Here is a 72,089-nt window from a genome sequence, read left to right as displayed (position 1 = left end):
GTGGCGTTGAGGTCGATGGCCATGGGCGCGAGCGTGGACGGCGCCAACACTCTCACCTCCGGCAAGCATTCTCTGGATAAGCGGGAGGCTTGCTGATAGACGTGGAAGCCGAGAATCGGCTGCGTGGCAAACGCGCGTGGTAACTCTGGCAGCACCATCCGAGGAAATGCCGAGGAGCCCGTGCTAGCCACGGCTGATACATCTCCAATGTATCTATAATTTATGAAGAATTCATGCCATGTTTACAACAGTTTTATATGGTTTTAGTATGATTTGCATGGAACTAACCCGGACTAACGCTGTTTTCAGCAGAACTACCGTGGTGTTGTTTTTTGTGCAGAAACAAAAGTTCTCCAAATGCAACGAAACTTTTTGAAGATTTTTTTGGAACAAAAGAGGCACTAGAAGCATCGTGAGAAGACCAGAAGGTGAAGGAGATGGGCACAAGACACCTGGGCGCGCCAGGAGGCCCAGGCGCAACCAGGTGGGTTGTGCTCACCTCGAGGCCCATCTTCGCATGATTCCAATGCTGAAAAATCCTATAAATAGACAAACCATCAAAAATAACCCTAGATCAGAAGTTCTACCGCCGCAAGCCTTTGTAGCCACAAAAAACCAACCGGGAGCCCATTTTGGCACCCTGCCGGAGAGGGAAATCATTACTGGAGACCATATTCATCATCCCAATGGTCTCCATGATGAGGAGGGAGTAGTCCACCCTCGGGGCTGAGGGTTTGTACAAGTAGATATGTGTTTAATCTCTCTCTCTCTCTCTCTCTCTCTCTCTCTCTCTCTCTCTCTCGTGTTCTTGATTTGGCACGACCTTGATGTATCGCGGGCTTTGTTAATATAGTTGGATCATATGGTGTTTTCCCCTCTCTATCTTGTTGTGATGAATTGAGTTTTCCCTTTGAGATTTCGTTTTATCGGATTGAATACTTTTATGGATTTGAGAGCACTTGATGTATGTCTTGCATATGAATACCCTGGTGACAATAGGGTATTATATTGATTCACTTGATATGTGTTTTGGCACTCAGCTCGCGGATTCCTGAGGTGACATTGGGTAATCTATGCATAGGGGTTGATGCATGTTCTCGTCTTTGCTTCTCCGGTAGAAATCTTGGGGCACTCTTTGAGGTTCTTTGTGTTGGATTGAGTATTATGAATCTGAAATTGTTTGATGTGTATCGTATAATTAACTCATGGATACTTGTGGTGACATTGGAGTATATAGGTAACATTAGAGTTGGTTGATGCGTATCATATGGTGTTATTTTAGTACGAACTCTTGGATACATCAATCAAAAAGAATAACTTGGTGTTATTTTAGTACGAACTCCTGAATAGATCGAACGGAAAGAATAACTTTAAGGTGGTTTCGTACCCTACAAACAATTTCTTCTTAGGTTCTCCGCTAGATAAGAACTTTGGAGTGATTCTTCATTGCACGTTGAGGGATGGTTATATGATCCAATTAGATTAGCATTGTTGAGTGATGGCACTAGCGAAAGTATGGATCCTAGGCCTCATTTTCAAGCATTGCAATACCATTTGTGCTCACTTTTGTTACTCGTTACTTTGCTGTTTTTTATTGTTACTATTACAAAAATCAATATCTACTATCATTACTACACTTGTATCACCATCTCTTCGCTGAACTAGTCCACCTATACAATTTACCATTGTATTTGGTGTGTTGGGGACACAAGAGATTCTTTGTTATTTAATTGCAGGGTTGTTTGAGAGAAACCATCTTCATCCTACGCCTCCCACGGATTAATAAACCTTAGGTCATCCATTTGAGGGAAAATTGCTACCGTCCTACAAAACTCTGCACTTGGAGGCCCAACACGAGTGTACAAGAATAAAGTTGTGCAGTAGACATCAAGCTCTTTTCTGACGCCGTTGCAGGCGAGGTGAGTGCTTGAAGGTATATCTTTAGATCTTGCAATTGAATCTTTTAGTTTATTGTTTTATCACTAGTTTGGTTTATAAAAAAATTACAAAAAATGGAATTGAGGTGGTCTCATATTGTTCATCTTTATCATGTCTTTCTTGAAAATGATGGAAAGGAAAATTGTGCTCAATTGATAGAAGAAGAATTCAATAAAATGATTGGCCTGAATGATGAGCATGATTGCAATGTTGTTAGTATGAATTCTATGAATATCCAAAATGCTAATGATTATTGCACAAGTCATGACATTTTTTTTCTTATAAGCATGTCAATTTTTGTGGAGTAGAAAGACTTTGTGAAGACATGCCTTATAGGCATGATAGATTTTGTAAGAAGCATAAACATGATAGAACCAATTTTTTGCTCAAAGTGGTAGATGAATTTGCTACAAAATTATGTTCTCTTTGTCCTATTACTTGTGAACTTTGCAATAAGGTTGGTCATCTTAATTTTCAATGCAAACTTTTTCATGACCGAATCATGGCCAAATATTGTAATGACTTGATCACACTTGAAATTTATAATGAGCTTTGTCTATTTTTGGGAAGTGAATAATTGACACATAAAAATAGTTGGTTTGAAGTATTCATTCTCAGGGACGACATTGAAACTAATCTAAAAAATATCTATATGTTTTGCATGGTAAATTGCAATGAGAATGTTTATATTGCCAACTATAGAAAGATGGGAAAACCAATAGAGTATAAAAGCAATACTAATGAAAGGGTAAAGATTTCCACTTTCCCTCCTATTGTCTCTCATAATGAGATATGTGACGAGGAGGAGCCCCCTATTCAACCAATCTCATCAATAAGAAGCTCGAAAAAATTAATTAAACCCACACATGATATGGTGAAGAAGAAGAAAAGAAGAAGAAAGAGTAGAGGTAAAAAGGTATCCCTCCCACATGATGTTTCTCCTATTATTGTTGTGCCTCATGAGAACGAATCAAATATAATTGTGGAAGATGATGCACTTGATGATGATATTGCTTCTTTGTCTTATGGCACAATGTCCGAAAGAACTATTGATGATGATTTTGTTATGCCTATTGCTTGTTGTGATGGTTATGATTGGGATGATAATGATACTTCTTATAATCTTGAAAATCTTTTTGGCACCAACTTGGAAAATTATGATAATAAGTGTTATACTATTGGTGCTATTTATACTATTAATGATGAGAGTGATTATGCTTATGATATCCCAAGCCACAAGCTTGGGGATGCTATGTTTGATGAGAATGACATGTTTGAGAATTTATTTGCTGCAATTAATGTTTGTCCCAAACTTGGGGACGCTATGCTTAATGAAGATGATCTTTTTATCATGTTACTTTGAATGATCAAACACTACTACATGATGCTGCTAACGCGACACTACGATCAGAGATCCTTTGAAGAAACTGTGTGCGATGCATTAATCACAAACGGGGATGTAAAAAACCCGTCAAAAAGGTGCAAAATGTTTGCGATGGAGGATGCATCAAACACGGTTCAGATTTTAGTTACGTGTGTGATGCAGGGCACAGGGTTAACACGTTCGAACTGTTTGTGATGAGGCAGAACAACAGAAACAGGCAGCCATATCAATGTGTGTGTGCGATATACGGCGTATAGTTCGCTCCGATGAACCGTTTGCTATTAGGGAGTGCAACATAAACGGTTAGCCAAATCAAGGTGTGTGTGATATAGGGCATACAGTTCACTCGGACGAACTATTTTCGATTAGCGAATGCAACAGAAACGGTTCAACTTAACAAGGTGTGTGTGATACGTGGCAAACAGCCGACTCGGATGAACTGTTTGCGATGAGAATTTACAACACAGACGGTTAATACAGTTAGTTCGTGTGCGAATCTGTGTGTACAAAAAACTTTGAAAAATGCAAACTAGTTGCTTGCGGTGGCTAGGAGTATCACACACGATGCGTCTGCGAGTACTCGTGTGCGATGATTAGTAAGTTACACATGCATTTCCTTATGTTAACACTTGTGTGATAAATAACACGTGGCACCGGATACGGTATTCGGGTTGTGTGTGTGCTCCACTTAGTCTTCCCGCGCTCCACATGGATGAATTGTAAAATCCACACCTATTCCCTCACCGGTTTCCCGCCACCAGCTAACGGCTTGCTGCATATAACCCAGGCGGCAACGCACTGCCGCGACACTCTGCGAAGATCTAGTCCTCACCCATCTACCATTAGTTTTTCCAAGCATGCCAGGCAACGACCAAAGCTTCGACGTCGACGCCTACCTGCGTTACATCTTCGGCGAGGAGAACGAGCCGGAGCAGGTCGGGGAGCAAGAGCTTCATTGGCCGGTGCAGGCACTATGGCCCATCAGCAGCGATATCGGCGTCAAAGTCCTTGGGAGCACAATCGACATATTGCAGAGGAGGTGTGATGAGCAGTTTGCCATCCATCGTGCAAAAGATCCAGAGCTGCTCGGCGGCATGATCGACGACCCACCCGAAGAACCGCCGTCACCAGTGCTCATCGAGAGCCTGATGCCCTGCAAGGAATGGGCAGAGGACCTCTACGATTCAGTCAAGACAAAGGCAGACTGCGGCTTCATCATTGCCCGCGGCGGCTGTGTCAACCTCGATCCCGATGATGTGGTGGCCAGGCTCGAGCGCATCCTTGGCGGATTTGACGTCCCCGACGAAGTAGAACATCGCCAACGTGATATCTTGATGATGCAGGTGATCGACGGAATTTGCTACCAGGCCAGAGACATGGAAATGGAGCGGTTCCGCGGAGTTGTCATGCGCGCGATTGCACGCTGTCAAGCTCTTCTGGAAGAGGCCCAACATCCCCAAGAGCCTCCCAGCGCCAGTAGCTCCGTAGGCGGAGGCGGGTCGGGACACTCGAAGTGAACGGCCGCAAGGGTGCTATGCTGATCATGGAGTCCGAGAAGACCATCGTCGGAAGGCCGCCAGCTCAGCCTTTTAGCTTATATTTTATTATAATTATATGCATATGTAGGTCGTGAGTGTTCTGGGCCTTGCCGCATTTGGCATTTTAAATTATCCTGAATACGTAAGACAATTATTAAGAATTATTAACCGTCGCCATTGTAACTTTGCCTCAACGGCGAGCAGAGCACGCGTAGGGACGCCAGAGCGGAGCGCGCCGCGGCCGCCTCAACGGCGAGCAACCACGTGGTCAACATTGTGCCATCAATAAATTTTGACCTTGTTTCTCGTCACATTGCTGATTACAACGCAATAAGTAATTGCAAATCTGTTCACACCTATCAAACTAATATGTGTTCACACTTAGCACCGGGCTATAAAAACTACCCACTCGAAAATTACTTGCACAGTTCCTCTCCTCATCAGCCACAAAACTGGTTTTTTCTGTCAAGTCGTTCCACCATGACCGGTAGGAGGAGTTTAGGGTGGACATATAACCAGGCAGCAAAGACCAAGGCCGCGGAAGCACTAGAGAGGTCCCGCCGCGAAGCCGCAGCTGCAGCAGAGATGTCCCGGCGCACCGCGGAGCCCTCGAATGAGCTCTCACGGGCACGCGAGGGCTCTCACAAGCGCAATCGCGGCGTCGACCATCGCGACGAGCCGGCGTTCCTGAAGTCCTTCGCCGGCGATGACGACATTCTCGCTGGCATCACTACGCAGCAGGAGCTGGTCGACGGCTTGATGAAGCTGCTCAAGATCAGCAATGCCTCGGTTGACAAGGCGACCGGCCTCGTCGAGCAACTCATGGGTGAGAATGCGAAGCTCCTCAAGTTGGTCACCGAGAAGGAGGAGGAGGCCGCCGGCTGGAAGATGCTGCATGAGCAGAGCAGTGCCTCGGAGATGATGCTGAAAGCGGTCGTCGAGGAACTGATGGGTGGCTTGAGGAAGCTCCGGATCGAGCGCGAGCAGGAGGTGGAGGAATCCGTGGATACTTTCAAGCAAAGTCGTGAGGAATTGAAGAAGAAGCTGGAGGATTTCACCGTCCGACGATCCATCGACGAGTAGAGATAGTAGCGACCCATATCGTTGTCTACAATTTCCTTCTTCTCTTGCCCCCGTGTCTTCCGGGCTTTGCCGCATGTGGCATTTTAAATTATCCGGAATATGTAAGACAATTATTATCTGCGCCATTGTAAATTTGTCATCGTATTATCCGTTGCCATTTTATTTGTGGTCGTATTATCCGTTGCCCTATGTGGCAATTTAAATTAGGGCGGAATACAAGTTGAAAACACGAACAAAGCAAATGCTGCCATGGGATCACAAGCAAACACCCTCCGTCCAGGTGCTTTAATTAAGCCATTAATGGAGAAGTTGTGAGCGAGGCGGGCGGTGGCTGGTGCATGGAGGTCAAAGAGCTCGCTTCCCGGTGAGCATGGGCGGCCTTACTGCTCGCACGTGTCCCGTCGAGCCTGCGAGGTGGACAGGATGCACGCGTCCCGTCGAGCCTGCGCGGCGGACTGCTCGCACACGTACCGTCGAGCCTGCATGGCGGACTTCTCGCGCTCGTCGTGTCTAATCAAACAGCTGCACGCACGCCACTGAGTATGGTTAAATTTCGACACGGTAAATATAATACAACCGTTTGCGATATTAATGTGTCAGCTTTTTGTTTCAAAAAGGACTTCGTTGGCTACTAATGTGTGCGCCTCTTCTCAAAGTGGATGATTTTTTTACCACGGCATATATGTGCCATGTCATGAAACCATGCCAAGTTTCATGTTTTTTGGGTGACTTTTTGATTTACTGGGATTTAAAAACCAAGATTCTCATTGTTTCAGGACGACGACAAGTTTGTAATTCATTCTCATTCCTTAAACGAGACCTAAACATGCACCCAATGACACATGTACGATTTCCCACCCATTTTGCTTCAGTGGAGCATGTGGTTGTAGTTCAAATTTTGAATTATGGACTACATTAAATGCATAGAAAACCTAGTAATTAGTAATATATATACAATGGCCAAACGAACCCTGAACAATTTCAAATTTTAGCCCGACACTCTTATTATTCTATGTTTCCTGTAGAAAACAAAGTTTAAGGCGAGAAGAGGCAGCGATTATCGTTTCGCCCACAAGAGGGGCATGTTTCCCTACCGGAACCACGAGGGTTGCGACAGGCTCCGGTTTTAAAAGGCTTGTAATATAGCTTCGCCCAAATTGGACAATTATATGTACAATGTAGTGACACCATGCCAAGTTTCTTGATTTCCTGGTGAGTTTTGGATTTACAGACATTTAAAAACCAAGATTCGCAATGTTTGTGGCCAAGCCAGGACGGCGAGACGGTTGAATTCGTTCCCATTCGTTCCATGGGACCTAAACATGCACCCCAAGGAAACATGTACGTTTTTTCTAGCCATTTTGGTGCACTGGAGCATGTATTTGTAGTTCGGATTTGAATGATGGACATTAAATGCCTAGAAAACTCAATTAATGAATAAAAAAGGTCAAACGAACCCTGAATAATTTCAAAGTTCAGCGTGAATCTCCAGTTGTTCCGTGTCGCGTGTAGAAGAAAATACGAGGCTGGAAGAGGGAGTGATTATCGTTTGGCCCACAAGGGGACACGTTTCCCTATCGAAACCACGAGGGTTTTTGCGATAGGCTCCGGTTTGCAAGAGGTTTGTAATAAAGCTTGGCCCAAATTGGCAATGTTTTTACCATGACATATATGTGCCATGACGTGACACCATGCCACCTTTGATGACTTTCTGGTGAGTTTAGGATTTATGGGGACTTAAAAACTGAGATTCGAAATGTTTGAGGACGAGCCAGGACACCGATACGATTGTAATTCGTTCCCATTCCTGGCATGAGACCTAAACATGCACCCAAGGACACATGTATACATTTTCTAGCCATTTTGGTGAACTGGAGCATGTATTTGTAGTTCAGATTTGAATTATGGACATTAAATGCCTAGGAAACTCAATTAGTGTATAAAAAGGCCAAACGAACCCTGAGTAAGTTTAAATTTCAGCACGGATATCCTGTCGTTCCATGTTTCCTGTGGAAGAAAATACAAGGCGAAAAGAGGCAATGATTACGTTTCGCCCACAAGGGGAACACGTTTCCCAATCAGAACCATGAGGCTTCTTTGAGAGAAGCTCCCGTTTTTGTAAGAGGTTTGTAATAAAGCTTGGCCCAAATTGGACAATGTTTTTACCATGAAATATATGTGCCATGACGTGACACCATGCCACCTTTGATGACTTTCTGGTGAGTTTAGGATTTATGGGGACTTAAAAACCGAGATTCGAAATGTTTGAGGATGAGCCATGACACCAGTACGGTTGTAATTCGTTCCCATTCCTGGGATGGGACCTAAACATGCACCCAAGGACACATGTATAATTTTTCTAGCCATTTTGGTGAACTGGAGCATGTATTTGTAGTTCAGATTTGAATTATGGACATTAAATGCCTAGGAAACTCAATTAGTGTATAAAAAGGCCAAACAAACCCTGAATAAGTTTAAATTTCAGCACGTATATCCTATCATTCCATGTTGCCTGTAGAAGAAAATACAAGGCGAAAAGAGGAAGTGATTACGTTTCGCCCACAAGGGGGACACGTTTCCCTATCGGAACCACGAGGTTTCTTTGAGAGAAGCTCCGGTTTGTAAGAGGCTTGTAATAAAACTTGCGCCACAATGGACGAAAAAAATTCCTCGACATATAAGTGCCATGTTGTGACACCATGGCAGGTTTCACGATCTTCAGCTTAGTTTTGGATTTACGGGGATTTAAAAACCGAGATTCTTCTCACGAAATGTTTTCAAATAGCACACGGTTCACTCACGAAAGCCGATATTATATGAAAACTTTGTGGAAACCATATTTTAAAGTTTCATAAAAATCTGAAAAAATGTGGGATGTTAAGAAGGTGATGTTTATTGCGACACAAAATTTCAAGTTGAAAAACATTATGACATGTGAGCTATGAAAAATACAAATTCCGCCCTGAATAGTGACATTACTATTCGGCACTATTCAACACTGATTTTGTCTTTTTCATAGCCCACATCTCGTAATGTGTTTCAACTTGAAATTTTGTGTGGCAATAAAACATCATCCTCTTAACATCCCGCATTTTTTCGATTTTTTTGAAACTTCAAAACATCTTTTTCTCGTGGTTTTCACCGGTTTCCACCGAATGTTGGTTTCCATATGATACCCCCCCGCTGCGCACGCGATCTGATTCGTGCGTTCTGACTGGCCAGAACCCAAACCCCACGGATCGTACGTGTGCACCGTTGGATGCTCCCAGATCAAACGGCAACCCTGAGCCCTTTCGACAGCACATGCAGTACATGGGTAAGCACTGTGCGCATGCGTCATGTAGCTCACGCTTCCTTCTCTACTAGGTTTTCATTCAAAACAGGCTACCATTTCTCGCCACTCCTCTCATCGGTTTCCCGCCTCTTCTCCCAGATATGCATGATGTAGATGTTCGTTTAATTCTTATAGTTCATCTCATCCAAAATCAATTAGTTTTATAAAAAACTATTTTAAGATTCATGGAATTGTGCATTGTAAAGGTAAAAACAAAAAGTGACAATTCATTAGGAAAAAATGGTTTGGGCAATTAAGATATGGAAGATTCTAGAGAACAAAGGAGAAGTGTTTGTGTTTTGAGGTTTGTGCATTATGCTTAAGTTCAACCATGGTGTCTTCTAGATTGTACATGTAGCAGAATCTGGTGGAATGTAGATGATATCCAACGGCCAGTAGTGCTCGGATTTGCCATCTCTGTACCGTCAGATTGGCTTCATCCAACGAGCAACTTTCAAAGTTATTTGCACACTATATAGGTGTATAGGTGTATAGATATATATAGATGTGTCCCATGCTAGACAAAATAAAGTTTGAGCGCATGCATGGGACGACCCCCCCCCCCGCCTCGAAGTTGGGAAACTGACATCATAGGTATTGAACCAGGCTTGGAGTCGGGTACGGTGTTCGGTTTGTAATGTAGTTGGCGTGGCCCATCGAAGTTGTGCATTTGGGATTTAAACACATCATACACCATCGTACCCATACATATTTTCGGGCCGCATGCAGTGTATATGGGGTCTTCTGATCGACCACGTCTCCCTTGTGCGGTTTTTTGTGACGACACGGATATCTGTGGGCTCCTCGAGTGTATATATATCATCCCTTTGACCGATAATGAGGGGTATGTGCTGGCCATGAATGGATTCCTCCTAGTTCGTGTTAGGGCCGGTCACCGTCAAATGTCGGTCAACCAAAGCTCGAGCTCATGCGTTGTCAGGATTCCCTCCCAGATGCTCGGATTGCTGGGTTCGACCTACATCAAACCCTGCGTACGTATCTCGTCCTTAACTACCTTGCCTTCATGGTTGTTGTCTGTATCGAGAGGTAGGCACCACATCTAAATTGTACATTATTCTATATTGAAACACACATCACCCCTTCCCAACGTACATAATTTTGGGCCGCATGTAAGAGGTGCTGGTTTTTGTGGTCCCTCTCGTGCGATTTTTATGATGGTTCAATCTATTGGCCCAGCGGTTTATCGACAACAACAACTGTCATTTGACCAAACGAAAGATTCATTGGTCCGTCTTATGGTAGGTCATGGCGACATGCATGTATGACCAAAGTATCGATCATTACGTGCATCCGCCCCGCTGACACAAAGTGGGAGGTGGTGGGCCAAGCATCCTAGCTAGGTACGACATTATGTCATTATATATATCCTAGCTAGGTGGTTGTTAGGGTGCTTTCGGGTTTGTGAGGCAGGTGCCACCAAAGTTATGCATTGTGTATTTAAAGTTTTAAACATCCCCAATATTCGTACATATTTGGCCACTTCCAGGTGGTTCTTGACTTCTGGCCCCTCTCATCGATCTTCAATGACGCGCCCAACCGTGGGCCCGCGGGGTCAAAGTTGTGCATTGGAATTTTGAACATCACAGACCACCCTTTTCACTCGTATATATTTGGGCCACATTCTGGTGTGGCTGTCTTTTGACCCTCTCTAACGTTACTTTTTGCTGCAAAGACTCTGATGACCCTCAACGGACATGGGGTATAATATCTTAACCATGTGCGATACAAGTGCGATGTGAATCACCATGACCGCGCAAGCATGAGCAAATTAAGGTGGAGGTACTGGTTCAACCATGTGCGACCGTGCAAGCGCACTGAAATCACCACGCCCGCGCAAGTGCGAGCAAATTAAGGTGGAGGTACTGGCTCAACCGTGTGCAATGCAAGTGCGCTGAAATCACCACGACTGCGCAAGCGCGAGCAAAGGGTGGAGGTACTGGCTTAACCATGTGCGATGCAAGTGCGCTGTAAAACCACCACCTGTGCAAGCTAAAGGCGGGTAAGTTTATTAGGAAATTAGGACGAACCGTGTGCGATAGACCAGCTAGCTAGAAATATAAAAAACAAACTACCCGCCTTGAGCGTTGCAAAAATCGGTGGATCCGCGCCACTTTTCCTTATTATCATACACACATATTGTTATTGGACCGTGCGCGATCTTGGGCACTCCCGCCCTGCATCAATTCCTTTACCCCAATTTTAGTAGCCGCCGTACTTCAACCGTTGCCCACACTCCTCCAGCACCGACCTTATAGTAAAATTGTAGTAGCCGAGGCATTTGAACCGTCGCCCTCCCTCGTCCACCACCATCTCCACCCACCATTACTAAAATTTTCAGTAGCCGCGGCGTATCCTCAAACACCCCCCCTCCACAGTCCCCCACCCGCCCCCTCCCCCCTCAAACCCTAGCTCGCGGCCGCTGCCGGCACCGCCGCCAACCCTGCCGGTCTGCCCGTTCCTCCTAGCTTAGATAATAAAGTTCAGGTTACCCATCGATTCCCATACCATGGCCCCACTCCCCTGAATTTTTAGATGAGGCCTGCGGTGTCCCTCCCTGCCAGATCCACATCCCCTGCTCCAGAATGTCGCAGCCTAAGCTCGACCACGTACCCCGGGAGCCCGACGAGCGTTCGGCCAAGAAGAGGTTTATCATGGCCTCTCCGACGGACGTTGGCGAGGTGGCCGCCATTCGCCCCGACCTGTCGATCCCGGAGCAACACATCACCGTGGAAGCCGGCGAAGACGTTGACTATGTTGCCATGCCGAAGGCTTCATGTCAGCGGGCTAGCGTATTACTGTATCTCAGGAAAGCTGGCTACGACATCAAGCTCGTCCACACCGACGGCTTCACGCGGGCCATGTCACAGGTTAAGTGGTCCATCCCCAACCCTCTGGTTCAACCGCCGTCGATCTCTTCGACGGCCCTGCCGCTGGTCTCCTCCGCCAAGCGGTCAAGGATTTGCGAGCTTTATATGCCATCAAGCCCATTTTGTCACTTCTGAAGGACACGTTCTATGGCGGTGGCTTAGGATCCTCAATTGCCAAGTCAGATCTCATCGACCACGACCACAAACACGATGAGGGCACCCACGAAGGTTCTTCCAAGGTGAAACAACCCATCTGTGACATCAGAGAGCGCACCATGGGTTTGTGCTCTTCCAACTGGAAGGATCCCATCCATGAAATGCGTGGCAACATTCTATCAACAAATCTTACCTTTTCTAGCTTGCCAACCCGTACCCTTTGTTTAGTAGCATTTGCCGTGCGGTGCTTTAACCATGCCATGTTTAATTATTTCAGTTATGCAAAAATGTATTGTTCAATAGGTCTATGTGATGTTTAAGTATGAATTTTCCACTTCAGTTTCACGAATGGCTATATTTGGTTGTTTATAGTGAGTAGATGCCTTGTTTAACTTTATTTGGTTGTTAGGTTGGTTGGAGTGAGCATTTTTTCAGTTATCGAGCAGATGCCTTGTTTATCTGCATTTGGTTCTTAGTTTGGTTGCAGTGAGTATTTGTCCAGTTATCAAGCAGATGCCTTGTTTATCTATATTTGGTTGTTAGGTTGCTTTTTTTTAGCATTTTTCTAGTTATCAAGCAGATGCCTTGTTTATCTGTATTTGGTTGTTACGTTGCTTTTTTTAGCATTTGTCCAGTTATCAAGCAGATGCCCTTGTTTATCTTTATCTGCTTGTTAGGTTGGTTGCAGTGAGCATTTGTCCAGTTTTCAAGCATATGCCTTGTTTATCTATATTTGCTTGTTAGGTTGGTTGTAGTGAGACTCTGTCCAATTTTCAATGGCTATATTTGGTTGTTATACTGGTCATTTATGCCTTTCTTATTTCAGTCATTCACAATGTGTTGTTCATTATGTGCAAGTCGGAACTGTGCCGCTCGACTACATCAATACCAGTTTGAACGACTATATTTGGTTCCAGTTATTCCTGGTGTAGTTAACACATGCCCTTTATTTCAGTTTTACACATTTATCCAGTGTGATGTTTAAGCATTACCTACGTTCTATTCATTTGCAACAATACCAGTTTGAATTGCAATAATTGATGGCTGTTAAGCCTGCTGTCGGTAACATTGGCTTTCATTTTATATCTGCTTTAACAACATGCTGAAACCAACACATTCAAGCTATCATTTGGAGATGATGTTGTTTACCTTTGCTATATTTTTTTAATGTTAAGATTGATGTACTTATCATGCCTTTCCACTACTTATGCAGGACAACAACGAGAGTGGCCACCATTTTCCGCCGAGGTTAGCTTCATCCCTCGGCTTGTACTCCCCCCGTCGTTCCATAATGTAGTGCATATAGATCTAGGCCTGGACACTAGTTAGCTTCTAATATTGACTTGTTGCTTGTAGGTACATATGCCCTTGGCAAGGTTCCACGCATAGACCCTTTTTGCATATGGGGCAATGCGATATTGATGAACAAGCATCAAGTGAGGAAACTGATCAGCATTATTAGCAAAAAGATACGAATAGTGGCAAGCAAATTATTTGTTTATGCTCTATCCAACACAACAGTGAGCTGTAGGATGGTAACTACAAACTCTTCAGCCTTCTCTTTTTACTGCCCATAATGAGTTGTTAGACAACAATGTCTGAATCTTTCTCGTTCCCAGTGGTTCCTGAAGCAGTTCACTCAAGATTACCTCACAAAGTACATGACTGGTGGACACACAATGAAGGTTAAAGTATTTCATCCAGACTACAATGAGCACCGAGAAGTCCTAATGAAGACAGTGAAGGATGGACGGGCAGCCATCACAAGGGGTTGGCCTAGAGTCGTGCGTGCATTACGCATGGAGGAGGGCACAATATGGGCATTCCGCTTCACCTTCTCCAACAACCAGAATGTCTTTCGCCTCTCTCTTTACAGTCTTAAGTACAACTGTGGTTCATCATTCTTTACTTGGTGCTTCTGTAGTTCTTCAGTATATGTACATGTGCATCGAATTATGGATTCGTGGTTGAACCTATATTTGTAATAAACATGGTTGGATATGAAATAAGTGATTGCCTACTTTCAAATTCAAAACATGTGATTTTTAAATTAGGGATTAATTAGGGATTACACTGCACACGGTTTGCGAAAGCGAAACGTCTGCGATATACGTGGAGATCAGAAACGTTTCTAGGATCCACTACGTGTGTGATCAATCTCCACTGCACACATGACTTTCTCTTGAAAAGTGTTTGCGTTAGGCCACCTTGCGCAAAGGTTTACCACATAAAAAGTGTGTGTGACGGACAGCCTTTTCCACACAGTTTCTTCTACGCACAGTGTGTGATGCATTCAATAACGCAAACGATAAAATTATTAATATCATGTGCAATGGCAACGCTATCACAAACGATTTAACAGGAAAATTGTGAGTGATGTACCTGTGAACGGAAACGTTTTCCTTGGAGCGACTGTGTGGGATGTACATACGAACGGAAACGTTTAGCGGGGACTGACTGTGTGGGATGTACTTGCGACCGGAAACAATTTCGCCGTATAATTGTATTTTTAGCTCTACTGTACGTATTTCTGTATTTGAGCGCTCGCCGATCGCACACGACCTCATTTTGCCAAGCGTGTGTGCCAGGAGGGCATATCCCTGACGGTTTCTAGGTCGTGTGGGAACGACCCCCCTATCGCCCACACTCACTTGGCGACGGTTCCAAATGTCATCGCGGAAAGGGGTTAAAAACCGTTTGTTTAGCACCGACGCGTACCAGTGAAATTTGCTATGATGATTGCATGCCTCCTATTTATGATGATTAAAATATTTATGAAAGTGGATTTGGAGATGTTATGACTTTATTTAGTAATGATTCCACTATTTTGGAAGAGGTTTCAATTGACTATGATGAGAACAAAGTTGCTACTTATGATGATTACTATGATGATACTTATGTTATAAAAAGTAGTGATAATTATTGTTATAATTTTGAATATCCTTTTACTGGACATTACTCTTTTAATTTGGAAACAATTTATAGTATTCAAGTTTCATATGATACTCACACTATTATGAATCAGAACAAAATTGCTTGTGTGGAGAGTAATAAAAATACATGCTTATGGATCATCAAATGAGTGCTTTGTGTGATAGTTATATTGATGAATCCATTCATGATGCTACTGAAAATTATTATGAGATAGGAACTTGTGTTTCATGATGCTCCCGTTATGTTTCAATTCTTATCTTTTATGCGAGCATAATTGAAATCATCATGCATAGCTAAAAAGGTATTAAAGAAAAGCGCCTGTTGGGAGACAACCCAACACTTTTACCTACTATTTTCACATGATTAGGCTACTGCAGTAATCATGTTTTATAGCTTTTGTTTCCATAAAGTGCCAAGTAAAGCCTTTGGATAATGTGGATGATAGTTGACTTGATTCTGTGCAAAAACATAAACTTTTGCCACCAGCCCATGAATTTCTAAAATTCATTGGAACATGATTTTGATATGAATTGTTTACAGATGATTGATACGTAAATTCCCTATGTTTTCCTAAATTTTCAGAATTTTTAGAGTTGCAGAAGTATGGTCATTATTCAGATCATTACAGACTGTTCTCTTTTTGACAGATTCTGTTTTCAATGCATAGTTAGCTTGTTTTAGTGTTTCCATAGCCTATATTAAGTGATATAAATTGCGGAAATGATATAGTACAAGAGGCATTGAGTGGAAACAATTATGAATCTTGTCTTGACAGTACCCAAGTGAATGATTTGTTTTATTATACTAATGCATCTCACGAAGTCCCGTTAAGTTTTGTGTGATTGAAGTTTTCAATTTTTGGTTAAGACATTGATTCGAGGAGAATAAGGAGTGACAAGATCCTAAGCTTGGGGATGCCCAAGGCACCCCAAGGTAATATTCAAGGAAGATCCCAGCAACTAAGCTCGGGGATGCCCCGGAAGGCATACTCTCTTTCATCTTCAACATTATCGGTAACCTCACTTGGAGCTATATTTTCGTTCGTCACATGATATGCATTTTGCTTGGAGCATTATTTTATTTTGTTAGTATTTGCTTGATGTTATTTAGATAATGTTTTGCATCTTTTATTTCAATAAAAGTGACAAGGATAGCCTTCACCGTGCTTATTTCGCAAGTATATGAGTTGTTGTTTCAAAACAGAAAGCTTATCGCTATTGCGTGAATTCTTGAAAAAAGTCAGAATGTGATAAAATGTTGAAATTTTTTGCACAATAAGATATGATAAATTTTCTACAGTGTGGTAAATTTTCATAAATTTTTTAGTTAAATAAATATGGATCTTGCTTCATCCTTTACAGACTGTCCTGTTTAGACATATTGCTGTTATGATTACATTGTTTGCATATGTTTGCTTGTTTGATGATTCTATTTGAGGATAGGAGTATTAAATATGCAGAGGCATTTAGTATGAAATGTTAAATATAATTTTAGTGATTTGCTACAGTAGAGAATGATAAGGTTATTGCATTGATTTATACTAACGTATCTTATGAGTTCTTGTTGAGTTTTGTGTGGATGAAGTTTTTTTAAGATTTAGGGAAACCGTGATATAAAAGGAATGAAGAAGACACAAAAGCTCAAGCTTGGGGATGCCCGAGGTATCCCAAGTTAATATTCCAAGAAGTCTCAAGCATCTAAGCTTGGGGATGCCTCGGTAGGCATCCCACCTTTCTTCTTCAACAATTATCGGTTAGCATCGGTTGTGCCTAAGTTTTGCTTCTTCACATGATGTGTGCTATTCTTAGAATGTCATATTATTTTGTTTTGCTTGCTGTTTTATTAAAATACTTAGATCTGAAAGTTTTTAAATAAGAGAGAGCCCTGAAATAGCTACCCATTTACTTAACTACTCACTTGATCTTCACTTATATCTTTTTGGAGTAGTTTGTCATTTACTTTTGTGCTTCACTTATATCCTATGAGTAAATTGTTGAATGAATTTAATATTATGAAGTTGAAATTATATGTTCATATCATGCCTAGTAGTAGCTTCACATTGGGTTTAGAAAGTGAAATCTTTTGAAGCTTGACAATCACAATATTGGTCATACAAGCAATTCATGAATGATTAGTATAAGGAAGAGAACTTTCACATACAAATATATTATCTTGGACATCTTCTGTGATTGTGAATATTCATTAATTATTTTCAAACTTGAGCAAATTAGTTGAAGTTGGACAAGGAAGACAATGCAATGTGTTATGGTCGTGTATATTTTTATAGAAGTTATATTGTTATGGATCCTCCAACATGTGGTGTTTGCTTAGGATCTTTTGCTAGCCAAAAATTCATACTAAGTAGAGATACTACTTGTGCATCCAAAAACCCTTAAACCCAGTTTCTTGCCATGAGTGTCCACCATACCTACCTATGGATTGAATAAGATCCTCCAAGTAAGTTGTCATCGGTGCATAAAGCAATAAAAATTGCTCCTAAATATGTTTGATCTTTTATTGTAAGGGAAAATTGAGCATTGTACGAACTTGTGATGGCAAAGTAATAAAAGCGACGGATTGCATAATAAAGGTTGCTATCATAAAGGGCAATATAACATGGTGTTCCTTTGCATTAAGAGCTTGGTCATCCAAAAATAAAAAGCGCATGACAACATCTGCTTCCCTCTGTGAAGGGCCTATCTTTTACTTTTCAGTATTTACTTTTATGCAAGTGTCAATAGTATGCATTCTCATTTCAACCTCAATTATTCTTTAGTTGGCAAGCATCACGTGGTGGGGAAAGATCTAGACACATATGGCCAGTAAAATATATTTGGTCATGATTTATTATTGTTGACAATTATCTCTATGATAAATGAGTTGGGAGGCGAAACATTAAGCCCCTACCTTACTCTGTGTTCGATGGATGCCATTTGTTCTAAAAATATGCTTTGAGTACTAGCAATCATAGAAGACTATATGATGATTGAGTATGTGGAGCTCTTACTTAGTCTCTGTTGAATAAGTCGAATTGCAATTGTTTCGTGACTAAGAATATAGGTTGTTGAGTTTCAAGAGAATTCATTGTTTGCACCTTAACATGTGAATTGGTTGCTACTTTAACATGAAAAGTTTTATGAGAAAGAATTGCTATTATGATGCTAAGAAAAGTGATTGAGTGTATCATTGATCAAACTTATACACTATGCTAGCATTCACACTTCACAAATTATTTCTTATATCATTTACCTACTCGAGGATGAGTAGGAATTAAGCTTGGGGATGCTGATACATCTCCAACGTATCTTTAATTTATGAAGTATTCATGCCATGTTTACAACAATTTTATATGCTTTTGGTATGATTTGAATGGAGCTAACCCGGACTGACGCTATTTTTAGCAGAACTACCGTGGTGTCGTTTTTTGTGTAGAAATAAAAGTTCTCCAAATAGAACGAAATTTTGGCGATTTTTTGGAACGAAAGAGGCACTAGAAGCATCGTGGGAGGACCACAAGGTGAAGGAGGTGGGCACAAGACACCTGGGCGCGCTAGGAGGCCCAGGCGTGCCCACGTGGGTTGTGCTCACCTCGAGGCCCATCTTCGCGTGATTCCAACACTGAAAAATCCTATAAATAGAGAAACCATCAGAAATGACCCTAGATGGGAAGTTCCACCGCCGCAAGCCTCTGTAGGCATGAAAAACCAATTGGGAGCCCGTTCCAGCACCCTGCCGGAGGGGGAAATCATCATCGGAGACCATCTTCATCATCCCAATGGTCTCCATCATGAGGAGGGAGTAGTCCACCCTCGGGGCTGAGGGTTTGTACAAGTAGATATGTGTTTAATCTCTCTCCCTCTCTCGTGTTCTTGATTTGGCACGATCTTGATGTATCGCGGGCTTTGTTAATATAGTTGGATCATATGGTGTTTCCCCCACTCTATCTTGTTGTGATGAATTGAGTTTTCCCTTTGAGATTTCGTTTTATCAGATTGAATACTTTTATGGATTTGAGAGCGCTTGATATGTGTCTTGCATATGAATACCCGTGGTGACAATGGGGTATTATATTGATTCACTTGATATGTGTTTTGTCACTCAACTCGCGGATTCCCGAGGTGACATTGGGGTAATCTATGCATAGGGGTTGATGCACGTTCTCGTCTTTGTTTCTCCGGTAGAAATCTTGGGGCACTCTTTGAGGTTCTTTGTGTTGGATTGAGTATTATGAATCTGAAATTGTTTGATGCATATCGTATAATTAACTCATGGATACTTGTGGTGACATTGGAGTATCTAGGTGACATTAGAGTTGGTTGATGTGTATCAGATGGTGTTATTTTAGTACGAACTCTTAGATAGATCGATCGAAAAGAATAACTTCGTGTTATTTTAGTACGAACTCTTGAATAGATCGAACACAAAGAATAACTTTAAGGTGGTTCTGTACCATACAAACAATTTCTTCTTATGTTCTCCGCTAGATAAGAACTTTGGAGTGATTCTTCGTTGCGCGTTGAGGGATGGTTATATGATCCAATTGTATTAGCATTGTTGAGTTATTGCACTAGCGAAAGTATGGACCCTAGGCCTCATTTTCAAGCATTGCAATACCGTTTGTTTTTTTATTGTTACTATTACAAAAATCAATATCTACTATCATTACTACACTTGTATCACCATCTCTTCGCCGAACTAGTGCACCTATACAATTTACAATTGTATTTGGTGTGTTGGGGACACAAGAGACTCTTTGTTATTTGGTTGCAGGGTTGTTTGAGAGAGACCATCTTCATCCTACGCCTCCAACAGATTGATAAATGTTAGGTCATCCACTTGAGGGAAAATTGCTATTGTCCTACAAAACTCTGCGCTTGGAGGCCCAACACGAGTCTACAAGAATAAAGTTGCATAGTAGACATCAGCAACCACGGCGGCGCTGACGAGCCCGTGCTGGCCAGGGTTTAACCCTAGGTAGAGCAGGGTCTCCCTCATTGCCGCGACGACTCGGGCATTGGTTTCCTCCTGCTGTGCTGTGGCGGAGAGGGCGGTGACGGCCGCTGCTTCGCCCCTTGCGTCATGCGCATGCCTCCGGCCCTTCCTCTTAGCCGACTACACAACCTGCTCCTCGGGCATCAGCTGCTTCTTCTTGGGCGGCACCGTCTACTTGCGGGGCGTGCTGGGCTTGCCTTTGGCGGAGGCGACGGAGGTGAGGCCGGACAAGGCGAGGCCGCTGGCGACATCGAGGGTCGGCCAATATAAACCAAATTGTAATACCTTGTGTGCAGTTCTATCTCCCGCATGGTGTCCTCCATAGGCTTCGGAGTGACATTTCCGTAGGATTTGTTCTTGTTCATGCTTAGGTATACAACGTCTAATAATATCATCTACTCCTTCTTTATAAAGATGTGGGTCATCCCATAAGTAATGTCTTAAATCAAAGAAGAATTTTTTTCTTTTGTTGGTATGTAAAACTAGGTGGTATGAATTTAGCAACAATATAATTAGCATAGTCTACATACCAAGGTGTATTACGAGAAGCATTTATGACAGCTAGTTGTTCATCTGGGAAGCTATCATCAATATGTAGTGGGTCATCAAGAATATTTTCTAACCTAGACAAGTTATCAGCTACGGGATTCTCAGCTCCCTTCCTATCAGTGATATGTAAATCAAATTCTTGTAGCAAAATAACTCACCTAATGAGTCTAGGTTTAGCATCTTTCTTTTCCATAAGGTATTTTATAGCAGCATGATCGGTGTCAACAATGACTTTAGAATCGACTATTTAAGATCTGAATTTATCACAAGCAAACACAACTGGTAGAAATTCTTTCTCAGTAGTAGCATAATTTCATTGAGCACTGTCTAGTGTTTTACTAGCATAATGGATAATATTTAATTTCTTATCAACTCTTTGTCCTAGAACAGAACCAATGGCCTAATCACTAGCATCACACATAATTTCAAAGGGCTAGTTCCAATTCGGTGGTTGAACAATAGGTGCAGGGATCAAGGCTTTCTTAAGTGTTTCAAAGGCTTCTACACAATCATAATAAAAAACAAATGGAACATCTTTTTGCAAGAGATTAGTAAGAGGCCTAGAAATTTTAGAGAAGTCTTTAATAAACCTTCTATAGAAACCAACATGACCAAGGAAACTTTGGATACCTTTAATATCTTTAGCACATGGCATTTTCTCAATTGCATCAACTTTGACGTTACCCACTTCAATGCCACACTTAGAAATTTTATGCCCACCATAAATTGGCACTTCTCCCAATTCAAGACAAGATTAGTTTGTTCACATCTCTGCAAAAACTCGATCAAGGTTGCTTAAGCAATCATCAAAAGAAGTTTCGTAAATAGAGAAATCATCCATGAAAACCTCAACAATCTTTTCACAAAAGTCAGAGAATATAGCAGTCATGCATCTTTGAAAGGTAGCAGGTGCATTACATAAACCAAAAGGCATACGTCTATAAGCATAAGTTCCAAAAGGGCAAGTAAAAGTTGTTTTCTCTTGATCGGGTTGCGATACAGGTATTTGAGAGAAACCAGAATATCCACCAAGAAAGCAAAAGTGTGTGTGCTTAGATAATCTTTCTAACATTTGATCAATAAAAGGCATAGGGTAATGATCTTTTCTAGTAGCTTTGTTTAATTTTCCAAAATTAATTACCATCCTATAACCAGTCACAATTCTTTGTGGAATAAGTTCATTTTTATCATTAGGAACAGTAGTAATACCTCCTTTCTTAGGGACACAATGAACATGACTTACCCATCTACTGTCAGCTATAGGATAAATTATACCTGCTTCTAGAAGCTTTAATATTTCAGTTCTTACCACTTCATCTTAGGATTTAATTATTGTTGATGATCAACAACTGGTTTAGCATCGGGTTCCATATTAATTTTGTGCTGACAGAGAGTGGGACTGATGCCCTTAAGATCATCAAGAGTATATCCAATAGCAGCACGGTGCTTCCTCAGAGTTTTTAATAATCTGTTTTCTTCATGCTCTGTAAGGTTAGCTCTAATAATAACAGGATATATCTTCTTTTCATCAAGATAAGCATATTTCAAATTATCAGGTAATGGTTTCAATTCAAATACAGGGTCACCTGTAGGTGGAGGAGGGCCTCCTAGAGTTTGAACATGCAAATTGTCTTTAAGAATATGTTGTTGATCAAAGAACATTTTATCTATTTCATTTCTTTCATGCAAGTGCATATCATTTTCATGGTCTAGAAAATATTGTTCTAAGGAATCAGTAGGAGGTACGACAATAGAAGCAAAACCAATTATTTCATCCTTACTAGGCAATTCTTTATCATGACGTTCTCTACGAAATTTAGAGAGATTAAACTTATGAGACACATCACCAAAATTAACACTAACAGTTTCTTTATTGCAATCTATCTTAGCATTAACAGTGTTCAAGAAAGGTCTACGAAATATTATGGGACTAAAATCATCTTGTGGAGAACCAAGAACTAGAAAATCAGCAGGGTATTTTATTTTCCTACACAAGACTTCAACATCTCTAATAATCCCAAGTGGTATGATAGTATCTCTATTAGCATGCTTAATAGTAACATTAATATCTTTTATTGCAGCAGGAGCAATGTCATTCATAATTTCTTGATATAAGGTAAAGGGATAGCACTAACACTAGCACCCAAATCACATAAGCCATGATAACAATGGTCACCTATTTTAACTGAAACAACACGCATGCCAACAATGGGCTTATTCTTATCTTTAGCATCGGGTTTGGCAATTATAGTAGCTTCATCACAAAAATAAATAACATGCCCATCAATATTATCAACCAAGAGATCTTTAACCATAGAAATACTAGGTTCTACTTTAATTTGTTAAGAAGGTCTAGGTGCTCTAATATTACTTTTGTTAACCACAATTGAAACCTTAGCATGTTCCTTTATCCTAATAGGGAAAGGTGGTTTTTCAATATAAGCAGTAGTCAAAACTGGATCAACATTGTAAATGATAGTTTCATCTTTAACAATAACAGGCTGCTCAATCTTTTCTTTAACAGGTGGATGATATTTAAACCATTTATCCTTAGGGAGATCTACATGAGTAGCAAATGATTCACAAAAAGAGGCTACTATCTCAGAGTCAAGTCCATATTTATTGCTAAAAGCAACGGTATCCATAAAAGACTTAACACAATCGAACTTAAGTGTTATACCTAACTCATTACCTTTGTCGAGTTCCTAATCATCGGAGTTGCATTTAATTCTTTCCAGAAGGTTCCATCTGAATTTAGTAGCTTTCTTTATAAAAGATCCAGCCGAAGAAGATTCGAGCACGATTTGATCATTATGATAAAGCCGAGCATAAAAAATTTGTAAGATAATTTCTTTTGAGAGCTCATGATTGGGGCATGTATACATCATATATTTAAGCCTCCCCCAAGCTTGAGTGATGCTTTCTGCTTCACGAGGCCAAAAATAATATATATAATTCCGATCACGATGAACCAGATGCATAGGATAAAACTTTTGATGAAATTCCAATTTCAATCGATTCCAGTCCTAATCTCCAATATCATCGCATAGCCTATACCATGTCAATGCCTTTCCCCCCAAATATAAAGGCAAAACATTCTTCTTAACTTCATCTCCGGGCAAACCTGCAAGCTTAAATAATCCACAAACTTCATTCACATAGATTAGGTGCATATCAGGATGTAATGTTCCATCTCCTGCATAAGGATTAGCTAGCAGTTTCTTTATCGTACCCGAAGGAATCTCATAACCAATATTTTCAGTAGGTGTAGGAGGTTGAGGAGCAACTATTTGTGCTTCCGGTCGAGGTGAAGATACCCCAAACAAACCCCTCAAAGGATTGTTTTCCATAGTAACAAGCAACAATAAATTTCAACACGTAATATAATTTTTCCCTTACCAATTTCCACTCACCAAAAGCGCTTTGCTCCCCGGCAACGGTGCCAGAAAAGAGTCTTGATGACCCTATAGGATCAATCGTAGTCCTTTAGATAAGTAAGAGTGTCGAACCCAACGAGGAGCAGAAGGAAATGACAAGCGGTTTTTAGCAAGGTATTTTCTGCAAGCACTGAAATTATCGGTAACACGTAGTTTGATAGCAAGATAATTTGTAATAAATGACAAATAGCAAAAGTAACAATGAGTGCATCAAGGTAGACCAATCCTTTTTGTTGCAAAGGATAGGCCGGAATGGTCTCTTATAATAAGTAAAACGTTCTCGAGGGCCAAATTATCTTGAAGCCGGCTGATCTCGGGTAGGGGGTCCCGAACTATGCGTCTAAGGCGGATGGTAACAAGAGGCGGGGGACACGATGTTTACCCAGGTTCGGGCCCTCTTGATGGAGGTAATACCCTACTTCCTGCTTGATTGATCTTGATGATATGAGTATTACAAGAGTTGATCTACCACGAGATGGTAGAGGCTAAACCCTAGAAGCTAGCCTATGGTATGATTGTTGTTGTCCTACGGACTAAAACCCTCCGGTTTATATAGACACCGGAGGGGGCTAGGGTTACACAGAGTCGGTTACAAGGGAGGAGATCTACATATCCGTATTGCCAAGCTTGCCTTCCATGCCAAGGAGAGTCCCATCCGGACACGGGACGAAGTCTTGAGTCTTGTATCTTCATGGTCCAACAGTCCGACAGAAGTATATAGTCCGGCTATCCGAGGACCCCCTAATCCCGGACTCCCTCAGTAGCCCCTGAACCAGGCTTCAATGACGATGGGTCTGGCGCGCAGATTGTCTTCGGCATTACAAGGCGGGTTCCTCCTCCGAATACTCCATAGAAGATTTTGAACACAAAGATAGTGTCCGGCTCTGCAAAACAAATTCCACATACCACCGTAGAGAGAATAATATTTCCACAAATCTAATCTGCTGACGCATTTTGCAGCATGACATCACACCATGGCCCGGTCATTATTCGAACCGTTTTTCACAACCAGCCGCTGCACATATTACGAGGCGGTTTTCTTGGCACGTCTTGTTGAAGCAGAGATCGTGTCCCCTTATCACGGGATTCTCATCAATACGAGTGTGGGTAACCCAACCGCGCCATCAATTACGGTGCTTGGGGAATAAGCGGTTTTACCAGGCAAGTGGGGAGGCGCAGAATCCCTGCTGCCTTTATAAGGGGGTAAGGACTCCCTTTCGCACCCACGCTTTCTACTTTCCGATTCATTCCCCTCCGCCCAAGCTCCAGCGCCCAAGCGTTCATCTTCTCTGCCCACAAAAGGCCTTCCGAGGATGTCCGGATCCGGAGCAGGAGGCAAATGGATGGCCTCTACCGTCCGAGAGAAGGATATCAAAAAGCTTCGGGAGGCCGGGTACCTGGCCAAGAAAATCAGCCACCGAGTCCCGACAGCGGGACATATCGTCCCTACTCCGGAACCCCACGAGAGGGTTGTATTACTCCCTCACTTCGTCCGCGGGCTAGGGTTTCCCCTCCACCCGTTCGTTCGCAGCATCATGTATTACTATGGGATCGATCTTCACGATCTGTCCCCTAATTCCTTTCTCAACATCTCAACATTCATCATCGTGTGCGAGGCTTTTCTCCGCATCTCGCCGCACTTCGGTTTATGGCTGAAGAATTTTAATGTGAAGCCCAAGGTGGTGGGCGGCGAGCACGCTGAGTGCGGGGGCGCTATGGTGAGCAAGATGCCCAACGTCATATGGCCAACGGGAACCTTTAATGATTCTGTCAAGGAGTGGCAACAGTAGTCGTTTTATATCACTGAGCTGCGCGGCACTGAATGGGCCGCCTCCCCCGAGTTTCGATCCGGACTGGCTATGACGTTGTTGTCCTAAGGATATAGTCTGTGAACCGGGATTAACCGGCGAATGAGAATATAGTCACGGACCATAATCCCGGTCCATAAGGATATAGTCACGGACCATAATCCCGGTCGAAGCCTGTGCTTTCATTGAGAGTTCCACTATGCCGTCACCATAAGGCTTGATGGCTCCTTCGATCATCGGCAACGATGCGATCCAGGGTGAGGTTTTCCTCCCGGGACAAATTTCGTATTCGGCGGCTTCGTACTGCGGGCCAACTCGCTTGGCCATCTGGAGCAGATCGAGAGCCACGCCCCTGGCCATCAGGTCAGGTTTGGAAACTTGAACTATACTGCCGACATCCGCGGAGACTTGATCTTCAAAGGATTCGAGCCCATGTCAGGTGCGCCGCACAATCACGACGAGCATGATTTAGCTCTGCTGTCGGACAGTGTTCGGGAGATCACACCTGCAACTACTCCGGCCCTCAATCCGGAACAAATTGCGCCATCTGAGGACGGGTGGATGGACCCCGCCACGGAGGCCGCACACTCAGCGGCGATAGAGCCGAATACTGACTTCACCTCCTACGAGACCCGTGTTGCCGAACCATTGGATTCGTCCTCGGGCATGGACTCCGAACCGCCTGCGTCCGTGCCCATCGAATCCGATTGGGCACCGATCATGGAGTTTACCTCCGTGGACACCTTCCAGCACTCACCTTTTGGCGACGTGCTAAACTCGTTGAAGTCTCTCTCCCTGTCAGGAGACCCTTGGCCGAACTATGTCCGGCTAGAATGGGATGCGGACGACGAAGAAATTCGCTCCCCACCCACCACCCACTTAGTAGCCACTGTCGACGACTTAACTGACATGCTCGACTTCGGCTCCAAAGACATCGATGGTATGGACGACGATGCAGGAGACGAACAAGAACCACCGCCCACAGGGCGCTGGACTGCCACCTCATTGTATGACATATACATGGTGGACACCCCCAAAGAGGGGGATGGCGATAAGACAACGGAGGATAATCCCTCCAAGAAGCAATCCAAGCACCAACGTCAGCGACGCCGCTCTAAGTCTCGCCATAGCAAAAGTAGCGATACCGGCACAAGAGACAATAACGCTCCGGATAGTGCCGAAGATGACGATAATCCCCTCCAGCCAGACCTCGAGCGGGAGGATGAACAAGCTAGCCCTCCGGAACAGGCAGCAAACGGAGAATCAGAGGATGACAATTACATGCCTCTCTCCGGAGACGAGGCGAGCCTCGGCGACGAAGAATTTATCGTGCCTGAGGATCCCGTCGAGCAGGAGCGCTTCAAGCGCCGGCTTATAGCCACAGCAAACAGCCTGAAGAAAAAGCAACAACAGCTTCGAGCTGATCAAGATCTGCTAGCGGATAGATGGAATGAAGTCCTGGCAGCCAAGGAATACGAACTCGAGCGACCAACCAAGAGTTACTCAAAGCGCAGGTTGCTACCCCAACTCGAGGAGGAAGCATTGAAACCTACATCACCAGCGTATGATGCGGCTGATCGGCCACCTCGTGACCGAGACAGAGAGGCTTATCAGCCCGAAGTACAGCCCGCACCCCGCCGCCATTCAAACAAAAATACCAAGGCCCGGGGTAACACGCGGAACCCACAAGATGTATTGGAAAACAAAGCAAAACATGCAAGATCGATCTACGGATCACGGGGGCGCGCCCCAACGCGGGACGATGACCATCACGCCAGATATGCTAAAAGCAAATCCGGCCGGGCCGAATACAGTAGACAAGACTCGTATGAACTGCGTCGAGATATAGCCCGGCACAGAGGCGCTGCACACCCCCTATGCTTCACTGATGAAGTAATGGATCATGAATTCCCAGAAGGGTTTAAACCCATAAACATTGAATCATATGATGGTACTACAGACCCCGCGGTATGGATAGAAGACTTCTTCCTCCACATTCACATGGCCCGCGGGGATGATTTACATGCCATCAAGTATCCCCCGCTAAAACTCAAAGGGCCGGCTCGGCATTGGCTCAATAGCTTGCCGGCAAACTCCATCGGAAGTTGGGAGAGCCTGGCAGATGCATTCCTGGATAATTTCCAGGGCACTTATGTGCGACCGCCGGACGCTGACGATTTAAGTCATATAACTCAGGAGCCAGGGGAATCGGCCAGGAAATTCTGGACCCGGTTCCTAACTAAGAAGAACCAAATTGTCGACTGTCCAGATGCAGAGGCCTTAGCGGCATTTAAGCATAATATCCGCGACGAATGGCTCTCCCGGCACCTCGTCCAAGAGAAGCCAAAATCAATGGCAGCCCTCACAACACTTATGACCCGCTTTTGCGCGGGCAAAGATAGCTGGTTGGCTCGTAGTACCAATACAGCAAGCAAACCTGGCATGTCAGAAGCCAGGGATAGCAACGGCAAACCACGACGCAACAAACACAAGCGCCGCAAATATGGTGAAAACGCCAAAAATACAGTAGTTAATGCCCGGTTCAGGGGCTCAAAGGCTGGTCAGCGGAAAGGGCCACCCAAAAATAACAATTCGGGTCCATCCAGTCTGGACCGCATAATCGATCGCCAATGCCAAATTCATGGCACCCCAGGAACGCCAGCCACCCATACCAACAGAGAATGCTAGGTCTTCAAACAAGCTGGCAGGGCAGGCTCCAAAGACGGAGAAGGGGGGCCTTAAAGCGATGATGGCGACGAAGAGCCCAGATCACCGAACACAGGAGGGCAAAAGAAATTTCCCCCGCATATTCAATCAGTGAATGTGGTAAATACCACCCAAATTACCAACTCGGACCGGATACGCACCCTTAGGGATGCCGACTTAAAGGAACTAGTCGTCCCACAATATAAATTAGGGCCGGTCACCTTCAACCGCACGAATCGTCCGGTTAACGCCAATCAGGGCAATCCAGCCGCACTAGTCCTCGACCCAACAATAGACGGGTTCCACCTCACTCGAGTCCTTATGGACGAAGGCAGCAGTCTAAATCTGCTTTACCAGGACACAGTGCGCAAGATGGGCATCGATCATTCGGCGATCAAACCCACTAAAGCCACTTTTAGAGGCATTATACCAGGTGTGGAAGCCAGCTGTACAGGCTCCATCGCCCTTCAGGTAGTCTTCGGATCACCAGAAAATTACCGTACCGAAGAGTTAATCTTCGAAATCGTCCCTTTCCGCAGTGATTATCAGGCACTGCTCGGACGAACCGCGTTCACTCGATTCAACGCAGTGCCACATTACGCCTACCATAAGCTCAAGATGCCCGGTCCACGCGGCGTCATCACGGTTAATGGCAAGGCCGAACCTTCCCTCGGCACCAGCAAATACACCACTGCCTTAGCAGTAGAAGCAACGAGCAGCACCTTGCAGCCGAACCTCGAGTCGACGTCCAGGCTCCCGGACACCGTCAAGGGACTCCGAACTACTTCGCGGAAGGATAGCCTGGCTCGTCCAGAGCTCAATTAAACACTCCGGCGAAGGCCAGGCAGGCCGCATTCAGCGGCTCAACCGCTCTCCGGACGCAAATATTTCTTACATTTCCTTCACAGGTTCACCTTCGCACCGACCAGGACGGGCTATAAGGAGGCAGCTTGAATGTGCAAGGGAATCCTTAGACATTCCCCGCAATGACCATCCGGCTATATTACGGATCCGCACTCAGCCTCTTCCCCCTGGTCTCAGCAGGTTCCGCAATCATATTCCTTTTTTTATCACATTACTTGTACCCATACGCATAGACGTACTATTCAAATACAACATGTGGATTTATATGACGTTTACCTGCTGTTATTTCTTATTGAAATTATTTTGTCAAGTGGCATCCGTGCACAACGATATGCCTTAAAATATGCCAGGGGCTTCGTTTTACCCATAACACGGCAATAAAGTCCGAACACCTTCATGGAAGTTCGGCACCCCGAACCTATAACATTATATGCATCAGCTCCGAATCATGTCTTGGGTCAATAGTTGGGTTTGCCCAGCTCCCATGTTTTGGTACCTTACGTTCCGCTATATTGACTAAGGTAGCACTGGGAGAACTACTACGATTGTGTCCCGGTTCTTCCGGACGAGCACCTCAGTAGAGAAAGCCGAAAACTGACTGTCATGATACGGCGAGAGCTGGTCAGCTGTTCGAGAGGTCACAAAATCTTTAAGGATTTCTCCCGCATAATGCCATAACCAATGCAGCGTGCGATGGATCAGTTTTTTCTCCGATCAGGTGCTTATAGAGCCCCTAGTACGGTCTTCCGAACACCAGGGGCTGCGCCTACCTTACTAAAGCTCCTATGGCTAAGTGAGAGTGATAAAGCCCTATAGTCCGATTGCCTGGTTCGTTGTGCTGAGCACCTCCTTCGAAGGACCCAAAACTGGGATAAAGAGTGCTCAGGTTTATCCCGAACACCCCCGTACTTCTTACGTGGGGGCAGAAGCCGACGACTGGCCAATTCTCAGGTTTAACATATAAAACGGCCGCACAGGAGGGTAAACTTTTATATAATAGGCAACAAATAAATGACCTTGTTCAAACATTGCAAAGGACAACATGATTGGCATTCATGGAAATATAATGTCCTTGGTGCATAGCTCCGCTGCAAGGTAGGATCCTTTCAGGACACACTCATAATATAATTCAGGCTTGCGATGCTCCTTTCCCTCTGGCGGCCCTTCGGTCATCAGCTTCTCAGCATCTATCTTCCCCCAGTGCACCTTTGCGCGGGCGAAGGCCATTCGCGCACCTTCTATACAGACCGACCGCTTGATGACATCAAGCGAGGGCAAGCGCTTACAAGCCGCTTCACGAGCCCGAAGTAGCTGCTTGGAATCGGCTTGGCATGCCATAGCCGGATAACCAAATCTTTCATGGCTAGTTCCGCCGCCTTATGCAGTTCGATCAGCTGTTTCAGTTGATCGGCAAAAGGCACCGGATAATTCGGTGCCAAATATTGCGACCAGAAGAGCTTATCTGCAGTGTTCCTTTCTTCGGCTCGGTAGAATTGGGTGGCATCTGATATGCTGCGGGGTAGCTCGGCAAATACCCCTGAGAAATCCGGACTCAAAATTAGAAACATAGTTTTCCCCTCAAATACTTGCTTTACATGGAAAAAGCCTTACCCGCCGCGATCTTTCTCGCCTCTTGGATCCCCTGCAGGGCGCTTTGGGTTTCCCCCCGGGCATCGCTCGTGGCCTGATGCGCCTAGGTGAGTTCAGATTCTTTCTCCGTTAAACTCTGCTCCAAGGTCTCGCACTTCCTCACGGCCTCTTGCAGCTCTTGCTCAGCTTTAATAACCCTGGCCTCATGCTTCTCATGAAGAGCCTGCTCTGTGGCTGCCTTTTTCTCGGCCTCGGCCACAGCCTTCTTAAGGGCTTCAACATCGGTCACAATCCCTAGCGCAAATCATGAAGCTTAGTTCATACTGAAAATTCATTCGCAATAAATGCGAACAAGACTTGTGCATACCTTGTTTATCTCTCAACTGCATTTTCAATTGGCCAAGTTCTTCTTTGGCACGCTCCAGACTTTGATTCAGCCCGAAGATCTCCGCAGTATGAAAGCAGCAGCCGCCTGCTTATAACAGAAGAGAAACAGATGTCATTCAATGAGTCTTCCTGCGAACATAAATTCGATCCTCTGTCCGGTCCTTTCTTTCACCGAACAGTGTATCAGGGGCTACTATCTATACTATGACACTCTTCGAAAACTCATAAAACATACCTCAAAGCCTCTTATAAGGCTGATACATGCTTCGTTCAGTCCACTCTCAGCTGACTGAATCTTCTCAATCACCGCACCCATAAGGGCACGGTGTTCATCAACGATGGAGGCGCTCTTCAGCGCCACCAACAAAGCATCCGACACCTCTGGTTGGACAGAGGTTGCCGATGGGACAGGCACGCCCCCTCCAGCCGAGGGAGGCTGCCTGCTTGATTCTGGAGCCGTATAGATCTCCGGAATTGCATCCGGCCGGGAGCCAAACTCAGGATGGCCCCCGTCGTCAGCTACCATGGGAATCTTTTCCCCCATGTGTCCGGCCCATGAGGTTTGACCTGCAGGCGCTGCCTTCACGGTCTTTTTCTCTCCTCCTTGGCCGGGGTCCTTCTGGGACGAAGCCTCGGTGTTATGCACCTGTTTGGAGGAAGGGGCCTTTGGGGGCGTCCCGCTCTCCATAGCATCTGAGCTCAGCGAATCCTCTGACGAGGATTGTTTGGTACGGGACCTCGCCGGACTACAAAAAATATGGCTTAGGTTAAAATACTATGCCATGATGAGTCTGGACGCCTAAAATGTACTCGGATTTTATATACTTACGAGTTCACCAGGGGCTGGGCCCTGGGATCCCATGCTGGGCCGCTGTCGGCAGCGGCAGCGGACTCCTCCGGAAGAGGAGCCTTTCCCCTTTTGGGCAGCTCGGCCTCCAAGTGTATGGAGGCCATCCTCTTCTTTATTCCCCCCACAGGGGATTCATCTTCCTCCTCCTCCTCATCCTCTTCGGAGGCGGAATGGGCATCAGAGCCTTCAGATATTGTGTCCGAAGTGCCGCGGCGACGAAGGCCGCCCCGTGTCTTTTTGGCCTCCTTCCCGTCCGTCTTCTTCGGCACCTTGTAAGGCGCCGGGACCAACATCTTCATCAGAAGTGGGATGGCCGGTTCTTCGGGCAGCGGGGCCGGACAATGGATCCGCTCCGCCTTCTTCGTCCAGACCTGGGAGAGTTGTATAAAACACGCTAAGCGCTTCCTTTGGGTTACACGGGTAAAAAGTTTGATGACTTACCAAACATGCAGGGCGGGACAGTTGGTACCCGCGGTCCTCGGCGGAGTCCGGCCATGATTTGCTGGACTTAAAAAGCACCTTCCAGATGTCCTTGTGCGAAGAGCCGAAAAGCTCTCGCAAGATTTGGTGCCTGGCCGGATCGAATTCCCATAGATTGCAAGTCCGGTGCTGACAAGGCAGGATCCGGCGAACTAGCATTACCTAGACCACATTGACAAGTTCAATGTCCTTTCTCCCATATCTTTAACGCGCGTCTGGAGCACCAACAGTTCGTCGGACGAGGACCAGTCCAGGCCTTTCTTGACCCAGGATGTAAGCCGCAGGGGGGCACCGGATCGAAACTCGGGGGAGGCGGCCCATTCTGTGCCGCGCGGCTCAGTGATATAAAACCACTGCTGTTGCCACTCCTTGACAGAATCATTAAAGGTCCCCGTTAGCCATATGACATTGGGCATCTTGCTCACCATAGCGCCCCCGCACTCGGCGTGCTCGCCCCCACCACCTTGGGCTTCACATTAAAAATCTTCAGCCATAAACCGAAGTGCGGCGAGATGCGGAGAAAAGCCTCGCACACGACAATGAATGTCGAGATGTTGAGAAAGGAATTAGGGGACAGATCGTGAAGATCGATCCCATAGTAATACATGATGCCGCGAATGAACGGGTGGAGGGGAAACCCTAGCCCGCGGACAAAGTGAGGGAGGAATACAACCCTCTCGTGGGGTTCTGGAGTAGGGACGATCTGTCCCGCCGTCGGGAGTCGGTGGATGATTTTCTTGGCCAGGTACCCAGCCTCCCGAAGCTTTTTGATATCCTTCTCTCGGACGGTAGAGGCCATCCATTTGCCTCTTGCTCCGGATCCGGACATCTTCGGAAGGCCTTTTGTGGGCAGAGAAGATGAACGCTTGGGCGCTGGAGCTTGGGCGGAGGGGAATGAATCGGGAAGTAGAAAGCGTGGGTGCGAAAAGGAGTCCTTATTCCCTTATAAAGGCAGCAGGGATTCTGCGCCTCCCCACTTGCCTGGTAAAACCGCTTATTCCCCAAGCGCCGTAATTGATGGCGCGGTTGGGTTACCCACACCCATATTGATGGGAATCCCGTGATAAGGGGACACAATCTCTGCTTCGACAAGACGTGCCAAGAAAATCGCCTCGCAATATGTGCAGCGGCTGGTTGTGAAAAACGGTTCGAATAATGACCGGGCCGTGGTGTGATGTCATGCTGCAAAATGCGTCAGCAGATTAGATTTGTGGAACTATTATTCTCTCTACGGTGGTATGTGGAATTTGTTTTGCAGAGCCGGACACTATCTTTGTGTTCAAAATCTTCTATGGAGTATTCGGAGGAGGAACACGCCTTGCAATGCCGAAGACAATCTGCGCGCCGGACCCATCATCATTGAAGCCTGGTTCAGGGGCTACTGAGGGAGTCCAGGATTAGGGGGTCCTCGGACAGCTGGACTATATACTTCTACCGGACTGTTGGACCATGAAGATACAAGACTCAAGACTTCGTCCCGTGTCCGGATGGGACTCTCCTTGGCGTGGAAGGCAAGCTTGGTAATACGGATATGTAGATCTCCTCCCTTGTAACCGACTCTGTGTAACCCTAGCCCCCTCCGGTGTCTATATAAACCGGAGGGTTTTAGTCCATAGGACAACAACAATCATACCATAGGCTAGCTTCTAGGGTTTAGCCTCTACGATCTCGTGGTAGATCAACTCTTGTAATACTCATATCATCAAGATCAATCAAGCAGGAAGTAGGGTATTACCTCCATCAAGAGGGCCCGAACCTGGGTAAACATCGTGTCCCCCGCCTCCTGTTACCATCCGCCTTAGACGCACAGTTCGGGACCCCCTACCCGAGATCCGCCGGTTTTGACAACAAAGGGAGATTAACTCCCCACCGGTCACCCATCAGATAGCGGTGGTGGAGGAGAAATGCGGCGATTATCCCTCTATCTTGAGGACAAGCTATGTCCGCATTCCCGAGCTCTCCGAGCCGGATACCCGTCTACGGGAGGACATGGCCCAAACCTTGAACCTAGAATCAGGCAGCGGGCCAGACCTATTGGGCAACATCCCAGAGCCCGAACTTCTCCTCCGCCCCTGGGTCTCAGATCGGGTCAGGGTTCGGACCTAAATCTACCCACCCACCCAGATATAAGCGATCTTTCCCACATCAGACAAGAGCCCCAGGAGACAGTACACCACTATTGGGCCAGATTCCTCCTTGTAATGAACAAGGTCAAGGACTGCCGCGAGGAAGACGCAATTTCATTCTTTTGCAATAATTGCATGGACAAGGGAATCCTCAACGCCATAAGTCGCCGTGACATAGCACACTTCGCTGACTTGGCGGCCATAGTACGGAAGTACTGTGCGATGGAAAGCGCCTGGAAAACCCAAACAAAATTTTGGGATCCTCCGGCTCTGACAAAACCCCCAGTCCGAACTAAAAGGGTGCACTCTCGTAAGTCGCCCGACCCAATTACAAAGAAGCAAAAGCCCACTACAGGGCATGGAACCGTAATGGAGGGATGGCTCAACGGGCCATGCAAAATTCACAGTACAGCGGATACCATACCAACACACAGCCTTAGAGCATGTTGGGTACTCCGGCAGGTGGCCAAGAGCGGTGAGGATCTCCTCATCAACAATACCGCAGAGCACCATCCCGTGGAGAACAACAGTACAATATTGACAGTCTTCAAGACCTTCGCCTCAAATAATAGGCGTAAGCGAGCACTCCGCAGCCTTGCCGAAGTCTGCCACGTGGCAGCAATAAATCCATGGAGCGATACGGCCATCACCTTCAACGCCAGTGACGAACCTAAATTCCGAATAGCCAGAGCACCAGCCGCCTTGGTCCTTAGTCCAATTGTGGACGGCTTCCGGCTTACTAAAGTGCTCATGGACGGCGGCAGCGGATTAAACCTCATCTATGAGGAGACTCTTAAAAAAATGGAAATAGACAGAAGCCGCATTGAGCAAAGCAGCACGACCTTCAGAGGAATCACCCCTAGTCGGGAGGCACGATGTGCTGGGAAAATCACACTAGATGTGGTATTCGGCACACCGGAGAATTACAGGTGCAAATAAATCACATTCCAAGTGGCCCCGTTCAATAGCGGATACCACGCCCTTCTAGGGCGGGAGGCATTCACGATCTTCCAAGCCATACCCCATTACGGGTACATGAAGCTCAAAATTCTTGGGCCCAATGGAATCATCACTCTAACTAGTGATCCGGACATAGCACTCCGCGCCGAAAATAAAACAGCCACACTAGCCCTCGAGGCGTTATCCGAAGCCCTCACGGCCGAGGAATTAACTGTGCTGCGCTCTACAGTGGACAGAGACGACGTGATACTTAACAAAAGATCCAAGTCCACCTCTTTTAAACCAGCGGATGAGATAGTCAAATTCCAAGTCCACCCAACGGACCCTACAAAAACAGCATCCATCGGGGCACAGTTAAACCCCACAGTAGACGCCGCACTACGGGAGTTCCTGCGCAAGAATTGGGACATATTCGCCTGGCATCCTTCAGACATGCCAGGAATCCCACGCAGGCTGGCCGAGCATAGCCTTAACATTCTAAAGGGGTTCAAGCCTGTCAAGCAGACTCTTCGGCGTTTCTCTGAACCTAAGCGACAAGCCATGGGAGAGGAGCTAGCCAAGTTACTGGAGGCCAGATTTATTAGAGAAATAAAACATCCGGACTGGCTAGCAAACCTGGTGATGGTACCGAAGAAGGATAAATCCTGGTGCCTATGTGTCGATTTCAAGGACCTTAACAAGGCTTGCCCCAAGGATCCCTTCCCCCTCCCCCGCATCGATCAAATTATCGACGCTACTGCAGGACACGACTCATTGTGTTTCCTCGACGCATACTCCGGATACCATCAAATCAAGATGGTGGAGTTCGATCAAGCCGCAACGGCATTTATCACCCCATACGGCCCCTTCTGTTTTAACACCATGCCTTTCGGGCTTAAGAACGCCAGTGCAACCTATCAACGCATGATTCAGACATGCCTAGAAACACAGATCGGCAAAATAGTGGAGGCATACGTAGACGATGTGGTCGTTAAAACTAGACATGTCGAATCCTTAATAGACGACTTGAGGCTCACGTTTGACAATCTCCGAACATACGACATCAAGCTCAATCCGGAAAAATGCGTTTTCGGCGTGCCTGCCGGAAAGCTCCTGGGCTTCATCATCTCCAGTAGAGGAATTGAAGCAAATCCGGCTAAAATCCGAGCTCTGTCACAGTTGGCTATCCCAACAGACCTCAAGCAAATCCAGAAATTAACTGGATGCGTGGCGGCCTTAAGCCGCTTTATCTCCCGATTAGGAGAAAAGGCACTACCCCTTTATCGCCTTCTTCGGTGCACCGAACACTTCGAGTGGACGGATGCGGCCATGGCCGGATTGGAAGAAATAAAAGCCATCCTGGCCACCAACCCAATCTTGGCCGCGCCAAATGTCAGCGAACCGATGCTGTTATATATAGCGGCAACTCACCAAGTTGTAAGCGCAGTGCTCGTCGTCGAACGAGAGACGGACGGACATAAATTCCCACTTCAAAAGCCGGTATACTATGTATCCACTGTCCTCACTCCATGCAAATCACGGTACCCACATTATCAAAAGATAGCATACGCGGTATTCATGGCATCCCGGAAATTACGACACTACTTTCAAGAGTGTCCAATTACGGTGGCCTCGGAAGTACCACTCAACGACATAATAAATAACCGCGATGCCACGGGCCAGATTGCTAAATGGGCTATCGAGCTCCTCCCGTTCGACATAACTTATAAACCACGGCGAGCCATTAAGTCACAAGTACTGGCCGATTTCGTCGCCGAATGGAGGGAAGCCGAACTCCCTAAAGAGTACGGCACGTACTCCAATTGGATCATGCACTTTGACGGTTCAAAGATGCTGGCGGGTCTGGGGGCAGGCATCGTCCTGACATCCCCCACCGGAGATACAGTCCAATACGTACTCCAAATATTATACACAGACTCCAACAATGCAGCAGAATATGAGGCCCTGTTGCATGGTCTTCAGATAGCAGTCTCCATGGGCATTCAACGCCTAGAGGTGCGTGGGGATTTGAATCTCGCAATATCTCAAATAAATGGAGACTTTGATGCCAAGGACCCAAAAATGGCGGCTTACCGCAACGCCGTCCTCAAAATGTCAGCTTGGTTCGAGGGGCTCGAATTCCACCATGTGGTCCGAGAAAACAATCAAGCGGTGGACATCCTCGCTCGCATCGGCGCTAAGCGCGACCCTGTCCCACCCAATATGTTCATGGAAAGGCTGTTTAAGCCATCCGTGGTATGGGAAGGAGAGACCGGCAACAACAGTCCGGACTTGACCACAACACCAGATACCGAACACCCTGACGTAATCGGAGGCTCCGCCACCGAAATAACACCTTCCGCCCACGTGATTATGGCTGTCATCGCCCCGTGGACAGAACCCTTCCTGGCCTACCTAACTAGGTAGGAACTACCTGAGGACCCAAACGAGGCACATTGCATTGTGCGGCGGTCTAAAGCCTACAAGGTCCACGAGGGAGAAGTTTATAAGAAAAGCGCTACCGGAGTCCTTCAAAGGTGCATCTCCGAAGAGGAAGGACGACAACTTTTGGCAGAAATTCATGCTAGACTCGGCGGTCACCACGCCACAGCTCGGGCCCTTGTAAGCAAGGCCTTCCGTACAGGTTTCTACTGGCCGACGGCCCGAGAAGACGCACAGGACCTTGTCCAACGTTGCGTCGGTTGCCAGCTTTTTGCAAACCAAAGCCATATGCCGCCTACCGCTCTCCAAACAATCCCCATTACTTGGCCCTTTGCGGTCTGGGGGCTTGATATGGTCGGACCCCTCAAAGGGGGAATCCATAAGAAAAAATACTTATTGGTCATGGTGGATAAATTCACCAAATGGATAGAAGCCAAACCAGTTAAAACGGCCGAATCCGGACCTATGATAGACTTCATATCTGGGGCTGTACACTGTTATGGCGTCCCCCACAGCATCATCACCGATAACGGCTCGAACTTTACAGCCGACGAGGTAAAACTTTGGTGCAGCAACATGGGCATCAAGCTCGATTATGCTTCTGTCTATCACCCGCAAACTAACGGTCAAGTCGAGCGAGCAAATGGTCTTATCATGAGCGGCATTAAACCTAGATTAGTGCGGTCCTTAAAGGAATCAAACACGCACTGGGTAGAGGAGCTCGCCTCCATACTGTGGGGGCTGCGGACCACGCCGAATCGCACTACCGGATACACACCGTTTTTTATGGTGTACGGCGCAGAAGCAGTACTGCCTTGCGATGTAATTCATGACTCACCTCGAGTGCGCATGTATGAAGAGAAAGAAGCCGAGCTTGATCGGCAAGACAGTTTGGACGCCCTGGAGGAGGAGCGTGACGTGGCAAAAGCCCGTTCCGCATTCTATCAGCAACAGGCTCGAAGGTATCAAAGCAGAGAAGTACGGGCCAAAACTTATAACGTTGGCGAAGTCGTTCTACGCCTACCGGAGAAGAAAAAGAACAAGCTCAAGCCCAAATGGGAAGGTCCCTTCATTATTGACCAAGTTCTAACCAGTGGAGCGTACCGTCTGCGGGATGCATCAGACAATCGACTCGAGCCAAACCCATGGAACACAGCTAGACTCCGAAGGTTCTACGCCTAGTGCCGGACTCTATGTTCGTCTCCTTACCTCAGTCAATTTTTTTACATATCCGTTATCTGTCTTTTATCTCTTTCTTTTTTCCTTTTTCTTCAAGGCCTTAAAAGGCTAAATTGGGTCTTGACTACACAATCTTGACGCGCTAACCGCGCTCATTATACTTGGGGGCTTCTTATACAGAAGCTTAATATAACTATTTTTCGGGCTCTATGCCCCACACATGTGTTATTCTTCCACATGTACCTTTTTTCGCCATTATATGCATCGATATAACTTAAGTTTTGGCCAAGCTGGGTTGCCTGGCTCTTGTGTTTATGCCCTACATTCCCGTTAATTCGGCTAGGGCATAAGGGGAGCACCTCTGCGATTGTTACTGCCGGGTCAGCCGGATGTGTACCTCAGACTGGGTGAAGCCGAAAGCTAGCGTTCTTAAGGGAATACTCGATCGGTGAACAAATGATGATTTTTGTTTATTTTAATACATGCCCCCAGATGTTTATATCCTGCGTCTCTTTTTGCAGTTCGGACATGCACATTAGGGCATGCGTACCCAGGGAAAGGAACCCTTAACGGAACTATTCTCCTTGGAAGATGTTTCTTACTATCCATGTAATATAACATAGCTAGTTGGGTACTTGTCTGTTCAAGCACTTATGACCCCTACGCCTGGTTTCCACGCGTACCCCGGTTTTTTCATAACTGAGCAGGTATTCGGATACACTCCGGACTGTCGGATCCAGAGGTTGAAGCGAAAAGGTCCGCCATGACAAATGATTTACAATCCGGCTAGGGACAATACATGTCACTTGAAGTACACAGTCACTTAGACTGACTAAATTCTTCTTCTATACCATCCAACAGGCTGTCTAGCCTACAATCCTGTTGGGAATACTTTGCGGCTAATCCTACTTGGTCATACACCAAACTGACGGGGATTTCTTTCCCATCGGGCCCCACAGGTCTGACCTAGGCCATGTGGTTCGGGTCAGCCTTGGTATATCGCGTCTTCACCATGGCCCAGGCTTCCCTTGCACCTTGTCGGCAGGCTGATATCTTCCATAATCGGAAGCGCTGCTGCGCTCCCTTGAGCTTCTCTACGAGCTCCCCCATGCCTCCTGGCAGGGAGGCAGATGGCCACAAGGCTTGGGCAATGCCCTGCATCACCTGCCAAACTTGTTCGTGCAGTTGTGAGAGCTCCGGCAGAAGATCACCTGCAGACCCGGGCATTTCCTCTGCGGGACGACCCGTCAGCATACCTACAGATATAACTCTGTTAGCCGGTTTCTTCGCCGAACTCCATAAAAAGTTCGTTCAAGCACTTACTAAAACTGCCGCGTCGAAGCCTCTTATTCTCCTTTACGGAGTCAGCAAGTTGGGCCCGAACATCTTTCAGTTCAACACTCAGCTGGATATTGGCATCTTGGAGATCGTTTTTCTCCTGCATAACCTGCTTAAGCACGCGCTCGCCAGCCTTTAACTGTTGTTGAGCATGTTGCTCATCCCCTTGCACTACCTCCGGATTAACCCTGGGATCATCTGCAGAATCTATTGTTAGATTTGCATGCATGCCGCATACTAATCGGAACATGTCATTCTTTTTGATAGAGACAAGTGTTACCAGAGGGGGCCTTCTCGGACTCCTTCATTGCGGCAACTGTGGCCCGTAGCTGGACTTTTCACTCTTCCAGCTCTTGAGACATTTGGGTATTCTTCTCCGTAAGAACCTGCACATATAATGATCCTTAAATTAGTTGTGTCAACTGCTTCAAGTCTCAGGGGCTACTGATACACATAATCATCAGATTTTCTTACCCGTATATCCTTTACATACTGGTCCTGGCTCTGGCAAGACCATTTTGAGCAGCACGGATGTACGCGTCTCCTGAGTTGAAGGCATCGAACGCCTCTTGGGAGAAACAAGCGTCACGGAGTACGGCCCGGCGACGCTTGTGATTCATAGCGCTCTCCACTTCGGAATGTGTAGCGGATAGCCTATCCGCATCCTCTGTAGGAGGAACATCCGACATTCGCCCCATGTTAGCACCCGCCTCTATGTCCGGCTCTGGAGCCCGACTGGTGGAGGCGTGACCAGCAACCTCTCCGGATATAGTCCGGCGAGTGTTTTTCCTACTAGGAAACATGGACGTTGTTATATTTTAAAAAGACGACAACCACGGAGCGGGGTTCTGTATCACACCTCTGCGACGGCGTCTCAGTCCTGACCACCTTTCTTTTAAGCCTACCCGGCTTCGGTGCCCCTTGTTGGTGAATCACTGCGGGTTCGGCATGGCGTCCCGAGGGCCTTCCCTATAAGACACCATATGTGTGCGGTAGGTGAAGTGCAGAAAAAGGGATCCTTCTTGGAAGTTGGGACTCCGATTTTACTTACATGCGATGCAGGGAGTAGTCCAGGATAATCGGCTATGATGGCCACCATGGCATCATCGCAGCTCAATTGATAGAATGTCCTGTCAATCAGTTCCACAAATATGTCCGGATCCTCGTCGAGTCCGTGATCGAGGGCCCGATCAGGGTCCTCTGGTTGTGGAGGCGGGCTATGGACCTCCCTCACAGCTTTTCGCAGCTCCTGCTATGAAATGGCAAGGTAAATATTTATGACAAAGAATGCGGGAAGGCCTGGAGTAAAAAGTGACAGCTCACCCAGCTTGGAGGGTTGTACAAGGAGAATCCATCTCGTGGTTTAATGCGGATGAACTCCTCTTCCTCCCCCTTATATAAATCGGACAGTATCTTCGCTAGAGCAGCGACGGAGTCCGGCCCCTTACGACCGCAGCGGGTAGCATCGTCTTCTCCATTGAAGTTCCACATGGGGTGTCCCCGATATTGAAGTGGCTGCACCCCCCGCATTATACATATTAACATAACCTCGATTATCGTCAGTCCTGATTGAGCCAACGTTTTTATCCGGCCCATCAGGTAAAGGACTTCTCCGTTATCTTCCTCCTGGGGGCCCCGAGGGCGCCAGCTGCGGCGTTTCTTCAAGGGAGCGTTGTCGAACTTAGGAAGGCCCATCCGAATAGGGTCCGGAAGGGGGACGTCCTCCATATAAAAGCACTCCGAGGGCCAGTCCTTGGATGTCTTCTTTGGAGTACCGGACAGGTATCCGGTCCCAGCGATGCGCCATATTTCGGCTCCGCCCACTTGGTATATTGACCCCTCCTGTGTACGGGGTACGAGGCAGAATAGCCTCTTCCATAGCTCGAAATGAGCTTCGCAGCCCAGAAACAGCTCGCAAAGGGCGACATAGCCAGCGATGTGTAATATGGAGGCGGGAGAGAAATTATGCAGCTGGAGGCCGTAGAACTCTAGGAGCCCACGGAGGAACGGATGAATTGGAAATCCAAGCCCTCTTAATAAGTAAGGGACAAGGCATACCTGCTCCCCCATGGATGGGTTGGGAAAGCTCTCCGCTTGCTCCCAGCCATTGTAGGTGGCGAGCCCGGCTCGAACGGGGACCATATACGCTGGAGGGAGAAATCCCTGGGTCTGTAGCTCTACTAATTGGCTGTGGGGGACGAAACACTTCTTCCAATTGCCGGGCTTCGGGCTACGGGAGCGAGAGGAGGAGCTGCGACGGCCGGCCATGTTGGAATGGATTTTTTCCGGGCGCGCTCCGATGGATACCCGCTGCGGGAGGATGGTGTGATCTGGATCTGAGAATCCCCGTCTCTTTAATAGACGATTTACTCGCATGGCTAGGGTGGCAAATGTAAAATGTCCTGGCTTCTCGCATTCGCTCGACACATGGAAGATAGCCATTATTGGGCGCGGAAGCCAAGGAGTGCAACATTTATGGGAAGCCGGACACTACTCAACAGGTATTCAGAATTTGGAGAAGAACCCGCCTTGCAATGCTGAAGACAATCTGCGCGCCGGACTCATCGTCATTGAAGCCTGGTTCAGGGGCTACTGAGGGAGTCCTAGATTAGGGGGTCCTCGGACAGCCGGACTATATCCTTTGGCCGGATTGTTGGACTATGAAGATACGAGATTGAAGACTTCGACCCGTGTCCGAATGGGACTCTCCTTGGCGTGCAAGGCAAGCTTGGCAATACGGATATGTAGATCTCCTCCCTTGTAACCGACTCTGTGTAACCCTAGCCCCCTCCGGTGTCTATATAAACCGGAGGGTTTTAGTCCTAGGACAACAACAATCATACCATAGGCTAGCTTCTAGGGTTTAGCCTCTACGATCTCGTGGTAGATCAACTCTTGTAATACTCATATCATCAAGATCAATCAAGCAGGAAGTAGGGTATTACCTCCATCGAGAGGGCCCGAACCTGGGTAAACATCGTGTCCCCCGCCTCCTGTTACCATCCACCTTAGACGCACAGTTTGGGACCCCCTACCCGAGATCCGCCGGTTTTGATACCGACAAGGACACATGGGAATTTCATCTAGTCACTTTCATCATGTTGGTTTGATTCGTGTTCGCTACTTTGATAATTTGATATGTGGGTGGACCGGTGCTTGGGTGCTGTTCTTACTTGAACAAGCCTCCCACTTATGATTAACCCCTCTCGCAAGCATCCGCAACTATGAAAGAAGAATTAAGATAACATCTAACCATAGCATTAAACATATGGATCCAAATCAGCCCCTTACGAAATAGCGCATAAACTAGGGTTTAAGCTTCTGTCGCTCTAGCAACCCATCATATAATAACTACTCCAAAATGCATTCCCTTAGGCCCAAAGATGATGAAGTGTCATGTAGTCGACGTTCACATAACACCACTAAGGGAATCACAACATACACATCATCAAAATATCGAACGAATTCCAAGTTCACATGATTACTTATGACAAGACTTCTCCCATGTCCTCAAGAACAAAAGCAACTACTCACAAATCATATTCATGCTCAAGATCAGAGGGATAATAAATAGCATAATGGATCTGGACATATAATCTTGCACCAAATAAACCAACTAGCATCAACTACAAGATGAAATCAACACTACTAGTCACCCACAGATACCAATCTGAGGTTTTGATACAAAGATTGAACACAAGAGATAAACTAGGGTTTTGAGATGAGATGGTGCTGGTGTTGGAAATATGCCCTAGAGGCAATAATAAATAGGTTATTATTATATTTCCTTGTTCATGATAATCGTTTATTATCCATGCTAGAATTGTATTGATAGGAAACTCAGATACATGTGTGGATACATAGACAACACCATGTCCCTAGTAAGCCTCTAGTTGACTAGCTCGTTGATCAATAGATGGTTACGGTTTCCTGACCATGGACATTGGATGTCGTTGATAACGGGATCTCATCATTAGGAGAATGATGTGATGGACAAGACCCAATCCTAAGCCTAGCACAAGATCGTGTAGTTCGTTTGCTAAGAGCTTTTCTAATGTCAAGTATCATTTCCTTAGACCATGAGATTGTGCAACTCCCGGATACCGTAGGAATGCTTTGGGTGTACCAAACATCACAACATAACTGGGTGGCTATAAAGGTGCACTACAGGTATCTCCAAAAGTGTCTGTTGGGTTGGCACGAATCGAGACTGGGATTTGTCACTCCGTGCAAACGGAGAGGTATCTCTGGGCCCACTCGGTAGGACATCATCATTATGTGCACAATGTGACCAAGGAGTTGATCACGGTATGATGTGTTGCGGAACGAGTAAAGAGACTTGCCGGTAACGAGATTGAACAAGGTATCGGGATACCGACGATCGAATCTCGGGCAAGTAACATACCGATAGACAAAGGGAATTGAATACGGGATTGATTGAATCCCCGACATCATGGTTCATCCGATGAGATCATCGTGGAACATGTGGGAGCCAACATGGGTATCCAGATCCCGCTGTTGGTTATTGGCCGGAGAACGTCTCGGTCATGTCTGCATGGTTCCCGAACCCGTAGGGTCTACACACTTAAGGTTCGATGACGCTAGGGTTATAAAGGAAGTTTGTATGTGGTTACCGAATGTTGTTCGGAGTCCCGGATGAGATCCCGGATGTCACGAGGAGTTCCGGAATGGTCCGGAGGTAAAGATTTATATATGGGAAGTCCTGTTTTGGTCACCGGAAAAGTTTCGGGTGCTATCGGTAATGTACCGAGACCACCGGGAGGGTCCCGGGGGTCCACCAGGTGGGGCCACCGGCCCCAGAGGGCTGCGTGAGCCAAGTGTGGGAGGGGACCAGCCCCAGGTGGGCTGGTGCGCCCCCCCACAAGAGGCCCAGGGCGCAGGAAAGGGGGGAAGGGGAAACCCTAGGCTCAGATGGGCCTAAAGGCCCATCTAGTGGGGCGCCCCCTTCTCTCCCCCCTTTGGCCGCCCCCCAAGCCCCATCTAGGGCTGGCCGCACCCCTTGGGGGGGGGGGGGAACCCTAGATGGGGGCGCAGCCCTCCCCCTCCCCTATATATATTGGGGTTTTGGGGCTGCCATACACACGAGAATACATCTCCCTCATGGCGCAGCCCTACCCCTCTTCTTCCTCCTCTCTCGCGGTGCTTGGCGAAGCCCTACGGGATTGCCACGCTCCTCCATCACCACCACGCCGTCGTGCTGCTGCTGGACAGAGTCTTCCCCAACCTCTCCCTCTCTCCTTGCTGGATCAAGGCGTGGGAGACGTCACCGGGCTGCACGTGTGTTGAACGCGGAGGCACCGTTCTTCGGTGCTCAGATCGGAATCAACCGCGATCTGAATCGCTACGACTACGACTCCCTCATCCGCGTTCTTGCAACGCTTCCGCATCGCGATCTACAATGGTATGTAGATGCACTCCCCTTCCCCTCGTTGCTAGATTACTCCATAGATTGATCTTGGTGATGCGTAGAAAATTTTGAATTTCTGCTACGTGACCCAACAGTGGCATCATGAGCTAGGTCTATGCGTAGTTTCTATACACGAGTAGAACACAAAGTAGTTGTGGGCGTAGATGTTGCCAATTCTTCTTGCCGCTACTAGTCTTATCTTGTTTCGGCGGCATTGTGGGATGAAGCGGCCCGGACCGACCTTACACGTACGCTTACGTGAGACAGGTTCCACCGACTGACATGCACTAGTTGCATAAGGTGGCTAGCGGGTGTCTGTCTCTCCCACTTTAGTCGGAACGGATTCGATGAAAAGGGTCCTTATGAAGGGTAAATAGAAATTGGCATATCACGTTGTGGTTTTACGTAGGTAAGAAACGTTCTTGCTAGAAACCTATACAAGCCACGTAAAAACTTGCAACAACAATTAGAGGACGTCTAACTTGTTTTTGCAGCATGTGCTATGTGATGTGATATGGCCAGAAGATATGATGAATGATATATGTGATGTATGAGATTGATCATATTCTTGTAATAGGGATCACGACTTGCATGTCGATGAGTATGACAACCGGCAGGAGCCATAGGAGTTGTCTTTATTTTTTGTATGACCTGCGTGTCATTGAATAACGCCATGTAAATTACTTTACTTTATTGCTAAGCACGTTAGCCATAGAAGTAGAAGTAATCGTTGGCGTGACAACTTCATGAAGACACAATGATGGAGATCATGATGATGGAGATCATGGTGTCATGCCGGTGACAAAGATGATCATGGTGCCCCGAAGATGGAGATCAAAGGAGCAAAATGATATTGGCCATATCATGTCACTATTTGATTGCATGTGATGTTTATCATGTTTACATCTTATTTGCTTAGAACGACGGTAGCATAAATAAGATGATCCCTCACTAAAATTTCAAGAGACGTGTTCCCCCTAACTGTGCACCGTTGCGAAGGTTCGTTGTTTCGAAGCACCACGTGATGATCGGGTGTGATAGATTCTAACGTTCGAATACAACGGGTGTTGACGAGCCTAGCATGTACAGACATGGCCTCGGAACACATGCGAAACACTTAGGTTGACTTGACGAGCCTAGCATGTACAGACATGGCCTCGGAACACAAGAGACCGAAAGGTCGAACATGAGTCGTATAGTAGATACGATCAACATGGAGATGTTCACCGATGATGACTAGTCCGTCTCACGTGATGATCGGACACGACCTAGTTTGACTCGGATCATGTATCACTTAGATGACTAGAGGGATGTCTATCTGAGTGGGAGTTCATTAAATAATCAGATGAACTTCATTATCATGAACATAGTCAAAAGGTCTTTGCAAATTATGTCATAGCTTATGCTTTAGCTCTACTGTTTATGATATGTTCCTAGAGAAAATTTAGTTGAAAGTTGATAGTAGCAATTATGCGGACTGGGTCCGTGAACTGAGGATTGTCCTCATTGCTGCACAGAAGGCTTATGTCCTTAATGCACCGCTCGGTGTGCTGAACCTCAGCGTCGTCTGTAGATGTTGCGAAACATCTGACATACACGTTTTGATGACTACGTGATAGTTCAGTGCGTAATGCTAACGGTTTGGAATTGTGGCACCAAAGACGTTTTGAAACATCGCAGAACATATGAGATGTTCTGAAGACTGAAATTGGGATTTCAGACTAGTGCCCACGTCAAGAGGTATGAGACCTCTGACAAGTTTCTTAAGCCTGCAAACTAAGGGAGAAAAGCTCAATCGTTGAGCATGTGCTCAGATTGTCTGAGTACTACAATCACTTGAATCGAGTGGGAGTTAATCTTCCAGATGAGATAGTGATGGTTCTCCATAGCCACTGCCACCAAGCTATTAGAGCTTCGTGATGAACTATAACATATCAGGGATAGATATGATGATCCTTGAGAAAATCGTGATGTTTGACACCGCAAAAGTAGAAATCAAGAAGGAGCATCAATTATTGATGGTTAGTAAAACCACTAGTTTCTAGAAAGGGCAAGGGCAAGAAGGGATACTTCATGAAACGGCAAATCAGTTGCTGCTCTAGTGAAGAAACCCAAGGGTGAACCCAAACCCGAGACTAAGTGCTTCTGTAATGAGGGGAACGGTGACTGAAGCGGAACTACCCTAGATACTTGGTAGATGAGAAGGCAGGCAAGGTCGACAGAAGTATATTGGATATACATTATATGAATGTGTACTTTACTAGTACTCCTAGCAGCACCAGGGTATTAGATACCGGTTCGGTTGCTAAGTGTTAGTAACTCGAAATAAAAGCTGCGGAATAAATGGAGACTAGCTAAAGGTGAGATGACGATGTGTGTTGGAAGTGTTTCCAAGGTTGATGTGATCAAGCATCGCATGCTCCCTCTACCATCGAGATTGGTGTTTGCGTTGAGCATAAACATGATTGGATTATGTTTATCGCAATACGGTTATTCATTTAGGGCGAATAATGGTTACTCTGTTTATTTGAATAATACCTTCAATGGTCTTGCACCTAAAATGAATCTCAATCGCAGTGATACACATGTTCGTGCCAAAAGATATAAAATAGTAATGATAGTACCACATTCTTGTGGCACTGCCATTTGAGTCACATTGGTATAGAACGCATGAAGAAGCTCCATGTAGATGGATCTTTGGACTCACTCGTTTTTGAAAAGATTGAGACATGCGAACCATGTCTATTGGTATATATGCATGAAGAAACTCCATGCAAATGGATCGTTTGGACTCACTTGATTTTGAATCACTTGAGACATGCAAATCATACCACATGGGCAAGATGACTGAAAGGCCTCGTTTTCAGTAAAATGGAACAAGAGAGCAACTTGTTGGAAGTAATACATTTGATGTGTGCAGTCCAATGAGTGCTGAGGCACGCAGTGGATATCGATATGTTCTTACTTCGCAGATGATTTGAGTAGATGCTGAGTGTATTTACTTGATGAAACACAAGTCTGAATTATTGAAAGGTTCAAGTAATCTCAGAGTGAAGTTGAAGATCGTCGTGGCAAGAGGATAAAAATGTCTATGATATGATCATAGAGGTATCTGAGTTACGAGTTTGGCACACAATTAAGACATTGTGGAAAGTGTTTCACAGTTAATACCGCCTGGAACACCACAGTGAGATGGTGTGTCCGAACATCATAACTGCACCCTATTGGATATGGTGCATACCATGATGTCTCTTATCGAATTACCACTATCGTTTATGGGTTAGGCATTAGAGACAACCGCATTCACTTTAAAATAGGGCACCACGCAATTCCGTTGAGACGACACCGCTTAGAGAAACCTAAGTTGTCGTTTCTCAAAAGTTTGGGGCTGCGACGCTTATGTGAAAAAGTTTCAGGCTAATAAGCTCGAACCCAAAGCGGATAAATGCATCTTCATAGAATACCCAAAACAGTTGGGTATACCTCCTATTTCAGATCTGGAAGCAAAAGTAATTGCTTCTAGAAACGAGTCCTTTCTCGAGGAAAAGTTTCTCTCGAAAGAATTGAGTGGGAGGATGGTGGAGACTTGATAAGGTTATTGAACCGTCACTTCAACTAGTGTGTAGCAGGGCACAGGAAGTTGTTCCTGTGGCACCTACACCAATTGAAGTGGAAGCTTATGATAGTGATCATGAAACTTCGGATCAAGTCACTACCAAACCTCGTAGGATGACGAGGATGCGTGCTACTTCAGAGTGGTACGTGATCCTGTCTGAGATATCATGTTGTCGGACAATACTGAACCTACGAGCTATGGAGAAGCGATGGTGGGCCCATATTCCGACAAATGGCTAGAAGCCATGAAATCCGAGATAAATGGAACTTTGAGAAGAAGACGGACGTGGACGGTAATGTTACCGTCTATGAAGCTCGACTTGTGGCAAAGAGTATTTCCACAAGTTCAAGGAGTTGACTACGATGAGATTTTCCCATCCGTAGCGATGCTTAAGTCCGTCGGAATCATGTTAGCATTAGCTGCATTTGTGAAATCTGGCAGATGGATGTCAAAACAAGTTTCCTTACCAGTTTTCGTAAGGAAAGGTTGTATGTGATACAATCAGAAAGGTTTTGTCGATCCTAAGGATGCTAAAAGGTATGTTAGCTCCAGCGATCCTTCCATGGACTAGAGCAAGCATCTCGGAGTCAGAATATACGCTTTGATGGAGTGATCAAAGTTTTTGGGTTTATACAAAGTTTGTTAGAAACTTGTATTTACAATAAAGTGAGTGGGAGCGCTGCAACATTTCTGATAAGTATATGTGAATGACATATTGTTGATCCGAAATGATGTAAAATTTCTGGAAAGCATAAAGGGTTGTTTGAAAGGAGTTTTTCAAAGGAAGACCTGGATAAAGCTGCTTACATATTGGGCATCAAGATCTATAGAGATAGATCAAGACGCCTGATGATACTTTCAAAGAACGCACACCTTGACATGATTTTGAAAGAGTTCAAAATAGATCAGCAAAGAAGGAGTTCTTGGCTGTGTTACAAGGTGTGAGTATTGAGTAAGACTCAAGACCTCACCACAGCAGAAGAGAGAGAAAGGACGAAGGTCGTCCCCTATGCTTCAGACGCAGGCTCTATAGTATGCTATGCTGCGTAATGCACATGTAGTGTGCCTTGCCATGAGTTGGTCAAGAGGGTACAATAGTGATCCGGGAATGGATCACATGACAGCAGTCGAACTTATCCTTAGTATCTAGTGGACTAAGGAATTTTCTCGATTATGGAGGTGAAAAGGAGTTCGTCGTAAAGGGTTACGTCGATGCGAACTTTGACACTAATCCGGATGACTCTGAGTAGTAAACCGGATTCGTATAGTAGAGCAATTATTTGAAATGGCTCCAAGTAGCGCGTGGTAGCATCCACAAGATGACATAGATATTCGTAAAGCACACACGGATCTGAAAGGTTCAGACCCATTGACTAATAACCTCTCTCACAAGCATAACATGATCAAACCAGAACTCATTGAGTGTTAATCACATAGTGATGTGAACTAGATTGTTGACTCTAGTAAACTCTTTGAATGTTGGTCACATGGTGATGTGACCTATGAGTGTTAATCACATGGTGATGTGGACTAGATTATTGACTCTAGTGCAAGTGGGAGACTGTTGGAAATATGCCCTAGAGGCAATAATAAATAGGTTATTATTATATTTCCTTGTTCATGATAATCGTTTATTATCCATGCTAAAATTGTATTGATAGGAAACTCAGATACATGTGTGGATACATAGACAACACCATGTCCCTAGTAAGCCTCTAGTTGACTAGCTCGTTGATCAATAGATGGTTACGGTTTCTTGACCATGGACATTGGATGTCGTTGATAATGGGATCTCATCATTAGGAGAATGATGTGATGGACAAGACCCAATCCTAAGCCTAGCACAAGATCGTGTAGTTCGTTTGCTAAGAGCTTTTCTAATGTCAAGTATCGTTTCCTTAGACCATGAGATTGTGCAACTCCCGGATACAGTAGGAATGCTTTGGGTGTGCCAAACGTCACAATGTAACTGGGTGGCTATAAAGGCACACTACGGGTATCTCCGAAAGTGTCTGTTGGGTTGGCACGAATCAAGACTGGGATTTGTCACTCCGTGCAAACAGAGAGGTATCTCTGGGCCCACTCGGTAGGACATCATCATTATGTGCACAATGTGACCAAGGAGTTGATCACGGGATGATGTGTTGCGGAACGAGTAAAGAGACTTGCCGGTAACGAGATTGAACAAGGTATCGGGATACCGACGATCGAATCTCGGGCAAGTAACATACCGATAGACAAAGGGAATTGAATACGGGATTGATTGAATCCCCGACATCGTGGTTCATCCGATGAGATCATCGTGGAACATGTGGGAGCCAACATGGGTATCCAGATCCCACTGTTGGTTATTGGCCGGAGAACGTCTCGGTCATGTCTGCATGGTTCCCGAACCCGTAGGGTCTACACACTTAAGGTTCGATGATGCTAGGGTTATAAAGGAAGTTTGTATGTGGTTACCGAATGTTGTTCGGAGTCCCGGATGAGATCCCGGATGTCACGAGGAGTTCCGGAATGGTCCGGAGGTAAAGATTTATATATGGGAAGTCCTATTTTGGTCACCGGAAAAGTTTCGGGTGCTATCGGTAATGTACCGGGACCACCAGGAGGGTCCCGGGGGTCCACCAGGTGGGGCCACCGGCCCCAGAGGGCTGCGTGGGCCAAGTGTGGGAGGGGACCAGCCCCAGGTGGGCTGGTGCGCCCCCCCCCCCCCCCACAAGAGGCCCAGGGCGCAGGAAAGGGGGGAAGGGGAAACCCTAGGCTCAGGGGCGCCCCCTTCTCTCCCCCCTTTGGCCGCCCCCCAAGCCCCATCTAGGGCTGGCCGCACCCCTTGGGGGGGGAACCCGAGATGGGGGCGCAGCCCTCCCCCTCCCCTATATATATTGGGGTTTTGGGGCTGCCATACACACGAGAATACATCTCCCTCATGGCGCAGCCCTACCCCTCTTCTTCCTCCTCTCTCGCGGTGCTTGGCGAAGCCCTGCGGGATTGCCACGCTCCTCCATCACCACCACACCGTCGTGCTGCTGCTGGACGGAGTCTTCCCCAACCTCTCCCTCTCTTCTTGCTGGATCAAGGCGTGGGAGACGTCACCGGGCTGCACGTGTGTTGAACGCGGAGGCACCGTTCTTCGGTGCTCAGATCGGAATCAACCGCGATCTGAATCGCTACGAGTACGACTCCCTCATCCGCGTTCTTGCAACGCTTCCGCATCGCGATCTACAATGGTATGTAGATGCACTCCCCTTCCCCTCGTTGCTAGATTACTCCATAGATTGCTCTTGGTGATGCGAAAATTTTGAATTTCTGCTACGTGACCCAACAGCTGGTGAAGATGTTGATGAAGATTGGTCCTCCCAAGATGAGAAGGTTGTTGGCGATGACGATGGCTTTGATTTCCCCCTCCAGGAGGGAAGTATCCCCGGCGGAATCGCTCGGCCGAAGAGAAAAAGTGCTCCTGCCCAAGTTCCGCCTTGAGACGGCGGCGCTCCATCCCGAAAGTCCTCTCCTTATTTTTTCTAGGGAAAATGGGCTTATGTACCAGAAGATGGGCACCGGAGGCTGGCCAGGGGCCCCACTACCCACCAGGGCGCGCCAACAGGGGGGGTAGGCACGCCTTGGTGCCTAGTGAGCACCTGGGTGGCCCCTCCGGTATTTCTTTTCTTCATTTCTTATATATTCCAAAATATATCTCCGTAAAATTTCAGCTCATTTGGAGATGTGCAGAACAGGTATCTCTGACATAGCTTTTTCAGGTCCAGAATTCCAGATGCCGGTAATCTCCCTCTTTGTGTAAACCTTGCATATTATGTGAGAAAATACATTAGAATTACTCCATGAAGTGTTATATTGAATGAAAACACTATAAATGATAGTAGGAAAACACGATGCAAAATGACGTATCAGCTTGCTGCGATGCTTTCCATGTCTGGAGAATTTGTATATAGAGGTGATGATTTCACGCACATTGAAAGCCCATTATAATGTACTGGAATTAACCGTTCAGCTGTCCCTCTTCTGACATACTCTTTTTTTAGACATTAAATATTTCCAATCTTCATGTCTATTTTGGAAATAGCACATGGACAAAAAGGTATAACCAATCGGTGGCATAAGAAGCACCGGGATTTTCTCAGTTCTCATGACATTCGTTTGAGGACAATAACGCTGGAAGAATGCATCCAACCATGCAAACACTAGCTTTGTCACATTCTTCCTGTTGAATGAAAGGGTACTATTATCCGCGAGGATTAAGTTTTTTGAGAAAAATTTCTCACGAATGGACACGTTGAACAGCCTAAAAAGAAGTTTTAGGTGGACAAAAGGGCTTTTGAACGTGCCCGGCTTCTATTTACAACTACTTGTCTTCATGTACCAGTAGATTATCTGGCCCAGGATCTTGATTTTATGGATCAGACCGATCCATTTGATTGTGACTACCAAAAACTTTGGTTGAGTTAGATGTTATTTCCCCGTTCAATCTGGATTTTGTCTAAACCTGGTGAACAATTAATCCTCGTGCTTAGCTGGAGTTAGATATTCTTTCCCTTTTCAACTCGGCTTTGACCCATATTTTCTTTCATACTGGGCCAATGGCTTGCCATTTCTTTAATTAAGACAGAAATATTATAAGCAATCATAACATAGGGAAAGAACATCACTCTCACGTGCTCCTTGAGATCATTATTCATTACAGAACCCGCAAGTGCTTAGCGCCTGCCAGCACTCACAAACTTACTTTTAGCTAGCACACCAAATGGGCTATAATTCTTAATAAGAAAAGCTGCATGGTAGTGACAGATTTGGATTCTGACATTTGAGACCCACGAGGAAAAAGCCTATCCAAGGTGGTGTCGACTCGGCCGTAAACAGCCGCCACATTATTATCACAAACAGTCATATTATTCCAACCGTGGATGCTCAACTAACCATTTACTATCATGTGTAGCTGTTTGATTAGATGGGACGACTGCGAGCAGTCCGCCATGCAGGCTCACCATAGCGGGAAGCGACAGTTGGGAAACGTTGCATGGAAAACAAAAACATTTCTACGCACACGCAACATCTATCCATGGAGATACATAGCAACGAAAGGGAGAGTGTGTATACATACCCGCATAGACCGTAAGCGGAAGCGTTTGAGAACGCTATTGATGTAGTCAAACTTTCTTCGCGATCCAACCGATCGAGCACCAAACGTATGGCACCTCCGCGTTCAGCACACGTTCAGCTCGGTGACGTCCTCTGCCTTCTTGATCCAGCAAGATGGTGAGGTAGTGGATGAGTTCTGGCAGCACGACGGTGTGGTGATGGTGATGATGAAACTATCTCCGTAGGGCTTCACCTAAGCACTACAAAAATATGACCGGGGGTGTAAACGGTGGAGGGGAGCGCCGCACATGACTAAGACAATGTTCTTTTGTGCTAGGCGCCCCCTCCCTCATATTTATAGGTGGGGGGAGGAGGGAGCAGCCAGGAGGGCGCCCCAAGTAGGCCGAATCCTACTTGGGGTCTCCTCCCAAGTGGCGCCCCCCTGCCATGTTTAGGTGCAGGGAAAAGGCAGGGGAGGGTGGCGCCCCCTTTCCTTTCTCCCGTGAGAGGGAAAGGCAGGAGGGGCTAGCCCTCCTCCTTTTCCTTCCCTAGGGTTGGCCGACCAGGGAAAGGGGCGCCTAGCTCCCTATGGGCTGGCATGCACCACCCTTGGCCCATTAAGCCCATATACCTTTCGGGGGGTGTCCGGAACCCCTTCCGGTGACTCGATGGCTACCCGGTGCATCCCGAAACCCTTCCGGTGTTCGAATACCATCGTCTTATATATCAATCTTTACCTCTCAACCATTTCGAGACTCCTCCTTGTGTCTGTGATCTCATCCGGGACTCCGAACAACATTCGGCCACCAAATCATATAACTCATATAACACTATATCGTCAACGAACGTTAAGCGTGCGGACCCTACGGGTTTAAGAACTATGTAGACATGACCGAGACACCTCTTTGGTCAATAACCAATAGCGGAACCTAGATGCCCATATTGGCTCCTACATATTCTACGATGATCTTTATCGGTCAAACCGTTATGACAACATACATAATTCCTTTGTCCATCGATATGTTACTTGCCCGAGATTCGATCGTCGGTATCTCTATACCTAGTTCAATCTCGTTACCGGCAAGTCTCTTTACTCGTTCCATAATACATCACCTCGTAACTAACTTAGTCATTTGCTTGCAAGCTTATGATGTGTATTACCGAGAGGGCCCAGAGATACCTCTCCGATACTCGGAGTGACAAATCCTAATCTCGATCTATGCCAACTCAACAAACACCTTCGGAGATACCTGTAGAGCATCTTTATGATCACCTAGTTACGTTGCGACGTTTGATAGAATACAAGGTATTCCTCCGGTATTCGGGAGTTGCATAATCTCATAGTCGAAGGAATATGTATTTGAAATAAAAAAAAACAATAGCAATAAACTGAACGATCATTATGCTAAGCTAACGGATGGGTCTTGTAAATCACATCATTCTCCTAATGATGTGATCCAATTATCAAATGACAACACATGTCCATGGTTAGGAAACCTTAACCATCTTTGTTCAATAAGCTAGTCTAGTAGAGGCTCACTAGGGACATGGTATTTGTTTATGTATTCACACATGTATTTAAGTTTCTGATCAATACAATTCTAGCATGAATAATAAAAATTTATCATGAACAAGGAAATATAAAATAACAACTTTATTATTGCCTCTAGGGCATATTTCCTTCAGCGACTTGTGAGCGCTGCCAAAAATTTATTGATGGTTTTGGTTTAGGCCGCCTTGGGAAGGTACATAGAACAATCCTCCGTTCTTATCTACTAGCACCACCGTCGAGGATCGCCGCCTGCTGCGAGATAGAGGATGAGCCGGCCAACAAGAGGGGGCGGGTCGAGCCAGAACCACAAGAGCCTCCGGCGAGCGTGGACTTCAGCAGCAGCCTCCCCGATGAGATTTGGTAACCATCATATCCCTCCCCCCCATCAAATCTGGCATGCAAACCACTGTCCTCTCCTAGTGGCGGCGCCCCCTTTGGCACTCCACCACCCTGGACCTCATCGATGATGACAAGCTCTGCGGTGGGGAGCGCAAACGCTTGGACACATTGTCCCACATCCTCGCCAAGCGCCCTGGGCCGGTCAGACGCCTTGCTATCGGCAAGTTTAGTTCCAACTGCAAGGCCAAACCTAGGTTTCACGACTAGCTCCTATCCCCAGCCCTAGATCGGCTCGAGGAGCTTAGATTTCATGTTGGACATCCGCGCTTGCTGCCGCCGTCTGTGCTCCGCTTCGCGCCCACGCTGCCCCACGCTACGTTCAGGCAGTGCCTTTTCCCCCGGATTGATGCCGCACACGCTCTTCATCTCCCTAAGCTGAAGCACCTCGAGCTCATGGGTGTCCACATCTCTAAGGAGGATTTGGAGCGCCTGCTAGGCGGCTGTATATTGCTCGAGTACCTTCGTCTTCAGGTGATGGATTGGTTTACACTACAAAAAAATACACTTCCGTGATGATATGTGTTTGTCACAGTAGGTCACGTTTTCTGTCATGCATGTACATCCATGACAAATTTATGATAGAATCAAGATAGTCATACCTGTGCTGTCGTAGAAGTGTTCCATGACATTACCAAAATTATCATCACGGAAGTGTCCACTTCCATGACGATAAATCGTGCGTCACAGAAGTGCTTTCGTCAAGGGTGACCGACACATGGCATCCACCGTAATGGAACGCCGTTAAGCTAACGGGTCTGGTTTTGGATCCGATAACCCGTTAACAACCCCGACCAATGGGGATTTTCCATGTGTAAAATCATCATTGGCTTTAGGAAACACGTGTCAGCTCACCATTGGGATAGATGTCATCCACTCATTGGACCCAAAGCGCCTATGATACGTCGACACGTGGCACGGCCCAACAGTGGCCCATAAAGTTTAAATGGGCCGGCCCAACTAAAGGCCCACAAGATTTTATGGACCATAATGGGACGGCCCAGCTAAAGGCCCACAAGATTTGCGGGCCATAATGGGCCGGCCCAGGTAAAGTCCCACAAGGTTTTTGCGTGCCATAATGGGCCGGCCCAGGTGACACTACTAGGAAAAGGGCTATAGATGGAATGGCCACTAATGGCGCACGAGACATGTGGTGCGCCATTGCTATGTAGCAGTGGCGCACCATGTGCTGGTGCGCCATTAGTGTGAAATACACTAATGGCGCACCAGACACACGGTGCGCCATTAGTAACAATTTTTTTTATTTTGCCAGACATACTAATGGCGCACCAGGACATAGTGCGCCATTACTAGTTGTAACTAGTAATGGCGCACCAGCAACATAGTGCGCCACTACAATATTTTTTTATTTTTTACTTTTTTGCAAAACTACTAATGGCGCACCTGGGGCAGTGCGCCATTACTAGTTTAAGCTAGTAATGGCGCACTGCTCCCTCGTGCGCCATTAGTGTTTTTTTGCAAAACTACTAATGGCGCACCACCAGCAGGTGCGCCATTAGTAACCAGGGTTACTAATGGCGCATTATGTGGTGGTGCGCCATTAGTAACCTGGGACGAGCTAGATATTTTGGACAACCACACCTACCCACTCACTTTCCCCACTTCATTGTCTCCTCCCTCCTCCAAGCTTGTCTCGGCTGCCTCCTCCTCCTCACCTCATTTGCACCATAAATTCATCCAAATTACGTGGTTAAAGCCCCTTTTTTGATAGGTAAGTAAGGGGGAAGCTATCTTTATGTTGTTCTCCCTCCAACAACGTGCACATGCACTTTTTATGTCCTAGCTAGATCTATGTATGTTTGTGGTGTTGCATATGTTTGTGGTGTTGCATATATGTTTGTGTTTGCAGGTACCGGTATTTGAAATGCGATAGTTGCCAATATTTTGCCGGAATGTTGATTCATTTCCGTTTCGGCGAGAATTTTGGCACTATGCATTCTTTTTGGTCCTATTTTTAGGGAAAGTCATGCCAAATTTTTTCTTGGTTCTAAAATATTGTTTTGCTCTACCCCGCAGGTGACCATGGTCCGCACAATGACTGAAGGCATCGTGAATAGGTTTTTGAGCTCCGCGAAGGCCGAGATGCTTGAAAAGAACGAGACGGAGATAAGATGTCCGTGTCGAAGATGCAAGCTGAAGAGCCTTATTGCGGACCCGGATTCCGGGCAGGTGCGGGACCACCTGCTCTTGCGTGGTTTCATGGATGGCTATCGGTGGCAAGGTGATGAAGATGACTATGAAGTCGTCCATGGGGGTCGAGCAAGAAATGAGGATGGGCAGCAAGACAACCACCGCGGCTCGGGTGGGCGAGAAGACGAAGAATCTCCAGGACATGATCACGACGGTGATGCTGTACACAGTCATCATGTAGAAGATGCTGGACATGATCATGAGGAAGATGCGGGAGCAGACGAAGGGCATGATCATGAAGATGAAGATGCCGGCGGAGCAGACGACGATGGACCATCGATGGGCTGGGTGCAGGACCCTCATATTCAAGAGCTGCTTCTCAAGCAGACGGATAACGCAAGAGCTGCCGCCCGAGAGAAAGCCAAGCTGGATCAACTGGAGATAGACGCGGTTACTCCATTGTATGAAGGATGCAGGCCCGAGGATACCCGCCTGAAAGTAACGCTCATGGCTCTGGACATGAAGGTAAAGCACAAAATGACCGACGCATGCTTCGACGAGAACATGTCATTCTGGCACGAACGTCTTCCCAAGGGGAACAAGTGCCCGACCAGTTTCGAGGAGGCGAAGAAAATCGTGTGTCCTCTGGATTTACCGCACGTGAAATACCATGTGTGCATGAAAAATTGCATCATTTATCGGGACGAGCACACGGAGTCTACCATATGTCCGGTGTGCGGCGTCACTCGATACAAGAAGAGGAAGAAAGCTCCTCGAAAAGTGGTGTGGTACTTTCCGATCACTCCTCGTCTGCAGCGGTATTTTGCGGACCCTAAGGTAGCAAAGCTCCTGCGTTGGCACGCGGATAGGGAGGAGAAGAAGCGAGAAGATGACACAAATGATCCGGAGATAAATAAAAAAGACAAGATGCTGAGTCACCCTAAGGATGGGAGCCAGTGGCAAGCGTTGAACTTCGAACACCCAGAATTTGGGAACGATCCAAGGAACATTGTGCTGGGCGCGAGCACCGATGGAGTCAATCCGTTTGGCAGCCAGAGAAGCACACATAGCACCTGGCCTGTGTTTGTGTGGATGTACAACCTTCCCCCCTGGTTGTGCATGAAGAGGAAGTACATTCACATGAGTATGCTAATTGAAGGGCCGAAACAACCAGGGAACGACATCAATCTGTATCTGGGGCTGCTGGAAGAAGAGCTAGACATGCTATGGAAAACGCCAGCCAATACGTGGGGCCGCAGAGAAAGAATATTTCCCTATGAGAGCCACACTGCTCACGACGGTGCACGACTATCTCGGTTTCGGATATCTCGCGGGGCAGGTGGTCCACGGATTTTCTGGATGTGTCAGGTGCATGGATGACACAACGTATCGCCAGCTAGATAGAGATCCCGGGTCTTCGAAAACCGTGTTTATGGGACATCGAAGGTGGCTTCGCGACGATGACCCGTGGAGGAAACGCAAGGATCTGTTCGATGGTGAAACCGAACCCCGAAGACGCCCGCGTACGAGGAGCGGCGAGGAAATAGACGAGCTGTTGAAAAATTGGAAAGATTGCCCACTGCCGGGAAAGAAGCAAAAGGCGCCAGAGCCGGGAAAGAAGCGAAAGGCGCCAGAGCCACTGCTGAAGGTATGGAAAACGAGGTCTGTTTTCTGGGACTTGCCGTACTGGAAGATCCACCGTGTGCCTCACAGCCTTGATGTCATGCATATCACGAAAAACGTGTGCGAGAGTCTGCTTGGTACCCTGCTCAACATGCCAGAGAGGACCAAAGATGGCCCGAAAGCAAGGGCAGACTTGAAATCAATGGACATCAGGGAGGAGCTTCACGCTAATGATGATGATGATGATGAGGCGAAGCAGGACACGGAAAGTCGTCGCAAAGGCAAAAAGGCCAAGAAGACCGGAAATGACTTCCCTCCCGCGTGCTTCACTCTAAGTCAGGAGGAGATCGATCAGTTTTTCACCTGCCTCGTAGGAGTAAAACTTCCTTACGGTTACGCGGGGAAGATAAGCAAATACCTAGACTCAGTGAAGCAGAAGTTCAGCGGGATGAAGTCTCACGACTGTCACGTGCTGATGACGCAGATACTTCTAGTTGCAATCCGTGGGATCATGGACGCGCACGTCTGTGAAACGCTATTTGGCCTATGCAACTTTTTCGACGTCATCTCTCGGAAGTCGGTTGGCGTGAGGCAACTCAGGAGGCTACAGGAAGAGATCGTGGTGATACTATGCGAGCTTGAGATGTACTTCCCTCCCGCATTCTTCGACGTTATGGTGCATCTGCTGGTCCATATCGTGGAGGATATCATCCAACTCGGGCCAACGTTCCTGCACAGCATGATGCCGTTTGAAAGGATGAATGGTGTCATCAAAGGATACGTTCGCAACATGTCACGTCCAGAGGGAAGCATAGCCAGGGGCTTTCTGACCGAAGAGTGCATCTCCTACTGCACGAATTATCTAGGCATCGAGAACCCCGTTGGTCTGCTCGTCAACAGGCACCTCGGCAGGCTCGCTGGATGGGGTCACCGTGAGGGTCGCCGCGAAATGCATGTCAACTTCGATGGTCGACTCGCCGACTTTGAAAGAGCAAACCTAGTCACGCTGCAACACATAGACGTGGTCGATCCTTGGGTGGTAGAGCACAAAACGTTTATTGAGAAGACGTACAATGACTGAGGCCAACAGAGGACAGACGGAGATATAATCAAAGAGCACAACTCATGTTTCACGCGTTGGTTCAAGTAGAAGCTTCTGTCGTACCCTTTACATGAGGATTCTTCCGCGGAAGAACAACTCATATTCGCCTTGTCACAGGGTGCCGAGCACAACCTGATGACGTATGAGGCGTACGATATCAATGGCTACACATTCTACACCGAGGACAAGGACATGAAGAGCGATGGTTATCAGAACTCCGGGGTAACGATGGAATCCTACACCGGTAACGACAAGGATAGATACTACGGAAGGATCGAGGAGATCTGGGAGCTGAGCTACGCTGGAGAGAGGGTCCCGATGTTCCGTGTCAGATGGGCCAAGAGCGTCATAAAAGAAGACCGGTATTTCACCACCATGGTTATACCCGAAGCCAAATCCAAGACCGCAGGCGCGAACGTCACCGCGAAAAATGAGCCATGGGTACTGGCTTCCCAAGTGGACCAATGCTTCTTCATTACCGACCCATCAAAGCCCAGTCGTGTTGTCGTGAGGAGAGGCAAAAGGAAGATCATCGGAATGGATGGAGTCGCCAATGAGCAAGACTTCGACAAGTACGGCGACCCGAAGATGGAACATGACGACGACGATGAAGTATTAGCATACACCACAAGAAGAAGCAGGACCACCCTACCTAAAGGACGTCCGTTCAAGAGAAGAACTCCATTTACGAAAAATAAGGGCAAGAAGATTGTGAACAGATAGCTAGCTAAGATCGATTGTATTTAAATTGTAGGCTTCATTTCTCGATTGTATTTCATGGGCACCATCTCCCCCGCTCCACCGGCCGCCGCCGCCGAACCCCCGCACCCTCCCCCACTCCACCGCTGCCGACGACCCACCGCACCCTCCCCCGCTCCACCGGCCGCCGCCGCCGACCCCCGGCCCGCACCCTCCCCCGCTCCACCGGCCGCCGCCGCCGACCCCCGGCCCGCACCCTCCCCCACTCCACCGTCGCCGACGACCCACCGCACCCTCCCCCGCTCCACCGGCCGTCGCCGACGACCCCCCGCACCCTCCCCGGCCCGCTCCACCGTCACAAATGAATGCAACTAAATTTGCAAAAAAAAGCAAATTTGATTATATTTTCAAATAACAAATTTGATGATATTTTAAAAAAAATCATTACTGTTTTTATAAAAAATATTACTGTTATGATTTAAACAAGTTTGAACATATTTAAACACAAATAAATATCAAACAGCATTTTAAATGCATAAAAACAAAAATTGGGGAGCCTGGGAATCGAACCCAGGACCTCCTAGTGTGTGTGCTGCGTGCTGACCAGTCGGGCTAGTGGGCGTGTTCTGATGGAGATAGGGTTAGGTGGAATATAACCTGACCAGTCGGGCTAGTAAGTAAAACAAAATTCTAATGGCGCACCAGGGGGAGGTGCGCCATTAGAATCGACGTACTTATGGCGCACCAGGGGGAGGTGCGCCATTAGAATCGACGTACTTGTTTCCCTCGCACTGTGGCCTCCCTCCCTCCCTCGCCAGATCCCCCACTCGACCCCAACTGTACGCCGCCGCCCCCTTGCTCCGCCCCCTCCGTCCGCCGCGCCTGCACGTCGTCCGCCGCTGTGGTCTTGCGCTGCCTCGACGCCGCCGCCCCGACCCCCGCGGGACTCCACCCCCGCCGCCCCCGCGCCCCCCGAACGGGATCGGCCGAGCGTGCGCCGCCCGCTCCTCTCCTCTCCTCCTCCCTCCTACGAGCGAGGGCCTCCTCCGGCCCCTGCAGCAGCCGGCGAGTGCGGCCCCGACGCGCCCATCCTGCCTGCCCCTGCCGTCCTTCGCCACCGGCCCCTGCTCTCCATCGACCGCGGCGAGCAAGGACCCGGACGAGCTCGGACCCCGACCGCGACCCCTTCGCCGACCCCGACCCCGACCCCTCCGGCGACCAGGTACCTCTCCTCCTTCCTCCTTCCTCCCTCTCTCCACCATTCCCCATTCCTGCGTGTTTCCATTCAAGGTTAAGTTGCTGTTTGAGGAGAACAGAGCCCTCGACGAAGCAAACAAGAGGCTGCTGTGCTTGCTGGAGAAGGAGCAGAAGCATCGGTCCGAAAGAAAGCACTCCGCCAATAATTCCACCAAGGTAAAAAGCACCAACCAACCAACCATAAAGCTCACACAAGTGTTTACTACTGATTTAATTTAATTTAGTACACGCACACACACAGGCAGTAGAACTGTTAGTTGAAACCATGAATTACCCTATGCTGCTGAAGATGAGTAGTTGTAGGAAGATGATGCCCTAATGGAAGTGACATGAGTATTTGGCCTGCCCATCATGTTTGTTGGTTGTTTGCTGTCATGTTGTTATTACTTCCATTATGGCATCTGTTGGTTCATTAATCTTAAGCCCATTATTCCATGGAATAGCTGAACTATAATACTATTATTCATTTATGATAGCGATCTAGCTGGTACGGCGGAGAAACCCAATTGCAACAGGCGTCGTCTGGCGTTCAGTTCTCAGGAGACGCCTCCAGCTGCCGCCTTCACCGAGCCTCAGATAGCTGAGGTGCCAAATATTATCAGCCCCAACACGCTCAAGAAGGCGGTCTGTGAGCAGAACTCGATCCCATTACAGCAGATCAAGAAGAAGGGACGGAAACGAAAGACTAACAAGGGCGCCAGTGCGAGCCAACCGGCACCGAGTACGATCCGTGCTCAGGACGGACCACCTTCACCTAAGGATATCTCGAGGAGGGTGCATGTGGCGGGTAGGCCGATGCTACCGACAAATATGCTCAATGCTGCAACCGGTGCTATGCGGAGTCTGCATGACAGTGTTCTTTCTTTGGAGAAGCGGCGTCTCAGAGAGAATGATGTGGCATACCCGGTTTTCGTGGCCAAGGTGCCAGAGGGCAAGGGCTTTGTGGATAGCGCCGTCGGGGGTACGATCGTCCTGCGATTTGATGACATCTTTGCTATGCTTAACCTTCATCCGCTGCACTACACCTTTGTTCGGCTGTTTTCGCTGAGTATGGAGATGCGGATCATTAGAGACAAGACCCCGGACATTGTGATAGTCGACCCCTTCTACATGCGTGCCAAGATCTTGGGCAGCGCTGGGGACCGGCAAGTCGCGAGTTCACACCTCGAAGGCGTCATTCTGGCAAACCCAGATAAGGATAACTTCCTCGTGCCTTACTTTCCCGAGTAAGTCATCTCCTAACCGCCCCGTAACATATGATTTCTTAGATTTCGATCGTTCTTTTTTTTCTAACATTCCGTGTTCTGTGCAGTGACACACATTGCACACTCATCCTCTTAAGCCCGAAATATTCCATGGCCACGTATCTCGACCCGGACCGTGACTCCAAGATAGACTACACAAATATCAAGAAAGTTCTTGATGATGCTCTCCCCGGCTACGCCGCATCTGGAGGCACCTTTAAGAGGCCAGTTCGTATGTACGGCAGGCACGTGTTCACCCACAATACGACGTTCCCCTGCGTCAAGCAGCCGCCTGGCGGTCAGAAGGATGCCTACTACGCCCTCCATCACATGCGGGCGATCGTGCGGGACCATAATCACCTTCTGCTACCAAATAATCTCAAAGATTGGGCCGCAAGCTTGGCGGCAATCCAGGACGCGGACATCCGACAAGAATTCTTTCGCATCCAGTCGGAGTTTGCAGAAATCATCCATCAAGATGTCCTTCGTACCTCGGGGCAGTTCTACCTCAAATTTCAACCGTCCAACAGCGAGATAGACACAATGCTACAAATGCAGGCTGACAACGCCCGCGACTTCATGACCATCACGACAGACGGCGGCTTCATCCACGCTCCGGTCCCATGAGTCGAGTCGAAAGTTGTGATGCTATGTGTAGTTCTGAAACATTCATTAGCTCATGTTGTAATTAAACTGTAGTGAACTTGTATGTCTCTTTGGTTTGGACAGTCGTTCAACTTAGATGTAATCGATGCTATTTGTTAGTAGGACCATGAATCATGCTATTAATGTCTTGCTTTTCTCTTCCGATCCTTTTGTTGCATACTTATATATTGCTTATGTATTGTCTGTTGTTTGGCCAGTGCATAGAGATGCCGTCGTATGTCGTGTACAAGGGTAAGGTTCCCGGAGTCTACGACGACTGGGAGGAGTGTTGGAGACAGGTTCACCATTTCAGCGGTAACAGTTACAAAGGGTACACCACTAGGGCGGAGGCGGAATCTAGATACGCGCGCTATCTAGCGGGAGAGAGGAGGGAGCGTTGGAGGAACCGGATGAAGACCAGTTTCATCGCGATGATGCTCATCGTGATGACCGCATCTCTCTTCTATGTGATGGTAGTTTAGATGATCGATATCGACTTGTAATGTGAAGACAAACTCGCTACTCGCGGTCTCGAGACTTGTAATGTTCTATCTTCGTTCGGTCTTTTGAATTCGGAGACTAATATGATGAATTGTATTCGGAGACTAATCATCTATTGTATTCGATGAATCTGCTGTTGCTGTGTCCTGCTGCTTATTTTCTGTCCAATAATATATTTTGTAATCTGTGCAAAAATCAGAAAAGAAAAAAAAATCCCTAATATACATACTAATGGCGCATCACGCCAACGTGCACCATTAGTATGCCAAAGGATACTAATGGCGCATCTCAGAGCAGTGCGCCATTAGTATGCCGAAGGATACTAATGGCGCATCACACTGCAGTGCGCCATTAGTATGGCAAAGCACATGGGTATATATGGCCCCCTGGGAGGCATACTAATGGCGCACCGTGGCCTATACTAATGGCGCACTGCCCGGTGCGCCATTAGAGTACCAGATACTAATGGCGCACCAGCGGTGCGCCATTAGTAAAAATTACTAGTGGCGTGATGCTAGTGGCGCACCAGTAGTGCGCCATTAGTAGGAAAAACTGGTGCGCCACTAGTAAGCCTTTTTCTAGTAGTGTGAAGGCCCACAAGATTTTTGTGGACCATAATGGGCCGGCCCAGCTAAAGGCCCATGAGATTTCGCCGACATTAATGGGCCGGCCAGCTTTAGGCCCACAAGATTTTGAGGACCCTAGTAGGCCGGCCCATTAACTGGCTGCCATGTTTTGGGCCAAATGCCGGCCCATATTTGATCCGGTCCATTAATGGCCTGCCACGTTCCGGGCCTAATAATGGCCCATATGAGATCCGGCCCGTTAAAAGCCTATCACGTTCTGGTCCAAATTACGGCCCAGATTAGTTCCGGCCTTTTAAGAGGCTTTGGGCTAAATTATGACCCATATCAGATTCGGCCCGTCAACTGGACGCTACGCTTTTGGGCCAATTTGCTAAAGGCCCATTTAGTAATTTGGCCTGATAGTAGTTTCGGCCTGTTAAGGGCCCGTTTAACATTTCGGCCCTATATTAATTCTGGCCTGTTAAAAGCCCGTCATATAGTTGGGCCTAACTACGACACGGTTTGCATCCGGCCTGCTCACAGCCGATAATCTGATTGGGCCAAACAAGAACCGAGACAATTTTGGCCTGTTATAAGCCCATGATTTGATTGGCACATTCATGGGCCGGGGTCTATTTCGTCTTGCTGCCGGCCCGTGAGCTATTCGGCACGTTTCAGGCCCAACCTACTTTTCAGCCTCCTAAAGGCCCATTGAGTTTTCTTGGGAAAATAGGGCTGGCGGTTTACTCGGCCTATTAAAGGCCCGAATCTACTAGTGGGCCAATTTACATTTAGGCCTGTTAACGGACCAAGATGACGGGGCCCATGATGCGGATCATACATGGTGATTTGCATGACGACCCGATTGTGTACCGTAATTTTACGGTTTGGCCGGTTTACTGCGAAGACAGGATATATATATATATATATAGTAAAATAACTGCAGCATCGTGAATAAGAAAAAAACCCAGACTATACAATAAAGAAATTACGGCATATTACATCCACTGGGCATCAAAGTTCGCCACTATGATAATAAAGCACAAGCAGACAACAGATTACATACACTGGGCATCAAAGATCGCCACCAGTGCAACTAAACACGCCGACAAAATAATATACAAAACCGACAGCCCTTCAATAGAGTTCAAGAAAGGATAGCCCTGCTCGAGAGCTGCAGCGCAAGCAACTGAGAAAGCTGGTGAGACTACACTTGTTTGACACTTATATCCTCCTCACTCTGAAAGATAAACAAGCAGACAACAAAATTTAAGAAACAACAACCGGAACTTAAGTTCCGATTATTGATGTTTTATTCCAAATGACAGGTTTTGCACATACAAGTATCAGTGCTGACAATTCATCACATTTCTTACTGATGAATAAAGTGACACAATTTAAAATAGCATTAACACAATATGGTATTGTTCAGGTCAAGACATGACAGGAAATGACATTGTGAAGGAGTTGGCAGCTTCACGACACAACTGGATTACAGATCAAGAACTCATAAGTATCAATGGTTAGTGTGCTGTCAATTTATCCCATTTCAGATTGGCAAAATAAGATCACTTGCTCTGTGTCAGGGATATACCCCGCGGCGTAAACCGGCCGGAGGTATAACCCGGCCGGACTTGGCGGTTTACTTCAGACCCGGCTGAGACTTGACGATTCACTGACGACCCATTTGGACCTGGCGGTTTACGATTCACTAGTAATCCGGCAGGCGGGTCAGAGGAGTGATAAGACCCGGTGGCCCAACGGGCGGTTCATGAAGGCCGGTTCATATTATGGTGGGCCGGTTTAAGAGGAAAGGCATGAGGAATATTTACCTTACAAGGAGTTAAGACCAGGACTTGTATCCGGTTTGTATTAGAGATAGAATAGTCCTAATCCTAATAGGACTCCAGATGTAACCCGCCCCTTCAACATATATAAGGAGGGGCAGGGCTCCCCAAAGAGGGACAAGCTACAAGCAAGAAGCAACAATCTCTAGGGCTAGACACAAAGAGCCGGTTTACCGGCGACTCTCTCGTGATCATAATGAGACCTAGCCTCAAACATCACGTAGGGTTGTTACCGGATGATGCTTCCCGGGGCCCGAAGCTATCTAAATCCTTGTCTTGTGTGTTGATCCGCCCTGCGTCTCTCGTCCCACTCAACCCCTTTCAAGCTACCACATAGATGCGTTGGCCTCGCGACTAAGTCCTGGTACTAAGGACATATGCCGTGACAATTCCGCGACAGTTGGCACCCACCGTGGGGCCTGCGCACGGTGGTGTTGAGTTCTTGGAGGGAGCTCTTCAGGGATTGAGAAATTCGCAATCTTTTTCGGATGAAGAAGATCCGACATGGAAAATCTACACCGTCAACAAGCAGTTGGAACAACGAGTGCAAAATTAAAATTCAGAGGAAATTAGGGTTACGGCTTGTGCGTGGCCGCAAGCGTCTCTGACGATCTGTCAATCCGAGGACACATCAAAATTTTCTGCTACAGTGCCCGACGCGATCCATCGAGACAGGCAGCAATTCATAAGTACTTGCGCAGATCATCCAAAACGGCAATGTCACATCAACTAGTGGCAGCCGGTTCACGCATGGAAGTACTAATACCAATGCCAAGGCCTCAATCAACCAAAAGGTGAGCCTTCCACGCAACGCAAAGATCCAAAACTCCGAAACGAAGGAATTATTTAGATGGCACGGATTTCGAGCAAGCTACTAGCGGTCCGTCAATACTAAGCCGGCTTGGTTTTGGGTGAGATCGCTGACAAGATTTCCGCCGTGTTTATCTTTTTGGTTCTGCCGAGTTGCTATGGTGCTCCAAGAATAGTTGTCCGAGTCAGAGGCGATGATGAGGAGATCAAACGTCAGTCAAAATCATCAAGCAGGACTACATTATGGCAGCTAATAGTACTACTAGTACGCTAGTCATGGCAAGGCTCCAATTAGTATGAGTGTATAACACGTGCCCCAAGGCATGATCAGGAAAGAAAATATGAAGCATCCAGCCTGCCCATGTGATGCCAGAAACAAGATGATCGCCTCCGTTTCCTGGTTGGTGTTTCAAGCTGGTAAAAAAGGGGGGGCGGGTCAGCTCAACCACGACTCAAACTCTCCTATCACTGCTTGCGCGGCATCGTCACCAACTGGCCATTGTTTACTCGTCATTGAGCCGCCGTCGCGTGGAAATCTCCGTTGCTGTTGTTCACATAAAGTGATCCATCAAATACTACTTGGGTACTGCCCATGGTAAGAGCTCAGATTTTGAGGAGACAACCGATCCAGAGAAGAAATAATATTTGTTAAAGATGTTTGCCTGAGCGTACATGTTTGGGCAAGGGATTACCACAATGGATCGAACTGGCAAGTCAATAGGTTTAATCTCTAACGCACAGCCGTCAGGCTCGCTTCTGCTACTACCCTGCGTGCGCGTATATGTGCACAGCCGTCCGGCTCGCCTCTGCTGCTACCTGCATTACAACCGCCATTGTTGAACCACTGGACACAGTCGTCGCCGCAACCTTGCCACCTTGGACAAAGCTGCCTTGCTCCACCTCACCTTGGGCTTCCCTGAGCCACCTCGCCTCGCGTCGTGTTGAGCCTGAGCCGCCCACCTCCGCGGTCTTCCCTTGCTTTCTAAGCATTGAGCTGTCGGGGCCGCGATGAGCGGCCGCTATAATTGCCGCCGTTTCGCTGCCGTGTTGAACCGCCAGGTGCTATCTTTTCTATATATTATCAGCACATATTAAATTGTTTGAGAACAATTACTTTGGTTTGTATATTTTTATGTGCAGCAAAGGTGGTGCCATGTTGTGCCTATAAAGTGTACGTCAGCATGATCACGCACCGGCGTCTGCATCCGCTTACTGATGAAACAGGTGTGCGCAAGTCCGCCGCCTGTGCAGCTTAATCTACGTCAACCCGCCGGAGCCGCGTTGAGCCGCCGGGGTTATATTAAGTCGCTGGTCTGCCCGAGCCACCTCTGTCGCGATAAACGGATCATCCGTCGTCCAAACAAATCAGGTGATATCCATCCAAGTTTTTTTATTAGCACATGTGGTTTTTGTCAAAAGAACAAGTTTATCTTTGCCTTGGTCTGCAATATTGTTTATGCAGTGCAATTATTTATGACAAAAAGTGATATTATACCATGGAGATGGAGGCACGCCAACATCTTTTGGCACAGGTGGTCGTCGTTACTCAATGGACTCCCGCACCGGATTACAACGCCGTGGCCGTCTCTCGCGACCGCGCCGGCTTACAACGCCGTGTCCGTCTTTCACGACCACACCGGCTTACAACAAGGAGGACAACTTGCCCATCCGCACCGGTTACAACGCCACGGCCGGTTCATCTATCTGTGCAGCCTCAGATGTTGCGGTCGTCTTTACCATCCGTCTCTCGCGGCCTGGTCTACATCAACACACCGGGCCGCACCTGTCTGCATGAGCTGTTTATTGAGTATGAGCAAGTCACAGCTTGGGTAGCCGATTTTTCTTTCAACAAAATGGAGGCAAATTATCCTGTACTATCAACCGCCGTCTGCACTGGTGGCTCAATGGGCAGGCGCACAAGTCGCCGCCACTACAGTTTGGTTAACTTCAAATCACCAGTTGCAAGGAACCATTGGCCGAGTTGTTGACACGGCTCATACGGGATCATTTACAACCCGCCGCAGTCACCTCAACCTTCTGTGGATTCACATCGTGCTATCAACACCAATGATATACAAGTTATGCCGGTTTATATCACGGTCAAAATATGGAGAATCTCAAGCTAACTCCTCGAGTCACCTTTGAGACTCGGGGGCTACGATGACATGACTCAGCAAATCTTGCCAGTTTCAGCAAATTTAAGAACCCCAGGACGATGGAGGGAAAGATAACCCGGTCCCGGAGGCTACTGTTATATTTATGAAAATTTAAAGGCCGTCAGAAATTTTTTGGCTTAGAAAGTATATGATAGTTACAGAATCCCGGCTTAATGAAGAAGTTCCGGGTCATCAGAAAGGATTCCGGTTTAAAATCCGGCTCAAGGGAAATCAGTCTCACTGAAGCTCTCAAATATCCGGTTTACAATCCGGTTCAAGGGAAATCTGTTCTCCCACAAAGCTCTGAAGCTCTCAAATCTGGTTTAAAAATGTCCGGTTCAAAAAGAATTAACTTCTCGCAAGTTCGAGTTTAAAGGCCGTCAGAAAATTTCCGGGTGAAAATGAAGATTCCGGTTTAAAATCCGGTTCAAGGGAAAGATGTCTCCCATAAAGCTTTGAAGCT

The sequence above is a fragment of the Aegilops tauschii genome, chromosome 5, assembly GCF_002575655.3.
Source record: "Aegilops tauschii subsp. strangulata cultivar AL8/78 chromosome 5, Aet v6.0, whole genome shotgun sequence".
Classification (NCBI taxonomy): Eukaryota; Viridiplantae; Streptophyta; class Magnoliopsida; order Poales; family Poaceae; genus Aegilops; species Aegilops tauschii.
This window is presented reverse-complemented; position numbering follows the sequence as displayed.